The sequence below is a fragment of the Arachis ipaensis genome, chromosome B2 (assembly GCF_059453495.1).
Source record: "Arachis ipaensis isolate K30076 ecotype BB chromosome B2, ASM5945349v1, whole genome shotgun sequence".
NCBI lineage: Eukaryota > Viridiplantae > Streptophyta > Magnoliopsida > Fabales > Fabaceae > Arachis > Arachis ipaensis.
In genome coordinates, this window is record NC_142437.1 from 105,554,201 (window position 1) to 105,623,379 (window position 69,179).

The 69,179-nt window shown below is 35.5% G+C and overlaps 9 protein-coding genes and 1 long non-coding RNA gene across 19 annotated transcripts; 4 read left to right on the forward strand and 6 right to left on the reverse strand.

Annotated features, from left to right (window-relative positions):
- Positions 1–9,441: 9,441 nt before the first annotated feature.
- LOC107627576 (uncharacterized) lies at positions 9,442–10,113 on the forward strand. Its single transcript, XM_088506055.1, has one exon. The coding sequence runs from the start codon at positions 9,442–9,444 to the stop codon at positions 10,111–10,113; it is 672 nt and encodes a 223-aa protein (XP_088362181.1).
- Positions 10,114–10,800: 687 nt separating this feature from the next.
- On the forward strand, positions 10,801–13,005 carry LOC107625658 (dynamin-related protein 12A-like). 4 transcript variants are annotated; one of them, XM_021116126.2, is made up of 5 exons: positions 10,801–11,684; positions 11,945–12,017; positions 12,294–12,395; positions 12,512–12,562; positions 12,677–13,005. In XM_021116126.2, exons 2-5 carry the CDS (start codon positions 11,984–11,986, stop codon positions 12,739–12,741), a joined length of 252 nt encoding a protein of 83 aa, XP_020971785.1. In that variant the 5' UTR covers positions 10,801–11,684; positions 11,945–11,983; the 3' UTR covers positions 12,742–13,005. The 4 variants fall into 4 exon arrangements, 3 of the variants coding, with proteins under 3 accessions (XP_020971785.1, XP_088359864.1, XP_020971784.1); XM_088503738.1 differs by lacking the exon at positions 11,945–12,017 and having other exon boundaries at positions 10,801–11,161; positions 11,571–11,684; XR_015904847.1 differs by having other exon boundaries at positions 11,945–12,395; positions 12,667–13,005.
- A 636-nt stretch (positions 13,006–13,641) lies between these two features.
- Positions 13,642–16,839, reverse strand: LOC107625659 (uncharacterized). Of its 4 annotated transcripts, XR_015904822.1 has the most exons (6): positions 16,446–16,836; positions 15,163–15,309; positions 14,974–15,068; positions 14,747–14,858; positions 14,099–14,559; positions 13,642–13,977 (listed from the first exon to the last, which is right to left on the reverse strand). It is a non-coding gene; the product is annotated as an uncharacterized LOC107625659 (long non-coding RNA). The 4 variants fall into 4 exon arrangements; XR_015904820.1 differs by having other exon boundaries at positions 14,099–14,858; positions 16,446–16,838; XR_015904823.1 differs by having other exon boundaries at positions 14,099–14,980; positions 16,446–16,839.
- A 2,249-nt stretch (positions 16,840–19,088) lies between these two features.
- On the reverse strand, positions 19,089–20,891 carry LOC148575105 (uncharacterized). The gene is made up of 3 exons (XM_088506056.1): positions 20,456–20,891; positions 19,149–20,024; positions 19,089–19,096 (listed from the first exon to the last, which is right to left on the reverse strand). Exons 1-3 carry the CDS (start codon positions 20,889–20,891, stop codon positions 19,089–19,091), a joined length of 1,320 nt encoding a protein of 439 aa, XP_088362182.1.
- Positions 20,892–22,215: 1,324 nt separating this feature from the next.
- LOC107627577 (uncharacterized) lies at positions 22,216–24,567 on the reverse strand. Of its 2 annotated transcripts, none has more exons than XM_088506350.1 (4): positions 24,337–24,567; positions 23,530–23,586; positions 22,836–22,902; positions 22,216–22,713 (listed from the first exon to the last, which is right to left on the reverse strand). In XM_088506350.1, exon 4 carries the CDS (start codon positions 22,708–22,710, stop codon positions 22,216–22,218), a length of 495 nt encoding a protein of 164 aa, XP_088362476.1. In that variant the 5' UTR covers positions 22,711–22,713; positions 22,836–22,902; positions 23,530–23,586; positions 24,337–24,567. The 2 variants fall into 2 exon arrangements, with proteins under 2 accessions (XP_088362476.1, XP_088362475.1); XM_088506349.1 differs by lacking the exon at positions 24,337–24,567 and adding an exon at positions 23,899–23,910.
- A 1,550-nt stretch (positions 24,568–26,117) lies between these two features.
- NLP1 (nitrilase-like protein 1) lies at positions 26,118–33,240 on the reverse strand. 2 transcript variants are annotated; one of them, XM_088503676.1, is made up of 10 exons: positions 32,306–33,240; positions 29,766–29,854; positions 28,697–28,745; positions 28,203–28,294; positions 27,906–28,057; positions 27,782–27,828; positions 27,635–27,668; positions 27,212–27,378; positions 26,769–26,865; positions 26,118–26,637 (listed from the first exon to the last, which is right to left on the reverse strand). In XM_088503676.1, the coding sequence occupies exons 2-10, from the start codon at positions 29,843–29,845 to the stop codon at positions 26,462–26,464; spliced, it is 894 nt and encodes a 297-aa protein (XP_088359802.1). In that variant the 5' UTR covers positions 29,846–29,854; positions 32,306–33,240; the 3' UTR covers positions 26,118–26,461. The 2 variants fall into 2 exon arrangements, with proteins under 2 accessions (XP_088359802.1, XP_088359803.1); XM_088503677.1 differs by lacking the exon at positions 32,306–33,240 and adding an exon at positions 30,103–30,264.
- Positions 33,179–35,768, forward strand: LOC107627578 (uncharacterized). The gene is made up of 4 exons (XM_021116130.2): positions 33,179–33,241; positions 33,334–33,512; positions 34,138–34,477; positions 34,990–35,768. The coding sequence occupies exons 1-4, from the start codon at positions 33,227–33,229 to the stop codon at positions 35,068–35,070; spliced, it is 615 nt and encodes a 204-aa protein (XP_020971789.1). The 5' UTR covers positions 33,179–33,226; the 3' UTR covers positions 35,071–35,768.
- Positions 35,769–37,562: 1,794 nt separating this feature from the next.
- LOC107625661 (POLLEN-EXPRESSED TRANSCRIPTION FACTOR 2) lies at positions 37,563–39,520 on the reverse strand. Of its 2 annotated transcripts, XM_021116128.2 has the most exons (2): positions 39,203–39,509; positions 37,563–39,132 (listed from the first exon to the last, which is right to left on the reverse strand). In XM_021116128.2, exons 1-2 carry the CDS (start codon positions 39,307–39,309, stop codon positions 37,800–37,802), a joined length of 1,440 nt encoding a protein of 479 aa, XP_020971787.1. In that variant the 5' UTR covers positions 39,310–39,509; the 3' UTR covers positions 37,563–37,799. The 2 variants fall into 2 exon arrangements, with proteins under 2 accessions (XP_020971787.1, XP_016183842.1); XM_016328356.3 differs by having other exon boundaries at positions 37,563–39,520.
- A 3,202-nt stretch (positions 39,521–42,722) lies between these two features.
- On the forward strand, positions 42,723–44,356 carry LOC107628453 (uncharacterized). The gene is made up of 8 exons (XM_021116984.2): positions 42,723–42,771; positions 42,855–42,941; positions 43,168–43,257; positions 43,342–43,461; positions 43,606–43,670; positions 43,818–43,854; positions 43,937–43,990; positions 44,353–44,356. The coding sequence occupies exons 1-8, from the start codon at positions 42,734–42,736 to the stop codon at positions 44,354–44,356; spliced, it is 495 nt and encodes a 164-aa protein (XP_020972643.2). The 5' UTR covers positions 42,723–42,733.
- A 12,497-nt stretch (positions 44,357–56,853) lies between these two features.
- On the reverse strand, positions 56,854–58,340 carry LOC107627579 (uncharacterized). Its single transcript, XM_016330412.1, has 2 exons — positions 58,260–58,340; positions 56,854–58,083 (listed from the first exon to the last, which is right to left on the reverse strand). Exons 1-2 carry the CDS (start codon positions 58,338–58,340, stop codon positions 56,854–56,856), a joined length of 1,311 nt encoding a protein of 436 aa, XP_016185898.1.
- Positions 58,341–69,179: the final 10,839 nt, after the last annotated feature.

The following is a 69,179-nucleotide window of genomic DNA, read 5'->3' on the forward strand; positions in this document are numbered from 1 at the left end:
CTGCGTCCAACCCGCCGCTGCCGCCCCTGCGTCCAACCCGCGCCGCCCCTGCGTCCAACCCACGCGCCGCCGCCCCTGCGTCCAACCTGCGCGACCCCTGCGTCCAACCCGCACCGCCCCTGCGTCCAACCCGCCGCCACCCTTCGTTCTTCCTATGTTTGTTTTTTCTTTTTTTAATTTTTGAAGAACATATACATGATTGATGATTATTGAACTTTTGCTTCTTCCTCTGCTCTACTTGAACTTCTGCTTCTGAAATTGTAACTTGATGATTATTGAACTTTTGGATCTGAAAACTAAAATTGTAGTTGATGATTATTGAATTATTGTTTATTAAAATTGATATGATTATTGAAATTGTTATGCTTTTTCTGCTTCTGATTTGCTGTTAATTTATTTTGTGGGGTGATTGGGTGGATGGGGTGATGGGTGAGGGATGAGGGGTGGGGGGGGTAAGGGGGTGGGCTGAAGGGGTTACAGGAGGGTGAGGGAGGGGTGAGGATTGAGGGAGTGGGCTGAGGGGGTTACGGGAGGGTGAGGGAGGGGAGAGGGGGGAGGGGGGAGGGCTGAGGGAAGGGGGGTTGTTTTAATTTTTTAATATTATTTTTAATTATTTTTATTAATAATAAAGGGTAATAAGGTAAAAAAAATAAAATTGAAGTGGAAAATGACGATTTTATAACGTTGAGGATGATTTTAATAACAAAAAAGGTCGGAGACGATTTTGATTTTCAGCCCAGACCTTAGGGACAATTTCAGTACTTAACCCGAATAATAATATTTTAGTTACTATGTAAAAACTAAGAACACCATTGTAACAATTTAAATTGGAAATCATTTGACACAAACCTTAGAATTGTCGCATGGACCAGTAGACAAACTCAATAGTTCAGAATTTTCAGGGGACAAAAGGCCCTACAAAATAATTGATTCAATAAAAAGACATTATCAAAATCTGGTTGATCTGTTTTTGCAATACTGAAACAAAAGAAAAAGTTATTAGCCAGAGGGGGTTATAGGGTCAGGATTGTATTTATCCAGGAAAACAGAGACCAAAGAATTCTCAGCACATGAATCACATATGGTTCATAAGAGTTCAGATTCCTTATGTAATAATTTAATAATAGAGTAAAGTATCGTTTTTGTCCCCAACGTTTGGGGTAAATCCTATTTGTATCCCTAACGTTTATAAAAGTGATTCAATGTTATCCTGCCGTTAATTACACATCATGAGCGCTTTAGTTTGAGTTCTAAAAATCTCTTCTTGAAGTTAGAATACAAATGTCTGGGATAGAATCGATGATCTACTCCGAAAAATAACTCATCAAATGTTGAAACTAATTTCTACAACATTTACATAATTCACTTTTCTAGGGACATAATTGAATCCAAACACAAATAGTGGGTATAATATTAAAATCGAACACATCCAAGTCAGACCTAATTGAGAATGAATACATCCAAGTGATAATAAATGAAAAATATAATCTGATTTGTTAATATAATTGATAGTATGATAACATTGAATCACTTTTATAAACGTTAAGGATACAAATAGGACGATTTAAACGTTAGGGACACAAATAGGATTTACCCCAAACGTTGGGGACAAAAACGATACTTTACTCTAAATAATAAGTGGGTATAATAATCTAAATTGTTACTAATTTCCTTATGTAACAATTAAATAATATTTTTTATTACTTAAATATTATTAATATATACACACAACTTGGCCAAATATAAATTTTTTTTTGGGTAGATTAATATTTGCATAAGTGACATATACACAATAATCTTTATATCCCAAAAAAAATTATTAATCAATTTTATTCCGATTAATGGTACACAAAAAACAGATCCAAGACGATCAAAGATTAGCAATACTTTATTAATATTTAAAAAAAAAATCAATTTATTACTTATTATAAAAAAAAAGGTTCAAAAAATTTCTACCAAACTAATAAAAGGAAGACCGTTTCATGTAAAATATATACATGTCTCAATGTATAATCAAATAATGTAAAATATATATATATATATATACAAAAGTAACCCAAACGGCCACATATTTATATATGTGAAACAATACTTAAGACATATAAACTATCGCACACAATCGCAACATCTAATACATATACATGTATATTTCTATATATGCAATATTATAATGTAATATGGAACGCATATATATATTGACCCAAAGAAAATAAAACTGAATATTTTGATGATTAAAATATAGATAGCTGTTGGAATAAATAATTTTATTAACTTATATTATCCATATTGAATCACTAAAAATATATTATAATGCGAAAGTATATTTTTACTCATAAAAAATTAAAAATTGATGGAAAGATTTGGATCTTGTGGTTCTTTCGATCTTTCTCAACCAAAGCTTTCTATATTCTAGGCGGCTGAATTACAACTCTTTTGATGGAGAAAGAACAACAAAGGCGGTTTTGGTATATTGGGGACCGAAACTCTGAAGGCACTATTTATATTTGAGCATGGCACCCATTAAATCCTAAAGCCCGAATAAAATAATATCCAAAGTCCAAAAGATAATATCCGATTTTATTCTCATTTAATTCCAAATCAAAAGTAATAATGACTTATTCAATTTACCATTTATAACAATAAATGAAACCACTATTATATAAGTCATTTAATTTAAAATGACATCATTTGTGATTATAATTAATATATGTATCGCCCACAAACAAACTAAAAAAATTAAAATAATTTTCTAACACATATAATATCACCGTACTTTGAAGGGCTGATTTTTTTGGTTATGGAAGATGTGAATGTGTTGTGCCGGGTTATAGATCATAGAGGTACTATACCATTATGTGGGGCAGCTTTTTCTCAGATTTGGTATTAAGAAGTCGGACCATCCGATTTCATTGTTTTTAAATTTTTGTTAGCAAATCGGAGGGTCCGTTTTGGAGGGAGGAAAGATCTGAAATTCACATAAAGCTTATCGGACCCTGCGATTTGTGCATGTATAATTTTTTTTTATTTTATGTAAATGAAGTCGGAGAGTATGTTTTGATTAGAAATTTTTTTGAAATAGGTTCAACAACTCGCTGGGTACGAGTTGTGCATGAGTATAAATTTTTTTATTTTCGTAAAATGAAATCGGATGGTCCGTTTTCATTATTATATGTTTTTTTTTGAATTAGGGTAAACAACTCGCTTGGTCCGAGTTGTGTGTGTATATATATACATGCGAAGGTGTGTAAATCGTAATCAGCCGACCAGATCCAATCTTCTTCATCTTCTTCGACTTCTCTTCTTCTTTCTCATGGTCAAGTGTCGATCTGGTTGTGTTGGAAAAAAGAAAGTTGATAGTGAAATTTCAGTTTTTGTTTAAGTGAGTGAGAGAAATGGAAGATAGAGTTCTTTTGAAAGTGTATTATTTTGGTCAGATTTTGTTGCAGACGTCGGAAGGAGTAAAATTTGTTTGTAAAGATCCGTTAGATGTTATTCCCTTCACAATTTCATTTGAAGAGCTTAAAGGTGTGATTGTGAGAAGATAGATTTGGGGATGTCAAGAAAAATATCATGTATTTTGTACAGATATTCCGTACCAGTATTTGGTGGATTTATTCAATTTCAGACCAAATATTGAATATATAACGGACGAAGTGAGCATGCAAGAGATGTTTTCAATGTATATTGAAAGTCGTGCTCAAATCTCGTTCATCGAGTTGTACATTGAATTCGAACAATCTGAGGCCGACCGAAATATTTTACGGAAAGACTACAATAGTGACAGTGAGGAAGAGTTCGAAAGCAATTACGAAGTTGTTAGTCCAAACGAAAATGAAGATCAAGGTGACGGCACTGTGGCTCTGAATGTGACAGACGTGGCAAATACACTCGCGAACGAAGTACCATTTGAGGAGCCATCTTTTATGCGAGTTTTGGATTTGGAAGCCATGCATGCTCCGGAGTTTCCAGATTATATGAGTGCAGGTACTCAATTAGCATTTGTAAAAGAGTTTATTTAGTCAAGTTTAAGGTAAAAATATTTTGAGTTATTTAGTATTTAGGAACCAGTATTTATTTAGTTATTTAGTTAATTAGGATTTATTAATGAGTATTTATTATAGTATTTATGAAGTTATTTAGGCGATTGGTATTTATTTTTAGTTATTTAGTTAATTTGTATTTATTTAGTTATTTAGTTAATTAGGGTTTATTAATGAGTATTTATTATAGTATTTATGAAGTTATTTAGGCAATTAGTATATATTTTTAGTTATTTAGTTAATTAGGGTTTATTAATGAGTAGTTGTTATAGTATTTATTTTTAGTTATTTAGGCGATTAGTATTTATTTTTAGTTATTTAGTTAATCAGGGTTTATTAATGAGTGTTTATTATAGTATTTATGAAGTTATTTAGGAAATTAGTATTTATTTTTAGTTGTTTTGTTAATTTGTATTAATTAACAGTATGTATTAATGTGTTTATGTTTTTATTTTATTGAGATTGAGATAACAACGTAATGTAAAACTTATTTATATCATTATTGATGTTGTGAGTACTGATTTACTTTTAATTTTGGTCATTAAACAATCGTGTATTAAATACTTATGGTATGGCTGCCGTCCTGGTAGAAGTTTCTATTGTCGCAGATGATGAATTTTCCGTGGGATGAAATTCAGTTCTAGGAAAGTTGTTATTAAGGCGATGAAGGAGTATACCCTCCGAAGAAGTGTAGACTACCGTGTGTGTATGAGTCGGAGCCATTGACATTTTATGCGAAGTGTACACAGTACGAGTCAGGGTGTGGTTGGCTTATCAGAGTTAGCATAATCAGTAGAAAGTCTAATATTATTACAAAAAATCTAAACAACTATTTTTTTTATTTCTAATCTATTATATTACAAAAAAGTCTAAACAACAATTAACTACATTTAAACATATATATTTCTAACTATTCTTTAAACATATATTCCTAAATTTCTACAATTAACCATAACTACTTAATTATAACTTCTAATATTATTCCAAAAAATTCTAAAAACTTATTTTTTTTAATAATCTATTATATTACAAACAATTCTAAACAGGAACCAACTACATTTACACCTTATTTAAACATTTATTTCTAAATTTCTATCAATAAAATTATACATTAAGTCACATATCTTCTTCAGTTCAACTCCTAACAACCATAAATATAATTAAATTTCTAAAAATAATAAATATAATTTTGAAATATAAAAAGAATTTAACAAATAAACTTACATAATCAGAATAGTTGAGATATTTTACAATGTGAAGTTCCGGACGATCAACATTTCTAGGTTTTGCTTTCTTTGACATTTTAGTTTTTTTTTTTTTTTTTTTTTTGCCTCAAATAGATGAAGCAGAAAGCGTTGAGGGAGGAAGAAGATGAAGGGCTGGATGCTGGGTGGGGAAGGAAGGAAAAGTGAAGTTCCTGGGTACGCATGCAATGGAGGGGGTTGGTAGTGTTAACGGGGCACCGTCTGTGGGGAGCACCACGCCAACAACACGTGGTTTGGGGTAGACAACTTGGACGGTCCGCTTTTGGAGGAGGAACTCGTACGGTCCGAGTTCTCTTGTACCAGTCGCACGGTCCGATTAGTGTCTTGCTGACACCACAGGCCGGTAAAACTCCCCTTCTCTCCATTTCCACGTCCTACACAAACTCACTCTCCATAATAAAATTAATTTGCGTACTTTGAAGCACTAATCTAAGGCTTTCTTTTTTATTTAAGCAGAAACGTGTTACTACTTTCATTTTTACAGGCACTGCATAAAAATCGAATTTGAACTTTCTATTTCGTTTTCGCAGACTTCAAATCCAAAAATGAATTTGAAATTTTTACCCACATTTTTGTAGATATGTTGTGCGAAAGTGCTATTTTTTCTGCCATGTTTTCGGAATCCTTCTTTGCAAAAGCGGCAGCTTTTTTGGCCATGTTTTTGCGGGAAACAAACTAATCCATTTTAGTACTTAATGGGTACGAAAACAAAACTAAATACATAAAACGGTATATTTTTGCCTTTGTGTTTAAACTGGTAAATAATATATTTTTGGTGTTTTTTTGGTACTATCATAAATTCATACGTATCGATACGATAAAAATGTGGACAAATTAAAACACGACATGTGAATATATTTTCTACATCAATAAATAATTTTTCTTTTAATAAATATATATCATATCAATATTTTTACTAAACTACCCTTGTACTTTAATAAAAAATAAAAATATTTTTATTTAATTTTATAAAAAAACTTAAATACCCTTTTTCTTACATTGGACAACTACTCTAATCTTTTTAATTTAGTCAAAACTAAATCAACTTTAATTTTACATTTTTAAATCTAAAACAATTTAAAAATCAAAAGTTTGAAACAAAAACATATATGAAAAAAAATGGTATTGATCTTGTTTAGGGTTCTGGACAAAGAAGAACAAAAGGGAGGTGTTTCTGTTAGAGCAACTCCAACGGTAGAAGAATTTTGAGCCTCATTTACTGTGTGTCAGTAAAAGGTGAGGACCTACCATTGAAGCAAATCAAAAGTGAGTTCCTTCACAACGTTCAAAGCAATAGAAGTCCTGCTCAGAGGAACTCCCTTTTTTTCAAAGAAATGATATTTTATTAATAAAATTAATACTTTATATACATATGTATTGAGCTGATGTATAGTATACTTTACATATATAATTAATTATTATAATTATTAATAAATTAAATATGATTTAATTATTTTATATAATTATATATAAGTAATTATATTAAATAATTAAATCATATTTAATTTATTAATAATTATAATAATTAATTAATTAAATAATTAAATTTTTATTTAATTAATGATTTATATTATTATATTTAGGTAGCCGTTGCAGAATTAGCCATTGGAAACTAGCTGTTACTATGTTACCGTTATTATTAATAAATTGATATTTTGTTACTCTATATATACCACTTAGATACACTTCTATTCTCACACTTTCTACTACTCTTCTTCATCTTCTTCCAAGTTTACGAAATCAAAGTTTTGCTAATATTATTTTTTGTTCGAAAAAATGGATCCAAACCAACTCAACTCTTTCTTCAATTACTTACAAAACTTTTCTCAAATTCCAAATACCCAACAATCTCAAACCTCAAACTCTCAAGTCCCAAATCAAAATTTCACACTACCGAATACATTTTAAAATCCAAATCCACAAAATCTTTCTAATTTCAATTTTCAAGCTCCTTATAATAATCAATTTCCTATATTCTAACCGCAAAATCAAAATTCACAAACACCACATTTTCCATTTTCATCCATATTTAACCCCTCTATTGGAAATGTTACTCCAACTTCTTTGCTGTTTCCAACTCAATTCAGTGCATCAAGACATAACACATCTAGTGTTGGTGGCTCTTCTAACACATCCTCTCATACTCCTATACAATCTAGTCTAAATTCGCAATATTCAAATTTTGCCAACCCTTGTGGATTAGATGCTATCGACCTCAATGATGATGATATTGAAGATCGGAGGCAAGATAATATTCAACACTGGCATTGGAAAGAGGATGAGATGTTGATCAGTGCGTGGTTAAATGTTTCAACTGACCCTATAGTTGGTACCGATCAAAAGGGGGAAATATTTTGGAGTCGAATTCATAGCTACTGTGTAGAATTTTGCTCCGACATGACAAGGGGGGTAGTTGCATGTAAGAAACGATGGTATAAGATCAATAAGGTTGTTGCACAATTTGCTTGTTGCTACGATCAAGCTAGTCGAAACATAAGGAGTGGTTCGAACGCTGATGATATAAAGGAGTTGGCCTATAAAATTTATTTCACAAATTATGGTAAAAAAATTCACTTTTGAGAGGCATTGGAACATGCTTAGGTTGGAGCAAAAATGGAGAAGCCAACTACCTACACAAAGTAGCGGCTCAAAGAGAACCAAGGTTAGTGCAACTGGAGCATACTCATCCTCATCAAACCCAGAAATACCATTGGCTGACGAACTCGGTGTGGACTCTCCCGTTCGCCCACAAGGATCAAAGAAGAGCAAGCGAAAAGGTAAGAAAAAAGCACAAATGTGTGAAGATTTTAGCGAAAAGAAATCATTAGTTGTTAATAAATTATCTCTCATGGAAGATATTAAGAATGTTAGAGAAAAGGAACTAATGGATAGGGAAAAAGAAAGAGAAGAGGAGAAGGAACATAGAGCAAAGATTATGGCAATCAAAGAGAAGGAGTTACAAATTCAAGTGGCAATGAAAGAACAAGAATTACAAGCTCAAGCGGCAATGAAAGAACAAGAATTACAAACTCAGAGGTATATTAAAGAAATGGAGATAAAAGCAAAAGAAAGGAAAATGGAAAGTATGGCCAAGGAAAGGGAAAGGGAGATGGATATGCAAATACTTAATGCTGACACGTCTACAATGAGTGAAAAACGACGAGCTCTTCATGATATTGCATGTGAGAAAATAATCGCCAAGTGATTTACTTAATGGTTCCTTGTATTCGTAGAGTTATGTATTATGTTCTTATTTTTATTGCGTATTACTGGCATGTGATGTAGTTTGTTTTATTTATTTATGATGTAAGTTTTTAAATTAGTCAATATTATTATGCCCTTATTGTTCATGAAAGTGACCGTTGCAAAACTAGCCGTTAACTATCCGTTAATGTACTTATTGCAGACACACTTATAAATATCAACTATCAATGACTCCGCAACTCCACTTCAACTCTTGTTTCTCACCTCGAAAGAGATCTAAAAATTACATTTCTAGATATGGCTAGAAATTTTGATGATATGTTTAATGAGACTTTGTAAGGTAAAAGAAGACGGCAAGATAACACACTCATAGATAATTGGATGGATGAGTGTTTACTCGAAGATTCAGAAAAAGAAGATATCGATAGAAGCTTTATCCCAATTACTCGTAGATGGATCAACAGAGATCGAGAAGCAGGACATGATCGCCTTTTTCAAGATTACTTTGCAGATGAACCGGTGTATAATGCTGACATTTTTCGACGGAGATTTCGAATGAGAAGACATGTGTTCCTTCGGATAGTAGACGCTCTCTCAAACGTCTATCCGTATTTTCAAAAGAGGGTTGATGCAACTGGAAGAATAGGCTTGTCGCCACTCCAGAATGTACTGCTGCGATACAGATGTTAGCATATGGCGATGTTGATGATTATGTGCGCATAGGCGAGAGCACTACAATTGAATGCTTGGAAAAATTTGTTAAATGTGTCATTTCGGTGTTCGAGGATGAATACTTGCGAAAACCCAATCCAAATGACGTACAACGCCTACTACAAATGGCGGAGGGTCGTGGCTTCCCTGGCATGTTGGGTAGCATTGACTGCATGCATTGGCAATGGAAAAATTGTCCAAAGGTGTGAAAAGGTATGTACATGAGTGGTTATCGTGGGGTTGCAACTATAGTACTTGAGGTTTTAGCATCTTCAGACTTTTGGATATGGCATGCGTTCTTTGGAGTTTCTGGTTCAAATAACGATATCAACGTGTTAGATCGTTCTCCAGTATTCGATGATATTCTAAATGACCGTGCTCCAGAGGTAAATTATACTATTAATGGTAATAATTATACTATGGGATACTATTTAGCAGATGGTATTTATCCTGAATGGGCTACATTTGTCAAATCAATCTCAAAGCCACAAGGGGAGAAACGCAAGTTATTTGCACAATACCAAGAAGGGCAAAGAAAAGATGTAGAGCGAGCATTCGGTGTGTTGCAAGCACGCTTTGCAATTATACGTGGTTCAGCTCATTTTTGGGAAAAGAAGAAGCTTGCCAACATAATAAGAGCTTGTATTATATTGCATAATATGATTGTTGAAGATGAAAGAGACACTTATGCAAGAAATTTTGCTCAAGGCTTAGAGTATGATGATGTCGAAAATGGCTTATCACAACCTCAACTGGGGGAAGAAGATTTTGCACCATACCATCAATTTCTCCAAAAAAATGCCCAACTTCGAAATAGGCAGCAGCATAGACAATTGAAAGAAGACTTGATTGAACACATATGGCAATTTCATAATGTTTGTCGTCAACTATAAAGCTTAACTATGTTTTTCTTTGTATTAAGTAATTTTACAAATTAGTGTATCCCCGAATTATATATTGTATATTATTGTTATATATGAATTTATTTAATATTAATATCTTTTAATAGTGGATTATTTTTAAATTTATAAATTTAAATTACATTATTGAAAAAAATTAATTACATTAATTTCAAGTATTTTAATTAATTAATTAAGTGGGACCACAACAGGGACTAAAGTTAGTTCCTCCTAATGGAGAATAGAGAGATGCTTTGAGTTCCTATTTACTGTTTATGACGCAAAAGCTGATGTGGAGTTACTTTTTATGACAGGTGGACCATAAACAGAAATTGGAATGAGTTCCTTATTAGAGATGGTCTTATTCCCAATTTGGGTAACTAACTTAATTAAGCTCTTTTTGATAAAATAACTTAAACAATAAATGACTCTGTTAAAAATAACTTATAAATAAGTTATTTTGTGTTTGGATTTTTAACTCTAAAAGTGCTTATTTTAAAGAAATGTAATGAAAAGTAAAAGTATTATGAGAGAAGTCATTTTTTTAACTTCTCTATAAGCTTCAAAATAGCTTCTTAGAAAGTTACAATTTTATTTTAAAAATTGCACCCGACATTAATACTGCTACTTTTCATAAGTCAAAAATAAAAAAAAAGCTACTTCTAGAGTTTTCCAAACGGACCCTTAGTCCGTCTCCTCTCTGCTCTTCTTTCTCCGAAGCTCTCTTCGTCTCGTTTCCACTCTGGTCTTCTCTCTCAAGCACTGTTCATCTCATCTTTGGCCAAGAAGAAAATGAAGCTCTGTTCGAATCGCCTCCCCTCCACAACTCCCTGTCGATTTTATGTTCCTCCACGACCTCCTCGTGTACGCCCTCAGCAACCCGTGGGAGGAGTTCTTGCTAGTTGCCGGAGCCTCCACCAGCAAGAACCTCGGCATCTTCTGCTTCAACGAAGACGACACCCAAGCCCTGCTGTGCCAGGTTTTCACGGTCCACCCTCGCCTGCGTGACAGCTCCAAAGTTGTTCCCGTTGCACTCAACAAGGTTCCCTAAGTTGCTCCTCTCTTCTCTCTCTCTCAGTAATTTGATTCACCTTATGGTGTTTTATTGATCCACTTTATTGAATTGCTTGGTAATGACTTTTATTGCTTTTTTGAATTGACGTGACATTTGGCAATATCCAAGTATGGTTATGATTATATGGACGCTTATGTACTTGTATTCATGGATATCAGAGATGATTGAACCTATTCTTGATTATTGTTTCTGGTTATAATATTTGAGCTATCTAGAATGGCTATGTATGTGTATGTGGATGAGCTTCATCATGAATGAATTTGGTTAATGTTTCCTCTATTGTCTTTGCTACAAGAAATGCTACTATCCCATTGGTCATATTTCACTCAAGCTCTATGTTTCAGTTCATCAAAATTTATGATAAATTAAGAAACAGGTTGCTTTAATTCATCCCGGCTGCTGTTTTCTCCTTATTGCATGTGGCAAGTGAAATTTCATTGCGAAGAGATGGCAGCGACGACAGAAATGTCAATGTCTTTGTTCAAAGGAGGTAGCATGTTGCTTTGCCTTTTGGTTCATTATTTCTTTCTTTCTTTTACTTTAGGCATAGCAAACAATAAATAAGTTAGGAAAAGTACTAATTCAGCTTTTTGGTACTGAATGGTATGCTGGATTGATTTCACCATGTCATAGTGACATGTATTTATCTCAATAATGTTTAATGATCTGTAGTGGTTTTCTTAATACTTTTGTCTTTTGTATATTGTTATTGTAATTGGAGAACTAGCTTATCTAGTGACCACTTTTCAGTTCCATAAGATTGATGAAGGGAGGGAGTATGCAGAGTTTATGCATTTTCCAATGAAGAAGTTTACTGAGTTTGGTAATTCTGCAATACGAACTATTTGTTCCTTTTTAATAGTCAGTCTTTTTTCTTTCTCATTTTCCCGTCGTGTATGTATTGTACTTAATCTGATAAATGTTGCTTACGATTATTTTGTAATAACTAAGTGATAACCTGTTCTAATAATAATAATAACAACCAAGAATTCTCAAACTCTATTGTTAACCTGTACAGTCCTACAAGTTTAGAAGTTTAGTTTCCCATATTCATTCAAGAGTAAACTCTTTAGTGGATACTAATTTTCCTTTTCTTTAGTTACTATTTGGCAAGAGATCTCTGATGAGACTGACAGAGAAACTGGTCGCTCCAAGGGCATTTCTTCTGTTCCTATCCATCTTAGTATCTACTCCCCTCATGGTGAGACAAGATTTATAGAACATATTTAGTTTCAGCAGCAACATTATCATGCGTCCTTCAATTATTTTCAAGTTTGAAAAATTTGTTTCATCCATTTAATTTGGTGATTTTGACAGTTGTTAATCTAACACTGGTTGATCTTCCTGGACTTACAAAAGTCGTCGTTGGTGTGTTCTAAGACTTGAATTTTTCTTATAAACATTAAGACCAGATTTCTAGCATATATTATGAAAAAAAGAAACGTTTATAGTAATCACTAAATTTTGATCAGGTTATTACAGAGGGTCAACCAGATAGCATTGTGCAAGACATTCTACCAAGCACTCCTTCCTGCTTTGGCAATTGAATTATGCTAGATGATTTTAAAGGAAAGAGGAGATATGTCATGGTGCTGATAGTTTGTGAAAGCACTGCTGAGGGAATGTAGAATTTGCTTATTACATTCAAATCTGCATGATTGAACTATGCTGGATAATTTTGAATTTCTTTAGGGTGTATGCAATATGCTTTTTAATTTGTAATCTGTCCATAAATATCCATTTTTCTTCTTGTTTTGAATACTAAGGTGCCTTGAAAATTTTATATATTGTGAATTTTATAATGGACAAAAGGTTCTTTTCGTACTTTTATATTGCATGCTTTCAGATTCTCAATCTAGAGAACAAAGTTAAAATTGTTTAAAAGGACTAATCTTAAATGGTTCATTATCGGTTCAAAACTTAATCCCTAGAATAAAATGCAGCCAAATAGAGAAACCTGTCACAAGCAAAACCAAATTATGCATCAAACTTGCTTAGCTTATAAAAGATTATGGAAATTAGTTAAAAGATCCAATAATTTGTACCCATAGTTTCATTCAGCACAGACATATGGACCGATCAACCTTCTTTACACTTATACTTTTATTTTTAGTGTTGTTTCCAGTAACTGAAAGAACAGAACACACCAATCCCAACAATAATGGACTACTGCTATATGCTTAGCCTATTGGTATATAAATAAACATAAAGAAAAAGATGCATACAAATATAAAAAGTTGAAGAAAATGACAAAATTGACTTCAAGAGTGAAAATCTCAGCTTTTCTTGTTATCTTATCTTTGAATTTTTAATTAGCACATATATAAAACAAGCTTTTAAATGCTTGCTATGATTTATTCTATGGCATTGCACTTTTGTCACATTTGTATAGAGCGTTAAAATGTCTTTGCATGCATGATTTTTACTTCATGAAAAATAAAAGATAAGACATAACCGATGCTATTTATAAATATAATATAATAATAATAATATAAACTTTAAGATAAGGTATGAACTAATGGAATTACATTCAATATACTATTAGAATATTTCATTCACCATTTTTACATTTCGCTAATCATCCAGTAGTAATCATGAACTTTCAACTAAGAGAATCTTAGATCCTTCATGTCCAAGCTATGAAGAAGGGTAAGTACTTCATGAAGCAACAATGTCTATGTACAAGAAGCTTCAACAGCAAGACTTTTAGTTACTCTTCTCCATGGATCTCCAAATGTATCAATTGATACTTTAATTTTACAGATGCTTGATCCAATGCAGGCCTGTGTATATAATCAAAGAAAACTATGAGTTGATTCGGCGTACGATACGATACAAAGTAAAATGAAAAATAACTAACAAAGGTACCTAAGAAAATGTTATTTAAAGTTGTGTGTGTATCACCTTCTTAACAATGGATAGAGCCTTGTTGCTGCTGCAGCTACCATGGTTGAAGTTCCCACAAGTCCCACTCGGCGTGCCAAAATTGGCAAATTTAATAGAAGAGATGATCTGCTTAGTATTAGGACACTCTAGTGACAAAACTGGCCCTCATCTTCTTCCTGATTCTGAGGGTAAGTTTGATTGTGGGTTCCACTGTCCAACACTTCGACTAGATAGACCAAGTCTTCACCTTGAAGACCAATCTGCATTCACAAAGATATATATTGTGTATCCTTCTAACAATGTATCTAGCTAGCTAGATACAACCAAGAATCAACAGTGACAGATAAAAGCAAACGGAATGTAACTTGATATGACCATTGTTGGGAGGAGAGGTCAATAGTAGTTCCATTCTTCAATCCTTTCAATGTCACTGGCCCAGGGATCCCAGCACCCCATGTGTCAAAGAAAAATCTATAGTTCTGATTTGTATAAGAATCATATAAGCTTATATGTATAGCATGGAAATATTATGACTTCTAGTTTCTAAATCACATAAGGAGAAAAGATAACAAGGCCAATGCTTCAAAGAAACAAAATTTCCTCTATTAAAGATGCTTATATAGTATATAGTATATATATTCAAAAAAGAAGAGAAAGAGGAATTACTTGAAGACCCACAGTTAAACTCAAGAGATCAAACTGTATTCTTCCCAGCTACAAGTGTGATGGGGATATCCACATTGACTTTTAGCATTGCCACTGTTTCCTTTTCCATTTCCTGAAAATATACTTTCACTAATATTATTTGAAAGAAGGAAAGCCTTGAAGAAACGATTGAATTGTCTTCACGTGATCAGGTTCAAGCCGTAAAATCAGTCACTGATGCAATTTACCTGCAAGCTTTCCATTTATGAAAGCATGAAGGGCATGTCCAAAGGATTCGATGTGAAGAACAGTTTGAGCACTAAAATCATCTTCAAAATTAATGCTTCAAATGAAAAAAAAAAAGATCATAATGGATCATGCATAGATTTCAAATCAGATAGAAGAAAGCTTTTTCAACCATTGAGAGGCCTATATACCTTAATGAGTACCACTAATAGTCACTTATCAGCAGTGGTATTTATTTGCTCTACTAATCCAAATTTTGAGAATGAATCATTCTTTGACCTCTAGTCAGTCGCCCAATTCTACATACATATGCTTTTCAAGAAGCTATCCACACACTCCTGCACATATTTTGGCCAAAATGAAAACTTGTGATTTCTTAGCTTCTTCTTAATTATTAAAAATTTCCATTTAATTTGCTTCTATGGTTGTCTAATACAAAGGACATTGAAAATTTTAGTGTTTTCATATAAAAACTAATATGGCAACAAACGTGGAATTATCAAGAGAAAGTAGGGAGAATGCCTACGCTGAGAATGCTTGCTATAAGGAGACCGCGAAACTTGTCTAAAAATGAAACCACCGTACTGACTCAGTGAGTTAAAAGTGAACATGTGTTTATCATTAAAAATATACTCAACCTGGTAGAGTTACAACCCTATTGGGAGTAGCCTATAACCATTAAATCTTTTTTCTGTAACTTATGAATAGTATTAGAAGATACAATCAAAGTTTAACAGATCTTAGAACCTCAAATAGAACTAAAAATCTATCAACAACATACTTCTCTATCCTGATTAGATGTAGGGGATAAAGTCCTTAACAACCACATGCAAATAAATGCCACATTGTACATAAAACTAAAGGTTTTCTTGCATTTATGTCTGTGATTATAGGCGGATAAGTAGAAATAACATACAGACTACACTAATCCATAAATAGAAAAAGGTTCTATTTACTACACAATAAACCAACTGAATGTGAAGTATGAGCTTCAGAATCATAAAACTCAACACAAACATCAAGCCTAAATTTGATCAACCAAATAAAATAACTAGCCTATGGTACACAACAAATTATAACATCAACTGAAACATAGAGCTTGAGTAAAATATGACCAATGGGATAGTAGCATTTCTTGTAGCAAAGGCAATAGAGGAAACATTACCCAAATTCATTTATGATGAAGCTCATCCACATACACATATATAGCCATTCTAGATATAGCTCAAATATTATGACCAGAAACAATAATCAAGAATAGATTCAATCATCTCTGATATCCATGAATACAAATACATAAGCGTCCATATAATCATAACCATACTTGGACATTGCCAAATGTCACGTGAATTCAAAAAAGCAATAAAAGTCATTACCAAGCAATTCAATAAAGTGGATCAGTAAAACACGATAAGGTGAATCAAATTACTAAGAGAGAGAGAGAGAAAGAGAAGAGAGAAGCAACTTAGGGAACCTTGTTGAGCGCAACGGGAACAACTTTGGAGCCGTCACGCAGGCGAGGGTCGACCGTGAAAACCTAGCGCAGCAGGGCTTGGGCGTCGTCTTCGTTGAAGCAGAAGAGGTCGAGGTTCTTGCTGGTGGAGGCTCCGGCAACCAGCAAGAACTCCTCCCAGGGTTGTTGAGGGCGTACACGGGGAGGTCATGGAGGAACATAAAATCGACAGGGGTCATGGAGGGGAGGCGATTCGAACAGAGCTTCATTTTTTTCTTGGCCAAATACGAGACGAAGAGAGCTTCGGAGAAAGAAGAGCGGAGAGGAGACGACCTAACGAAAACACCTCCTTTTTGTTCTTCTTTGCTCAGAACCCTAAACAAGATCAATACAGTTTTTTTTTTTTTTTTTCATATATATTTTTGTTTCAAACTTTTGATTTTTAAATCACTTTTTTATTTTTAATATTGGAGGAGGAATGGTGTATAACAACGTTATGGAGGTGCATGGTGCTTAACCGGAGTGTGACGGCCTAGATCGAAGAAATCGGACGGTCCGTTTTGGAGAACAGTAATCGAACGATCCGATTACTGGCTGGGCAGGTACACAAATCGGACCGTCTGATTTGCGCCCCCAGCCACGTGTCGCGCATGCAAGTTGGCCCAGCAAAGATGAAACACTTCCAACCATACGAAGCTCCCTTAAGCCAGTTTCACTTTCTCTTTCACTTTGTTCCATTTCTCCTCTCCCATAAACCCCACCCCCAGCCACGGTAGTTCACTCCATTGTTGAAGGTTTCAGCTAAAAAAAATTGGACCACACAAAAATTATGCCTAGAAAAAGAAGAATAAAAGATGTCAATCATCCGGAGTTCTACATTGCTAATTATCTTGATCATCTTAATTATGTAAGTTTTTATTTTGAAAATTTTTATTTTAGTTAAAATAATAATTATAATGTTAGAGATTAGTAATAGTTTATTATAGTGATAATGTTAGAAATTAGTGGAGTAATAATTTTTAGATATTTGAGTTTAATTAAAATAATATTAGAGATTATTGGGTATTAATATTGTTTAAATATGTTACATTATAATAATAAATTAATTATTATTATTAATAGAATAATTGCAATAATAATATTGTTAATAATAATACGGTTATTAAAAAATTTGGATGTATGATAAATAGAATAACTAATATTAATTGTTATGCATCCGTTTATTGTAATAATAATAATTATTACTGCTAATAGCGTAATAGTTTAATTATCAGTAGAATATAGTAGTGCTAATATTGTTGTGTTATGTACGTGTGAAATTAAATAAGTTAATTAATTTTAATTATTAATAATAAATAATTTTTTTGTAGTTACTTAATATTGTATTAGTCGTTCGTAAATAAATATTATGAATTAAAAATTATTGCATTAATTATTTATGTTATAAGTTTAATATAAATATTTAATAAAGGGTTAGTGATTGATTTATTATTGTATGTTTGCTGTTAGAATAGAATAAAATAGAGTAGTTAGTTATTTGAGTATTAGTAGATAATATAATAGTTATTTGTATAAAGTATTGTTATTATTATTATTATATTTATTGATTCTTATGTGTTACTGGTTATTTGATAATGAAAATTTGATTCTTTTAAATTTAATTTGTTAATTTATTAATATTATTGTTCTTGTTTAGGGATCTAGAATGTTGCAATGTGACCACTACATGCCGCCGGATCGGTACAATCCAATAGTGGAGGGGTTTTTACAGGACACCGGCTTTTATCATGTTTCACAGATTGAAGTTGTCCAATGTCAGTCGGCATTGGTTAATGCTCTGATTGAGAGATGGCGCCCCGAGACTCACACCTTCCATTTTCCGGTTGGTGAGTGTGCCGTGACACTGGAGGATGTGGCGTTAATTTTTGGTTTTCCGACGAATGGTTTGCCAGTTACGGGACCGACACTGAGTAGTTATGAGGCGTTAGAGGCTGAATGCTTGGATCAATTTGGTGTTGCACCTAAGCAGGCAGACTGTAGGGGAAGTTTCATCAAGTTGACGTGGTTTCGAGCATTGAAGGATCGGTTAGTGTTGGTTGATGATATCCAGATTCAGAGGTACGTGAAGTGCCACATAATGTTATTGTTTGGGACCGTTATGTTTGGAGATAAGTCTGGAGCAGGGGTGCACTGGAAGTTTTTGCCGTTACTCCGTAACTTTGCCGGGATCATACAGTTCAGTTGGGGTTCGGCATGCTTGGCACACCTGTACAGAGCGTTGTGTAGGGCAACTCGTGTCGACTGTAAGGAGATTGATGGTCCGCTGACACTCTTGCTTGCCTGGGCTTGGATCCGTCTACAATTCATTGCGCCGATTCCTAGCAATCCTCGAATCTTTCCGATTGCAAATAGGTAAAATTAATTACTAAACGCTTTGAAATAATGTATCTTAAATTGAATTGATAAATGTAAATTAACGAATTGCCTGATGTCAGGTGGCATAACTGGGAACGTCAGAATCGGCCTTACAGATTTCGTACCCTTGAGCACCTTAGGAGAGACCTGGATGTTCTGCAAGAAGGACAGGTTTGTTGTAATAAACACCGATGTTGACGATAAGTTTCTGCAGATACGGAGCCTTGAATTTTCTCAGAAAGTTGGACTCTATGTGTCTGATGCAGAACATGTGGAATGCTCTTGGAGGAGACCAAGCTCCGTTACTACGAGCAATAGCAGCTCTAATGGAATCGTGCCGATCGGAGATAAGGCCCACACCATCACGTGTCACAACATGCTGTCTCAGGTTACTAAGAAAAAAGTGCCAAGTCTCAGATGTCTCTCCCTCAACTATCGCAAATGCAATTGGCACGATGTTGTTGTTGCCATCCTGTGGCACTGCAACCATCAAACAACCCTTGTACTTTCCATACAAATGAGTTCCGTCTACCTGCACTATTGGCTTGCAATATCTGAATGCTCTAATACAAGGGTAATAACTCCAGAAGTATCGGTGTAGTACACGAATATTAGGAACCAAGTCATCTTCCTGATACGCAGGCATCGTTTCAAAATGAACGATTGCGGATGGCTCCTTGTGACACATGGCCTCAAACCATATCGGCAAGGCTTCGTACGAAGCTTCCCACCCTCCGAAAATTGACTCCACTGCCTTCTGTTTTGTCAACCATGCTTTGCGATAACTTATGGTGTAGTTAAACTTTGTCTGTACTTCCGCAATCACTGATTTCACCCTTATAGACGGGTCAACTTCTACCAATGGCTTTATTGCTTCTGCAACTGTGTTGGAATCCAGCTTCGAATGAACTTGAGAAATGGTGGCCCTAGTACAGGTGTGACTTCCATTGTATCTCCTTATCTCCCAACAGAACTTTCTGGACATTTTGCTCACCCTGATCAGCCAATCACATCCTGCACCATATTGGGTGCATTTAGCATAGAATGTCGTCGGTTCTGACTCATGCACCCGATAATCTACGCCTCTGCGGATTGTATAATCTTTCATCGGTTTAATTACTACCTCCCTAGAACTGAATTCCATTCCCACAGTAAATTCGCCATCTGGCATAAGGGGAAGCTCTGCTGCAATCACATCACAAATTGTAGAGTTGTCACAAATAATAATCTAATAAACTAATAATCACAGAACAATGGAAAACGTAGTTGTCAAAACCGATCCGGTCATCGAACCGGTCAGGTCACCGGTTGAACCGATTTACCCAGTCGGTCTGGTCAAACCGGTCAGTCCAGTCGAACTGGTCGGTCCGGTCGAACTTGATGGTCCAGTTGAACCGGCCGGTCCGGTCAAACTGGTCATTCCAGTCGAATTTAACCAACGATGACGGAAAATACTACATTTCTCAGCCAACAGGTTCACTTCATAATTAAACAGAAGACTTACTTATTGCATGCTATATTTTGCCTATTTACCGTTGTCTCTACTGTTTGTCATAAACTCAAAACCCATGCACAAATCATACTTTAACAAATCTTAATTTAAATTGATGGCTCACCTGCATTTACATATTGAGGAAACTCCGGTGCATGCATGGCCTCCAAATCCAACGACCGCATGAAACTCGGCTCCACAAACGGCTGCTGGTTTGCTAGTGCATTTGCCACATCCCCCACATCTGCCACCATAGCCTCGTCAGCTTGATCTTCGTCTACACCCGGATCAACAACCTCGTAGTTACTTTCGAACTCTTCTTCACTATCACTGTTGTAATCTTCCAATTCAATGTCTCGGTCCGCTGTAGATTGCTCGAACTCGACATACAGTTCGATGAACGATACTCGCGACCAACTTTCAAGATACACTGAAAACATTTCTTGCATGCTCGCTTCGTCGGTCACGTATTTCGTTTGAAATTGCACGAACCCACCAAAGACAAGTACAGGATATCTGTACAGAACACACGACACTCTCCTAGATATTTGAGAATCCATCTTCTCACAAATGACACCTTTTAATTCTTCAAATGAAAGTGTGAATGGAATAATAATATCCAACAGATTTTCACACACAAATTTTACTCCTTCTGATGTTTGTAATAAAATTTGGCCATGATAATACACTTTTAATCTTACTCTATCATCCATGATAATAGAGAAGAGCAGATATACAAAGAAGAAGAAGAGATCTGCAGAGAAAAAGTTGAGAGACTTGTAGCACCGGAGAAGAAGAAAATGAAATGGGCTGCTCAGCTTGGGTAGGAACATATATATATATATATATATATATATATATATATATATATATATATATATATATATATATCACACTCAAATCGGACCATCCGACCGTTTGCATTGCCTTTCGAAATTTTTTGAACAAAAAAATCGGATAGTCCGATTACTAAACAGCCCGTCCAAAAAATTTGAAACCCAGAAATCGCTGGGTCCGATTTGGGTGCTCTTCGAATATTTTTGAATGCAGCCCTAAAATCGCTCGGTCCGATTTGGTTGGGCCAAAAAACGAATATCTCCCTATGCAACAAATCGCATGGTCCGTCTTCCATGCACGCAACCTCACCACGCACAAATCGGACGGTCCGATTTGTGCCCCTCTCCCCTGATTGAAATCGGACCGTCCGATTTTCCGCCGTCAACTAACCGCCGTCACACCTGTGTTAAACACCTCCCAGCTCCATAAACGGGCGTTACACCAAACCTTCATATGTTAAAAAATCAGCCTTTTTAAATTGTTTCAGATTTAAAAATGTAAAACTAAAGTTGATTTAGTTTTGACTAAATTAAAAGGATTAGAGTAGTTGTCCAATATAAGAAAAAGGGTATTTAAATTTTTTTATAAAATTAAATAAAAATATTTTTTATTTTTTATTAAAGTACAAGGTAGTTTAGTAAAAGTATTGATATGATATATATTTAATAAAAGAAAAATTATTTATTGACGTAGAAAATATAATCCACGTGTCGCGTTTTAATTTGTCCACAATTTTATCGTATCGGTACATATGAATTTATGATCGTATCGAAGCAAACATCTATATTTTTTATTTAAATAAAGAAAAAGCCTTAATCTAAAGACTATTTTCTATTATTATTTCATGTAAGATTTTAAATGAAAGTATAAATATTTCAAATAGTTTATTTAATTATTTAGCAAATAAAAAATATCAAAATCATCGTTATAAAAAGGTCTTATTCTTTGGTTCATAATAACGTCCATCATTACTATTTATAATAAAAATATTTAATTGACTAATTTTTAATTAAGATCAATAATAAAGTGGTGATTCAAATTTTTTTTTTAATTTGACACGTCACATGCCAATATGCCATGTATATGATATTTCATAATAATATGAGTAAAGGACATTTTCGTCCCTGACATTTTTTTTGCAGACATTTTCGTCCTTAAGGAATGGAAAATACACTCAAGTCTCTGACCCCTGAAAAAACGTGGACATTTATGTCCTTCCGTTGAATTCAGCCGTTTGCACTGGACGGAAAAAGATGAGCTGGCAGAGGTGGCGCTGAGGTGGCCGTAACGGAGGCCAGGTGGCATGGAGCATTTCGTAATAGGATATATAAGTCCCTGGAGACAAAAACGACGCCGTTTTGGTAACCTCCCCCAATTCTCTGCCTTTTCTTCTTCCTTCGTCCTTTTTCCCTTCCATTCTTTTTCCTTGGCCCCTGCCTCCATCACCGCCGCACAGCGGCTCCTGTACTCTGTACCATTGGATTTATCCTCCAAACCTAGCTTCTGAGATTCTGCAGGGAGAGAAGCCACTAACTTCTCCATTGTCTGTAGTGAAATACTTCAGCTAAATTTCACTTTTCAATGGATATGTTTAATTACATTTCAAATCATCATGCAGACAGAAAGTTAATTCAAATTTACTAGAACAAAGAAAATATAATACGTACCTTGACTAGGCTATCTGTATCACGATCTCCATAATAGGACTCATGATCATGATCTCCATGGTCATCTCTGAAATAGGAAGCATATTTTTAAACTTATATTCAATCCAAAATCTCTAAAACTAATCACAGAGACACAGACCAAAGAGTTGCAATATTCAGGTAGGATGCACATAAAAAAAAGGAAGAAGAAAGAAAAAGAAAAAGATATGCATATTGATCATGTAGATTTTGTTAGAAATGAATTGACATAGGTTTAAGTGCGAGGGAATGAGGGATAACAACATATTGAAATAGAATAGACATTGTCTACATGTAAAATTGGAAAGTTGATGGATGAAAATCCCCTCAACATCTAAGTTTTCCTTACCATTACATGTGTCAGGACACACATCCCGTAAGACCCTTCTTTCAATGTTAAACCGATTTACACTAACACTTGCAACCTTACATTTTCTTACTGCTTCTGTCATTACTCTCAGCCTTTCATCATTTCTCCCATTCTAAACAGAGTTTAAGGACCACTCCGATAATCTTTTAGAGGCACCAAAACAGTAATATCATATCCATGAGAAATGCAATATCTAGAAAATAAACAAGCACCATAAAAGGTACATAATATCTAAAGGGATACAGAGATGAGCTACTTATTATTGCTCAAAAACTGAATAAAAAAAAAAGTTATTTGTATTATAACCTGATATCACTTCCTTTACGGAAGATACGAATTGATGGATACCCTTGTATGTGATGGCTGCATTTGATGAAAAATATGGTTGAATGGCAAAAGGTAAACATGAGGATGCCAAATGAAATTACAGAAACACAAAAACTAACAAAAATGACATAAGAAAAAATCACATTACAATAAAGAACATGTATTTCAAATTCATATTCAACTTGAAAAAGTATAAGTATAAAACTTCATGTCCATCTTGTGAACAAGGAGATAACTAAATTACAAATTAAGAAAAGAGAAAGATTGTAGAAGGAGATAAGTAAATTAGCTGAATCTTTGTTTTTGAAGGGGAACAAAAGCAAGAAAAGTTTTGAATTTTAATAGTACCTCCGGCATAAATCTCCTTCAACAATTATATCAAAAGTAAGCTACATGAAACCTAACAAAAGTGCATCATTGAATCAAAGGAATTAGCTCATTTTAAAACAGAGATGTGCATCAGACAGCAAAATGAGCACATAAGAGTTCATTGTTAACCAAAACAGGCAATGAGAATTTACACAGCAGCAGTGTAAAACATCAGTCTCAGCAATTTCCATTAACCAACCCTAATCCTAACAACTCAAGAACAATTGAACAAACTAAATATAATGAACTACAAACAGTGATTGCACAGACAGCAGCATTAAGCAAGCAAGACCTAATCCACTATCCACGCCAGATTCTCTAATCTAACCAAATTGAAATTAGCTAAACAAAACTAACTAAACAATATTAATTAACTAATTGCAATAACAGAGTGAATTAAATAGAGAGAAAGAAGACCTGGGAAGCACAGGGGTGGTAATGAGAGAGAGAAGAAATGATGGTTGGGTCCTAGTAGCGACGGTGGTGCGCCGGTAGAGAGGCGGCGGCGCGGCGGCAGTGGGTCGCCGAGAAGGTTGTCGCGGACGAACGGTGGGTGGAAGGAGGGTGAGAAGAGAGAGAGACTAATGGGAGTAAGGGAGTGAGAAAGGGAAGAAGACGCGAAAAGAGAGGGAGGAGGAGGTCGCCGGCGTTGATGGTGGCTGACGGAGGCGCCGCTGTGCGGCGGTGATGGAGGCAGGGGCCAAGGAAGAAGAATGGAAGGGAAAAAGGAAGAAGGAATAAGAAAAGGCAGAGAATTGGGTGAGGTTACCAAAATGGCGTCGTTTTTGTCTCTAGGGACTTATATGTCCTGTTACGAAATGCTCTATGCCATTTGGCCTCCGTTACGGCCACCTCAGCGCCACCTCTGCCAACTCATTCTTTTCCGTCCAGTGCAAACGGCTGAATTTAACGGAAGGACATAAATATCCACGTTTTTCAGGGGTCAGAGGCTTGAATGTATTTTTCATTTCTTGAGGACGAAAATGTCCGCGAAAAAAAAAGTCAGGGACGAAAATGTCCTTTACTCTAATAATATTATATATCATCTAAAAGGTCATATTCAGTCTCTTGAAAAATTAGACAATCGCATGAAAAATTTAAAAATTTCACTAACATGCCAAACATGAAAAAATAAAAAATAAAAAATACAAAAATCAGTTCTTCCAATAAAACTTGTTACAAGATGCAATCTCCTCAAGCTGGTGAAAATCAAACGGCTCCATTACTTGGTTGGTGTAAGCGGCTCAAAGGAGGTGTTCCATCTTTGGCTACTTTTATATTTCTTCTTCTCATTTTGTTTTATTCTTCTTTTTAAATTTTTTCTTCTTTTATGTGTTTTTTTTTTCATTTAAAAATTGTGAAAAAAAAAGAAGAAAGATAAACATAGAAAATGTGTATAAGAAATAAAAATGCTTAAATCTTTTTACACAAAATACATAAACATATCAATTTTGAATTGGAAGCAAACTCATTGATTGACGATACAAAAACTTTTTAATAATAAGCACAAAATTTTGAAGAAAAACACAAATTATAAACAGAAAACAAATATATAAAATTATTGACGATACAGAAATTTTGTAATGATATACACAAGTTTTTTTTTAAAGAAGAAAATTTTAAGAGTAATATAGGAAGTAAACACATAAATTGTTTGACCATAAATACAGAAACTTGTTAAACACAAATTTTTGAAGAGAAATACAAAGAAAACAAACAATTTTTAATAGACACCTAAATTTTGTGATAATAAACCAAAAATTTTTTAAAGGTAATTATTGACAATAAATACAGCAATTTTGTGACGAAAAACAGAGAAATATTTTGGCAATAAACACAAATTTTATGACGATAATTCAAGTACATTTCTTAAAAAAAAATTTTAAGAGTAATGCTAGGTAACTAGTTTTTTAAGTCAACATTAGTCTATTTTTTTTTTAATTATTTTGCTTCTCTTAACTTCTAAATCATGAATCATAAACTATTAATTCTATACCCTTAATTACAAACACTAAACCCTAAAATTAGTTAGTATTGACAAACTACAAGTTAGTTCTCTATAATTTTTTTTTAACAGGGAAGAAAACGATGGCAGAGTGTATGAGGAAAAAAAAATCTTGGATACATATAGTTTTAAAGTTAAAAAAAAAAAAGAATAAAAAGAATAAGAATGAAATACGAAATCTCACTCAAATAAATAAGTCAAAATTGATTTCTTGCATGGATTCAAATTTATTTTTATTCGTTTACATGCACTTGCAATAAATAGCAAATCCGGAACAGTTAAAATAGACTCCATAGGAAAATTGCACGGAGTGATGTTCAATTGTTCATACATCGCTCAAAATTATTCAAATGAATAATTTATTCACCGAGTATTTTTAGTTCCACATTTATTAAGTTACATTGATCTGACAGATGATATTTTGTAAGCTGTTCCTTTGCTTTCCTTGTGAGTGACTCTTGTGCTCTTGAAGCATGTAGAATTTTGAAGCATCCCAATTATGATTCTTGAGCAATCACAAAGTGAAATGCTAATGTATCATACGATAGGATTGGTGCCATCAAATGTTAAAAGCACCTTATATAGCTCCGGGCGCCGGTCGCGAAATACCCCCCAACAATGTCTCTGGGATTTGATCTTGTCCAAATCGAATTGAGCAACAAGAACAGCTTCATGTTTATCATCAGCAGCTGCAACTATTTCTCCAGTTGGTCCTGATCAAAGATATCAAAGAGAAGATTAAACCAAAAAATGACAAGTAGTACTAAGCTATGCCTGCAGCTAAAAAGACTAACATTTTCATAGTCGGATATTTTATGCGCAGAAAAGAGAAGAGCTGGATTACCTGCTATAAAGGAGTTTCCATAAAACGTAATCTCACTATTCCCATGCTCGGTCTCAATTACCTCTTTCCCTATCCTATTTGAAGCTACAAGAGGTACCTGCATTTGTCAAAATTAATCTAGTAAAAAAAAAAAAATAGTAGCCCTTGGCAAATTGCAATTTCACATGCAGAAAAAAGATGGTAAAAAAAAAAATTTCCTTTTCTCTTACATTCAGCAAAGCATGTATTGGATTCTTTTGTTTTAAAGGTTCAATGCGACAACTACCTTCAAGACTAGCAGTCGTAAAGAGAAACAGTTGCAAGCATGGAATGCATGCATATATTACATAAATGAGAGATGGGAGAATACTCATCTCATGAGCAGCCCTATAATTATTAAAATTTATTATACTATAAATTGTAACATATGTGAATGTGGGTGGTTAAGTAGTACAAAATCCTACCAAATTAGCCCCAGCATGTCCTTGCATTACACGCTTCCAGTGGTCACGAGAGTCAAGACCCTGGTCTTGTGGTTCAGAACCAATAGCAGTGGGATAAAATAAAATCTCTGCACCTTGAAGCGCCATTGCCCGTGCTGCCTCAGGAAACCACTGGTCCCAGCAAATAGCTGACATGAAATAAGAGTTGTCAACTTTATTATCTAATTCCTTCCTTCAGCACAATTTGGTATCAGGAAGAACAATAAAAAATGTAACTTTGAATATTGTTTTAGATAGCTAGTATAAAGCTAAAGTAAAAATTAGCATTTTTAGAAAGAAAATTTTAGAGATTCAAAATCCTTCAATAAGTCTTAGAAATCTTCCTATGGAAGCGTACATGTAAAATGAACAGAATGTAAACAGTCAATAATCACAATTTCTCACCAACTCCAATCTTTGCAAATTTAGTCTGGAAAACCTGTTATGCAAAACACCAATGTTACAAAATATTCGGTAGTCACAAAAAGGAATCACAAAAACCAAGCTTATTCAAAGCAGAGAAAATTATTACAGGCAATCCCAAGCACCCACCTTAAATCCAGTGTCACCGGGATTAAAATAGAACTTTTCCTGGTAACCTATATGGGGATTATTTAACGAGTTAGGACAATTGTACACATACTATATTGTGCATAAATAACTTAACACGCGATACCTGGTCCATCTGGAATATGGGATTTTCTATAAATCCCAATATCACTCCCATCAGCATCAATTATGGCTATTGAATTATAATGTGCGTTGTTTGCCTCCTCGAAGAAGCTAACTGGTATGACTACGCCTAACTCTTTTGCAAGTTCCTGCATCCTACATTACAAAGGTTGAAACAAAAATAAGATCCACTACAGAATTACACAGACACAGTAAATAATTGTTAATATAGTTCCACTAATTGGCACACAAACACTAATAGAAAAGCACATTACAGAAGAAACTTCTTTTGTTTCTTTACCTGAGAATTGTAGGATGATCCTTATATGGCTTAGCTCTTTGAATGTAATCTTCTCTTTGTGCTTGACAGAAGTAATAACCTTCAAAGAGTTCCTGAAATTAGTCATGCATCATTAAGAGATCCTTAACACACAACCCATCAGGGTTTTCAGAGACTCCAGTAATTTCACCCAGGGAAAATAAAGTAAGAACAGAAATCCCTTTTGCCACATACATATTCTACTAAACCTTTAGTGGGCATTTGTTTCAACATCGAAAGTTAAAAACTAAAAATTAAATTTAAAACTTAAACCAAACATGGGAATGATATATTTCCATGGATAATTCCCTGGAACAAATTAGAATTCCTTGAAACAAATCCCACTTAGCATTAGTAAAAAGTTAAAGAAATTAACATAACACTGTGTGGCATTGGATCTTCTATGATTGATATGTCAAATAATTACGAAACACTGCCAGGGAAAGGCATTCAGCCCAGGTATTAATTATGCACACCTGAATGAGAACAATGTTTGCACCCTGTTTATGAGCATCTCTAACCAGCCTGGAGCAAACAAAAGCATCACATATCATACATTCCACTTTTGTGATTGAATAATATATACATAGTCTCGTATCAGCACATATAAGAAATAGGAAATGAATAACAAAGCTCGACAAATAGAATAGAAGTCAAAAACACAAATAAAACTAAAGTAATCTTTTAAATATAAATTGCAAGTCAAAAAAGACAGGAAACTCAAAATGACGATCCTTCCTGAACTAACATTGAGATTGCCAATTCATTCGGGAAAAGGTTGCTCAACGATTGATCGAGTTAATCTTACAACCCATTATCAGTTACTTTCGAAGTTCAGAAAACTTTAGTTGTATCTCCAATCAATAACCATCTGATTAAATTACAGCTCAGTTTTCAAGTTAGTTACTAGTTAATTAGTTTGTTAGTTTATGTTATGTTTATTTGCAGGAGATCTGCAGCCGTATATATGCTATATTCTTTCCAATATTGAATGACACCTTGATTTATTCAAGAACAGCAATAACCAATGGCAAACCCGTAGTGTAATAAGAACGACATTGATACTCAGGAACATGGCATATGGAAACATCAGATGCTGATTCAAATTCCGTGGCAAAGTTCAAACAACAGCAGTACATATTCTTGCATATATAAAAGATTATTTGAGCAGGACAAATAAACCATTAACATCAAATAATTTTAAACTGACATGACAACTACTTATGTTAACATAGGGATTCCCAACCAGCAAAAATGGCAAGTTAAGCAATGTCAATCTCCCTTGTGCACACACACTGCTCCAAGGAAGCTGTCACATCTCATATGGCATATGGAATTCCATTCTAATGTTCATACTATTTGTTCAAAATGTGAAATATATTCAGATGATTCAAGAGCTAAAAGGGATTCTTTGAACATGGGCAACTCATAAACTAGTATAGCAAGGTCGATATTTCCGAAAATGAATTCAATTCCAAACATGGGTTTCATGAGCCCAGATCAAAACGCAATTGATTGAAAGAGAATAAGGAGTAAGAAGACGACCTTTCGGCAGTGTCAACATTGGTATCGACATCGTCGGTGCAGGCAAACTGCAGTGCTGATACCACCACGTTCCTGCCCATGTCCTCTATCTGCAGTAGCAAAACATCGCAAAGCAAAGCAAGAATATTTGTAAGCAATACAGCAATAATGATAAAACAGTAGAAGCAGGATATATTAATTATAACTCAAGGTTCCGAAAACCGGACATCAAACCTCATGTATCAATATATTCTATTATAACCTTATTTGCATTAACTCTCTTAGCCTTTGGCACTGCCATTAGAGGAGCTTAAAGCCCACACATAAAAAGAGGCAAAAACACAGAGAGAATCACTACCTTGCATAACAGAGGAGAGGAGACTGAGACTGAGGGAGTGGAAAACACGAACAATGAAGAGATGCGTCTAGGGTTTTTGGTTTAAAATTTAAAAAAACACAAAAAAAAATTGGGTGACAGATATCTCAAAATTCGATTTCTGAAAATTAAAAAAATTCGCGTATGGGCTATGGCATCTCTATCTCTATTTACTCAAACAGAATATTCTCGCAAAGAAAGTGCAGTCATAATTGATTGATTGTTCATGATAAAATATTCCCATAATAATTTCTGAAACACGTTGATGCATCTTCATTTCATTTTAAGACAACAAAATTAAATATTAATTTTTTTATTTTTTTAACAAATTAAATACCACTTTTTAAACATTATAACAATTACCTAATAATTACACGTGGTTTTGAGTGAAAAAAAGAAAAAACAACAAAATTAGAAAAAAATAAAAATAAAAAAATCCTAAATAAAGGTTCTGAAAACCTGACCGGTCATCAACCGCTTTAATCACTGATTCATTGGTTCATTAGTCCAACCGATACAACTGGTGGTTCAACCGAAAAAATCGTTTTAAAATAAAATAATAAATAAATTATAAAGGACCAAATATAAGGGTACTCCAAGAACTCCTACTAGATGCAACATCATTCAACATTATCGCACATTCTCACACACAAATACAAAGCCTTAACTCAAAGAACAACCACAGCAAGTGACTTGGAAAGAAAATGTAAACACAGAACAATCACAAGCATACACAACATGTGAATATTATTATAGCAAACATAATAACAAAATAGCTCTTCTAATGTGTCTCCGAAAATATCCCAAATAAAAAAAAAACTACATAATCTGATCCACTTTATTCAGAAAGTTACATATATTAGAAAAATTAAGAATCAACTAAAAGAAAAAGAAGAGGAAGGCCTGGTTGATTCGATTCAATTGCCTGAGATGAAGAATCAAACAGGGTTGAGAAGCTGAGAGTTTAAATGTTAAACCTCAATATTCAAATTTCAAATAACATGACTCCATTATTGTTATTATTACACACTTCTAATGTCACAAACTCGATATATATTATAGTCCGTTGACACTTGTGTATTCACAACTTGGCCTCATCATTCTGATTCATTCCTTAAGTAGAAGAAAAAGTCCCAATCAGCTTTCGTTACAATTTTATCCAGAGAGTTGGGGTTTTGGTTCGGAGTTCATGCCGATGATGATGACGAGAGGGATGAATCCGTGAATCAGTAACATAGGCAGTGCAAATTTTAACAAAGCTCATCACAATGATTAACAACAGAAAAATGCACTGAAGGAGTAGTGAATCAGTAATATCGGCAGTGCAAATTTTAACAAAGCTCGTCACAATGATTAACAACAACAAAAAGCACTGAAGGAATAGTGAATCAGTAACATAGGCAGTGCAAATTTAAAATTTAAAAGTTATCAATTTAAAATTTATCATCAAATACAATCAGTGAGCAAAGGCAATCAATCAAGCTCTGACTGAGCATTCTGTTCTGATTCTGTGACTGGGAAGCAACAAATTCAGCAACAAATTCAAGTTACAGCAACAAATTTAACAAATTAAATCGCAACAACCTAGCAATTTAGCAAATTAAAACAACAGCATCCCAACAATTTAGCAAATGATCAACTTAACAAGTTCAAGAACATAAAATCACAGCAAAAACAAAAAAAATTAGAAGTAACAGAAGAACAACAAAACAACAACACAAGAACAATTAGCAAATTAACAAGTTCACAATTACAGTTAAAATTTACCAGAAGAATACTAATGCAAGGGGAATCATCATGCTAATATGTTTTCTGCAAAGATGCTATTTGTGCAGCTAAAATTTCCTAATTACTAAGATCCAATTATTCTAATTTCACATGCAATCAACTTACTAAGTTTCAAAAAGCTAGAAATTATAAAACCAACCAGAAATATGGTTAAAGCATTTCATCAAACATGTTGAGTGCGGTAAAATTAAAATGAAACGAGAATTCAAAGCTTAATATCAATGTGATAGAGAAGAGAACATAACTATTGTAACTTTAATTCAGCCTATGAAAAAATCCAAACCACTACCAAATCAAATAGTTACTTATTGTAATAGAAATCAGAAGTTGCAGAGTTTGAAGCAGAGTATTGGTGTTGTGTGAGTGTATTGTCTGCTGGCGGGTTTAGGGAACTTACGGCGGCGACAAAAGAGAGCAGTTCGACGGCTAGGTGAAGCGCGCGGGTTGGTCGCAGAGTTTGAAGCAGAGCAACGTGGCTTCCAGACGAACACGAATGCGAACTCGAATGGTGAACGGCGAGTGAACGCGAACGATGAACGCCAAGCGAACGTGAGCGGCGAATAACGCGAACGAAGACGACAGCTGAACGAAAATGCGAACGTGAATGACAAACAAACGGCGACGGAAGAGCGGCTGAGCAGACAAAGACGATGGACGCCGAGCTCGAGGAAGTAGCCGCGATCGGTGACAGCGAACAGGGGTTGAAGACTTGGAGCACGAGGAAAGTTAGATAGACAGACGGATGGTGAACTTTGAGTGAGACGGACGTCGGTGGTATGCCACTCCTTGCGGCGGTGGTGCAGGCTTACAGTGCTAGGGTTTTTTGTCTGGGTTTGTGTGATTTCTTTCTGAATGAAAGAAAGAAAGGGAGGAAGGGAGAAAGAAACGAAGGAGCTTCCGTTTTGTGTAAACCGGCCAGGTTCCGGTTTGTCCGGTTCCGGTTTGGTTTTCCACAATTAAATTGAATTCTTGCCTCTACAATGATTTCTAGAGAAATAAAAGTCTTTCACTTTCTATCAAAATGACTTTTAGGAAACTATCATACCTTACAAAACCAGAAGCTGGCAAGACATAATTTGAATAAAGCCTGACATAGCCAAAATGATTCATTAAGGAATGATATCTATCATTTAGATTAACTTAGTTTGTGTAGAAGTTTCTCTCCTCAAAGGAAGGAGAAGGTTTAGTAGTAGTATCAATAATTTTTTGGCTAATGAATTTTTGTGTAGCTAAAAGATCTTGTTAATTTGTTATTATTTTGGCTAGGGTGGAATTCTTGTACAGTATTAAGCCCTAAACAACATTGCTGGTTGATGAAATGGAAAGACAAAATGTACCGAGAAATACATACATATATATATATATAAGAAATGACTTCCTTATGATATTTTTTGCTTCTCAGGATGGTATAATGTTTGGTTTCAGGTATACATTCCATCTGTCAATGAGAAAAAGAGGTTGAAAAATGGTTCCCTGTCTGAAAAACCAAAACCCCTGTTCCCAGGATGCCTTTTTTTGCGATGTGTACTGAACAAGGAGCTGCATGACTATATAAGAGAGGTTGATGGTATTGGAGGTTTCCTTGGTTCCAGGGTTGGAAGCATGTAAGCATATTGTGTTTGTATTGAATGCACCGCTTATCTGCACATCTTGCTTGTTGTTTAGAATTATCATACCTAATTGCTGTATTTTTTTTTTTTTTTCTCTTTTCCTCAATCAATAAATTGATTCTAAATTTCAAAGGATGATCTGTCTAGATTTCAACTTCAGATGAGTAATATTTTGAGTGATATTTCTTTCTTGCTTCCATTGGTTTGCATAATGATCAGATGGAAAACTGGATACACTAGAGTGGATAGAATTAGAAAAGATGTATATAAGATAGATGATAGAATTTCGTCTTAAATGGTATGGTCGTTTGGATGCTCCAACTAGGATAGTGGATTAGATGAAGGATAGTCCTGTAGCTACTAGCTAGAGGTAAAGGGTAACCGATGAAAATCTTAGAAATTATTAAAAGAGATTTAAATATAAATGTAAACACAAAAATGATTTTCAATAGAGCACTATGGTGGTGGATTATATAAAACTAATACCTGCTTCAGCTCTGATGAAATAAGTTGCTGCTGAATAGCTATGTACATGATTTCAGAATTAAAAAAAAAAACTATTATATAATTTATTCTATGTTCAGCTTAAATGGAAACTAAGTTTCTCAAACATTTGCAGAAAGAGACAGATTAACAGACCAAGGCCGGTTGCTGATGAAGATATCAAAACAGTCTTCAGGCAGGCAAAAGAAGAACAAGAAAAAGCTGATCAAGCATTTGAGGAACAAGAGCGTGGTGCAGTCCAAAACTCTGGGATTCCCAATACGGAGTTAGAACCTGATGAAGTTTCTGATGCTTCTGTTGAGTCTAAGCCTAAAAGACGATCCAGAAAAACTTCTGACCAGCTCAGTGTTCCAGGTAGCAAGCTCTTTGTTCCAGGTTCTACTGTTAGGGTTGTATCTGGAACATTTTCAGGTTTTACCGGCACTCTCAAGAAGCTGAACCGCAAAACCAAAATGGTGAGATGCTTCCTTAAAACAAGAGTAATTTCTATACATTAACATCAGGTTGTAAGCCTGTTAAGTTGCGTGAATGTGACAAATCATTGTGAATAGGTATTATAGTGGGTATAATGCTGCTTTGGCACCTTGTAATTTCATTGACTGAGGGTCAGTGCATGGAAATTGATTCCAAAAAGAAATCCCTGAATTTTTCACTAGTATTTTTACTCTTGTACCAAACCCTCCCACAATCCATATTAGGATTTACATGATCAAGTGGTAAACAGGCTTGTCCCTTCTCAATGGTCTCGAATTCAAGTCCTGACGACATACGAAGCCTATGCTAGGAGAGGCAGCCACAATTTCTCAAGCTAAATTTATTGGATTCTTTGTAAACTCAAAAAATAAAATAAAATATGGCTGTGAAAGTCTGATCCCTTAAATAATGTATTGAATTACCTGGTTACTATATTACCTGATTTGTTTTCCTTCCCTTCACTATATTGACTCGATGACCCTTCTCCATGCAGGCCACTGTACATTTTACACTATTTGGGAAGGAGAACATAGCAGATATAGATGTCAGTGAAATTGTTCCAGAGACTAATTGATGCTTGTAAGTTCTGCGCCGTATTTGAAATGCTATGCATCACATTTTCTGCTGTTCATAATAGTGTTAGTAGATAGCTTCGGATCGTTGAAATTGGAAGGGAAAATAAAAAGCTTTATAGAGTTACTGGATGCTCTCTCAGCCTTCTCCATTTATGGTTAAGCTGAATTTTTGAAGATATTCATTCTTACCTAGTAGTCTAGCATTGACTTGTGTTGTGAGTCATGCATTGCGGATGTTAAGCAATCAGCTACCTTAGTAAGATTAAGACGACATTATGGGAAGCTGCTGTCAGAAGTGTCATGCTCAATTAACGAAATACAACTTTTGAAGCCTGAACTGAGACCCGAGGGACAAAAATCAAAGGTAACGGTTACGATATGCTTTAGCCATTGCTAATAGAAGTTTCACGACTGAGTCGCTCATAGTTCTGTTCTGTTGAAGGGAATTGATATCTTGGATAGACTTGGTTATTATTTAAGTTATAAGGCAATAGGCATGATTGTGTTTGTGATGTAAGTTTTATAACACAGATTTTGATATGATAGCAGTTTTTCTTCTCAATAATGTACATGCTAAGTGAATTTGTTTTCTCCTCCTTTTTCTTCCAAAGTACCTTTCGCTCAGTGCAATTTCCCAGCACTTCTGTGTATTAACTGTTGCAAGTAATTAAGATACACCATCATTTGCTGGATTGTCTAATGTGATGAGCATTTGTCGATTTTCTTTTGGCATTGCTCACATGTAAAATATATTCTCAAATTTGTGGAAACCACATTCATCAACATTGGTTTGCAATCTGTATATGCTCCACAGTGGAGATTACTTGCATGTTTTTTGTAGACTCCTGATCAATTGCTTGTTTTTATTTATTATATTTAAACTTAATATAAAAAAATTAAACAAAACAAAATAAAATAAACTAAAAGGAAGGTGTTAGCTATACGGTGAAGATGACATTCTATCGTCACATGAAGAAAATGAGATCTATGGTAAAGAACTAAAGATAGATGACACGTACAGGAGTTTACCATAAATCTAATAACAAATGATGCATCTAATATTTTTCTCCTCACTTCCCAAACTACCCTTGTCTTCTTTCATATTTCCAAAGCCATCCTCTTCACCATCAATGTCCAAGTACGCAAAAAAGCTATAGAATATCACTACAAAAATTAGAAGTATTAGATCTAAGGGTACTCTCTTCTATATGCATCTATCTTTATCATAGATGTCATTTTCTTCACGTGAAGTAAAATTTGCCTTCTTCCTTAGCAAACAACAAAAAGTAAAGAATGGATGATTGATAATGTTATTTTTTTTTATCATGCATTATATATATTATAAAGAATAAAAAATATGCAAATACTTTCCTTGTAGAACAACCCTTTCCTTATCTAAATTAGATTCAGATTTCTCTTTCTACAGCTTTATAAATTTTATCTCATATTTATCAAGTTTTCCAACACCACTACTAGATTGGGGTAGTGGTGACTAGCTAGCTGCGATAATTTCCATAAAGTTCAAACTCAAGTGGCAACAAAAAGATAATAATAATAATAAAACAGAATATTAAAGAATCAAGACAATTATTGGTAGCATGACCTACACTTTCAATTCGTATACTAGATTCGTTTTTCTTAATTTTTTATTATAAGCTATGGTCTATCTGAATCATGAGGGAAATTCATCTTTATGCTTCTTCAAAAAAGCTGCTCTTTACTTTTATTGACATAATCAGATAATCTTTTCTAGGGTAACAAAGTTCAATTGAAGCCCTCAAAAGATGGAAAAGGAGACTTTCATTAAAGCTTTTTATTCATTTTACAAGCAATAATGCAGTGTCCTGGAATGCCTTTATACCAGGCAGCTGGGAGGGGCAGCTGCTGAACATGCAATGTTATTGACTTATTATTGGCCTCCACTAAAGAAATAAATTCTATTGTAATAAAATTTAACATATAAACTTTTAATATTGATTTTTAGTCCCTCTTTTTTCCATTTTTTCTGTTTTAGCCCCCCTATCGTTCAGAATTTAGATATTATAAGTATTTAAAATTGGGATAACTGAGGCCGATTCTATTGTCAATCTAAACCCCTCTCAGTTGGCCAGCGCCACTCTCTTCGTTCTCTCCGAAAACAACATCAAAGAGACACAGTCCTCTTGTTAACCGAACCAGCCATCAAGCCAGGGAAACTAGAGGACAAATAAACTGTAACAAATTATCATCACGATGATAAACTAAACTTGTTTTTGAATATGATGAAAAACTGCAGAAGTAGAAGAATATAGTGAATTAGTTCACTGTACATATTTGTCAAAATTCTAGCTTTGACTATGTCTCTTTCTGTGCTTAGAATCTAGCTTAGTTAACTCCCTATACTTATGCTTAAGCATCCCATATAACAACAATGATCATCACTTCATCAGTCACAATATCACATACTAACAATAAACAAGATGCTATATTAGATATAGAACTGACTATAAAATGGAAAAATAAGATGTAGCTGTAGTTTGAATTGCACTATCTTGAAAGCAAATCCAAAATAACAGGTATACATGATTGTATAAAATCAATAGAATACAATGTCTTTATACCCTAAACTCTATCACAAAATTGGAGGAAAATGATATATGCTCTGTCATATAATAATTGACGATTTTCAACAACAGGGGTGATAAAATGGCAGCAGACCCAAGGTTTCTCATGAATTCCAGTAAACCTTTCATACAGTACCGGAGTTAAACACATGGAGATCCAGTAAAGTATTGTAATGGCCCTTCTCAATTTCCTCCTCCTTTACTCCATGAATAATAAGGGTCTCAATGATTAAGTCTTCCCAATCAACATCATCAACTACCATTCCTCTTCTCTTCTTGCTTTTTTTCTCAGGATCAACAGTACCATTGGCATCTAAGGGGTGCATAATTTTTTCTATCCGCAACTTAGCAGCATTGATCCTTTCCCGCCTCATTCGACATTTCACCTGCCCAGCGACAAAAGATGGTGGCATTGTATCCACTCCAACATCCTTCTCTAGTAATTGTTTGAGTAGAAGCTTTTTGCTCAGCTCTGATTTTCCCTCCCACCACTCCCAGCAATCCCGAATATCAAATTTGAACGTACTCCTTTTATGAGCATTTTCACCACTTCTTGAATTATAAGCAGAAGGATTCTCATTCAGAAATTCCCTATACATCATGGACAAACATTCAGGTGAAATCTCCATCCTATCCACATCCTCAATACCAGGTCTCTCAACATCACTTTGCGTTGAAAAATACTGAGAATCGTTTTGGGAGCTTGTGCCACCAGTCCTGGATTCAGTGTACGCATTATTTTGTCTCAAACACTCCTTAATCACATCCTCCATATTCAAACCAAGCTCATCAAGACTCTTCCTCTTTTCCCCTGGTCTTGCCATGGACTTCTTCTCCATGTATTGAATCAAAAATGGCGCATTCTTAACTATGTTCTTGGTAGTAACATCCTTTCCCCATGGCAACACTTGCGCAGCCTTCACCAGCGTCTCGAGGAGCTCCTTGTACCTAGCTCGACAAGTGGAAACCGCGGCATGAACCTCCGTAGCTAATTCCTCAATCCTCACCTCAACTTGATTCAACTCTGCCACAAAAACCAAAACTGCAACCACCAAAGGAAGCGGCCTGCGCCCCGTACTCAAGAACCACTTCACGGCACACTGTATCAAGAACACACCCTGCTTCTTCATCGTGTCCAGCTTACTGCCATCAACATCTTCAAAACAATGTGAATTCTTGAGAGTCCTTTCCAACGAATGCACTATATCAAACTCAGGAAAATCAGACCTCAAATCCAAAAAATCAACAACACGAAGAATCATCCTGCCAAGCTCATAGACATCACACCCAACAGCAGAGGCAACTTCCGCCATGGGCAAAGGTCGATCATCCTTTCGCATAACAACATAAGCACAGGAGCCAATCAAAACGGAAAACCAATTGCCTTGCCCAAACTCACCCTCAGTGATATCAGAAATCATGGATCGAATCTCATTGCTCTTGGAACCTAAGCCTAACCTAGAAGTTAAATCGTCAATTAAACTGTTGGCAGCAAAGTGTTTCCTTTCTTTGTAAGTGTAGACACTACCTGAACCGGTGGTTCCAAGTCTGATGAAGGTGCCCTGAATGCCGGTGATTCCGCCGATTTGGGCGTCGAATTGATCGAACGGTTGGATGGCACCGCAAGTAGAACATGCCAGCTGGCCAGTTATATCGTCACGGAAAAACGAGGTTTTGTTGCACTCGGCACAGGCGCGAGAGCTCGACATTGAAGCAGCCCGCTTAGGCAAGGGCGAATCGGACAGGTAAGGCGGCGTTCTCGGAGCTCACGGCGGGAGCAGAAGCAGAAGAGCCACGAATGGGAGTGAGACTGAGAGGGAAACGCTAGGGTTGCCGTTTTGGAATTTTCCCCTTTTTCTTTTTATTTTATTTATTTATAAATTTTTAACAATTTTAAAAATATATCTTGATTTTGATAGATTAAACAGTTAAATCCATATAGTCACCCAAAAAAAAAACAGTTAAATCCATATAATTTTTTTTTAATTTTGCTAACACATGTTAATATACCTTAAGCGCAGTTCGGGCCTGCTACACATACAAGCAATAAGGCCTTACAAGTCTTACAAGCCCCAAGCCCACAAACATACCAGACGCGCACTAATTAGATTGAATGGAGCGTAACATTCACGCGCTCCCACTCAAACGGTTACGCTTCGCTTCGAGTAAACCACCCCTTAATGGCAGACTCTTCCACTTCTCAAAGCAATTCAAAGAAAACGCAACCCTTCCATTTTCGAGCAAAATTCGAAAATCAAGATATACAACTCGTCGCTAACCTTCGAAACTTCCATCAACACACCATCAAACTCTCGATCAAGAATCTCCAGAGAAAACAAAGCTATAATACTCAAGGTACGTTACATTACGATTCCTGTATATTTTCCAGATTACGAACTAGGTTTTACTGTTCTTCTACGTTGTTGTACGTTTTACTGTTCTTCTTGCTCTACATCTCATTTTACAGTTTATAATGTTCTAGGTTTTACTGTTATTCTTGCTTCTATGTTACACTGTTCTTCTTCGTTCTTGTAGGTGTTACTGTTCTTGTTGTTCTAGATCTTCTGGTAACTGATTTTTGGAGGTATATTCCGTAGATTGGTGGGTGTATATGGAGTAATTTGTTGGGTGTATATGGCATAAAATGTAGGGTGTATATTTCTGAACTGATATATTGTTATAGTCAGCACTTGCTTATATTTGCTTGTCCATGGGTGTATATTGCTTGACCTTGTAATGTTGCTTGATATTGATGCATGTTTGAGTGATACCTGACTGATATATATGGATGTATCTGAATCATATCTATGGGTGTATCTTACTAATATCTTTGCGTGTATCTGACTCATATATATGGGTGTATCTTACTTATATCTTTGGGTGTATCTGACTCATATATATGCGTGTATCTTACTGTTATCAATGGGTGTATCTGACTCATATATATGGGTGTATCTTACTGATATCTTTGGGTGTATTTTTCATTTCAGAGAAAATGGCAGCGAGAAACCAACCTGGAAGAAATGTAAGAACAAATATATGTCTTACATGAAATCAGTTTTATATAATAGATATATATCTGACTATAATTTTATTTTTGTCTTACAGCAAACAAAAGACCTTAAGTGTGCCACTCATCTCCTAAGTGATAAATTCAGAAACATGAGTGAGGAGAAGAAGGCGATTGTGAGGGATCTGGGATTCGGTGGCTTGATGCACATCCCACCACTAAGGGTGCATCACCAACTGTTAAGGGAGCTGGCTAACAACTTCAAATTGGAGGAGAATAGACTGGAAACCGGATACGGTTCTTTTAAAATTACCCCAAGAAAAATAGGTCATGCGCTTGGCATCAACGCAACAGGTAACTCGATAAAAATTATAGGTGTATATTAACTGATGGTTGGGGTGTCTTTAAATTGATGCTTGGGTGTATTTGAACCGATTTTGATACTTTGTTGTTTTCCTTTTTGTAGGAGATCTGTTTCCTCAGAAAGTGGATTATAAGAAACTTTCTGAGGATGACAAAGTAATTTTTAGAAGATTCCAGGGTAAGACCCTCAAAAGTCTTACAGATGAGATGATGGATATTGGCGTTGGTAATGAAGAGGATCGCCTAATGTTCAAGAGGATTTTCATCCTCTATATACAGATGGCGTTCCTTTTGCCAAAGACAATAAACAAAATCTCGCCTGTACACCTGGCCCCAATTTTTGAGATGGACAGCATAACGGAGCGAAACTGAAGAGGGCATGTTTTGACCTTTATCGTCAAGGGTATAACCGACTACAAGGAGAAAAAGAAGAAGGCAATTGATGGCTGCCTCTTTGCCCTGATGATAATATACTTTCATCTTTCTAAAAATAAAGGCAAGAAGAGGGCTGAAAGACCGCCAAAATCCTGGATTGCTAACTGGAGTAAGGAGCAGTTGGTCGAAAGAATGAATGCAGAAATAGAGGAAATTTTGGTAAGTTGAACATAATATGTTGGGTGTATATTTATTTATCTGAACGCTGCTAAATAAATTATCTGATGTTTCAGGGGATTGTAAAGATGGCGCAAACAAGAGAGAAAATGAAAAAAATAGAGAAAACAGAAAAAAAAAACAACAAATCAAAAAAACAAAAAAAAAGGAAGGCAAGTTCAACATCGTCTTCGGAAAAAGAAACAACTGATAGTGACAGTTCTACCTCTGAGTCTGAGACTCAAGAAGACTCGGAGGATTCAGCAAGAAAACAACCCAGCAAAAAGGGAAAAAAGTAAGTATTTTGTGGAACCATTTGGGTGTATTTTGTTTATCAAGTTGGTTGTATGTTGTTTATTAACTTGGGTGTATTTCGTTTGTTGTGTTGGGTGTATATTGTCCATTCAGTTGGTTGTATCTTGTGCATTCATCTGGGTGTATTTTATATCTTTAGTATGTTCTAAATAGTGATTGTTTGCCTTCCAGAATGGACTCCAAAAAAAGGAAGAAGAGTCAAGAGGATTCAGATTCTTATTCAGAATCCGAATCAACTGATGAGTAATGTTATGAAATTATTACTCCTTTCTTTTGACTTCATTATCAAGATTTCGTGTATTAACTGAATTGTCTCTTATTAACTTATAGAAGCGAAGAATCATCACCGGTGGAGAAGCAAAGAAAAAAGAAAAAGACACAAAGAACACCAAAAAAGTAAGCACTTCTTTGGACAATATTCTGTGATAAAATTAATTTTTTATTTCTGATTCATACTTGTTTTTTCCACCCAGAACACAATCCAAAAAGAAAAAGGTTGTTGCTGAGCATTCATCTCCTGAAGAAGATCAATCATATGATGGGTACAGTAATACGTAAGCTATATTACCGTCATCATCATAATTATTTTAGTTAACATCTTCTTTTATGAATGTAGTGAGAGATATGAAATATCAAGTGAAGATCTAGATGAAATCTTAAGGGAAAACGTTGAAAATTCTGGTGGACAAAGGTATGTCTTGCTGGGGTGTATATTTCAGATTTTAGTGTGTTTTCTTTGCTAATAATTATTTCTTGTTTTGCAGGGAGAAGGAACCTGACATGCGATCGACAGAAGGTCGCTATGTCTCTTCTGAAACGTAAGATGCTTTATTTAATAAAATCTTTTTATCATGATTTACGTGTATCATATTTTGTCTGAAATAACATAAAATCTGTTTAGAATACCGGACGTGAACTTGGGAAGTGATGATCCTTCCTCTCAAAGACACACAGAACAAAGTAGTGTAAACAAGCCTGCAGAGAGCACGTAATTTCTCTTTCAAAGAACCGTTAATTTTCTTCTTTTATTACCTTCTGCTTCTAATTTTGTATATATTTTTTTAGAAAAAAAAGCCCTTTATTATTTTATTCAAGAAAAAAAAGGCAGGAAAAAAAAGCAAAAACTGCAAGTATGTAAGTTCTCAAAAAACAAAGCATGTCTTCCTTTTGAATTGTTCGGGTGTATTTTTTGACTTTCTTTGGGTGTATTTTAGGTTGAGTTTGGTTCAAGAGTCAGCGAGTGAGCCGGCTGATTCGAATATAATGGTTGTGAGGGAAGAAACACCGTTGGACGCACTTGCAATGTGAGTTTTTCAAGAATATCTTGCACCTTATAACCTTATTATTTTGAAAGGCATTGTTAACCTTTCGTTTTTCTACTTGTTTAGAGTTCCGATTCAAGTTTTCGTGCCGGTGTCCCAAACAACCACTGTGCCAGAATTTGAAGAAACACCTGAGACAGATTTTGAACCAACCCCTGTGCTACAAATTGAAGGAACTACAAAAACGTAAGAAATAGTATTGGGTGTATATTTGTTTTGAGTGCGGGTGTATATTGGGTTACAGTTCGTGTGTATATTGGGTTACAGTTTGGGTGTATATTATTCCTGAATAGTTTTTTTTCGTCATGATTAATTTGATGTGCCGTGCAGCACTCCTGAACCCCCCAACAACTTGAAGAAAGCACAGCCACACTTCCCCCAGCTCCATCTAAAAGGTAAGTTCATTAGAGTAAAATCAATGTATGGGTGTATATTGGGTTACAGTTTGGGTATATATTGTTCCTATATAGTTTTTTTTATGTCATGATTAATTTTCTGTGCTGTGCAACACTCCTGAACCCCCCCCCCAAAAAAACTTGAAGAAAGCATACCCACGCTTCCCCCAGCTCCATCTAAAAGGTAAGTTCATCAGACTAAAATCAATCTTTACTTATAATCCGTATATTCTTACTCTTATAATACGTTATACATGATCACGCAGTTATCCAGCCACAGAAGACGCTGCTGCGCTGTTGATGATGGCACGGACAGCATCGTATGTTCCTAAAACAGATCCGATGCCATCATTCAGCCTTGGCTTCACTAATTGTAGGAGGAGGTGGACCACTACAGAGTAGAATATGCCTCGCGGATACTATTCAGTGAATTGAATAAAGAGAGAGATCAAGCAATTAGAGCGAGTAATGCAATAAGACTGTCGAAGCCATTGTCAGTATTATTGAGTCCATTTTGTCAGATTAAGTCTACTGATATAGAAACTGAGTAATCTAACTGCTATCTAGGTTGTAAATTGAACAAATGCTATAAAAATTTGCCATTTATAAACAACTTCTATTCAATGAAATTTTTTTCCATAGTTAAACTGTCTGTGCTGTATTCAAAAGCTCTATATTACAGGTGATAAAATATGAAGGAAAACATCAAGGCGGATCTAAAACACAAATTATAAACTTTTACACCCAACCAAAGTTTAATATACACCCAAGATTGCTTAATATAAACTGTCTGTGCTGTTAAACTGTCTGTGCTGTATTCAAAATGTATGAATTACAGGTACTATAATATGAAGAAAAATATTAAATCAACTATACACCCATACCCTGGGATTTTTTACACCCAAAAGAACATTACTTTTACACCCATATTCTGTAACTATACAGCAAAAGAGTTATCCCCTGCTGCTGGTACCCTGAACTGATAATTCATAACATGTCCTTGATATTGGCTGGAATTTGAATGCACCACTGATGCGGCATCAAACAAGTTTATCTGAATATAAGAAACCCACATATTAGCTAAACTATTAACGAGAAAAATAAATTCAATCACCAAAAATTTAAAGAACATTACTTTTACCTCGCTTAAAACTTTCGTTTTCTTCTTCTTTGTGGCATTTGCAATCTGTTTGTCCAACTTTGAACCTAGCCTATTTTTTGGACGTCCTCTTGTTCGAATCCTTGGTGGACTTTGAAGCTCGTTAACGGATTCCAAGTTGGCGTCTTCGTGGGATAAAGAAGATGTCCCCTTTCTTTTGGCTTTTAATGATTCCATTTCAGCCATGACATTATCGTACGCACGGTGCAGAATTGCAGTCAGCTCCTTCTATTCGGATGCAAATTCACAAATATTTTGCGAACGAAAAACCAATTGGTCAAACCTCTTGCTTCTTGGCTCCAAAAGTGGCTCGTCGTGGCTGCTCTTGATGTGTGTGTGTCGCCTCTTTACCTTCTTGCTCCATCGTTCCAGTATATATCTCGGTGACACTTGGCTTACTCGTTCAAAGCTTAACACGCTTAGTGCGTGACGACACAGTATTCCTCTCGACTCGAATAATAAACATTGGCATTTTACCTCGACTGCGACTGAGTCGTAAGTAACCACAAACTTGTTGAATATTGAGCTCGAAACTTGTTCTTCGACTTCGTATACTGAATAGCCTAGAGTGGAATTCGTTAATCTGGTGATGCAATTCGCCTTTCATCTGAATTGCACTTGGACTTCCCTAAACTTTTGATGAGTGTACACATCTTGAAACTGAGGTTCAATGGAGGATTTGGTTGCACACGGTATGACCGTGTGAAAATCTGCAGCATCTGATTCTCTCTCTGCTTGCTCTCGGCTTCCGAGGCAATTATCGTATTGTTTGACGAACTGAATAAGCGAGCTGTTCCGGGTGATAAACTTGTTAAAAAATGAATGCATGCTCTCACTCCTTTGTGCGCTTCTCATCCCTGCCCTGAAGTGGTGATCCAGATAGATAGGAACCCATATATGACGGTCTTCATACAGATCTGCAGAATACACCCAAACACAGACTATAAATACACCCAAAAAAACATGCAATTTACACCTTTGCTGCATATTTTAAACAAACATTACCTGAAAGCCACTTGTTGTTCGCAAGACCAAAATTCAGCAGAAAATCATTCCAATTCCTATCGAATGAGTCTTTGCTATGAGAGTTCCAAACAACTTGGCTCATTTCTTGTTCAATATCTGCATGTCCCTTGTACCCGTTTAATTTGCTTGGAATCTTCTTCATGATGTGCCAAATACACCAACGGTGAATTGTTGTTGGCATACAGGCCTCTAAAGCCCTTTTCATTGATGCGCATTGATCGGTGAGAAACCCTTTCGGAGCATTTTCTCCCATGCAACGAAGCCAACATTGAAATAACCATTTGAATGATTCAATTTCTTCGTTTTTCATCAAAGAGCATCCGAGAAGTGTTGACTGACCGTGGTGATTCACCCCGACAAAAGAACCACAGACCAAATTATACCTGAAACAAATTACCATAGTGCAGAATGCAAAATCATTAGGTACACCCCAACAAATGCTTCGTATACACCCAAAAAAACAGCCAATATACACCTCTGTTGCGGATTCATAAAAATACATTAATTTAGCATCATAAACAGGGGCAGTTTGTTACCTGTTTGTATTGTAGGTGGTGTCGAATGAAATGACGTCTCCGAAATACTCAAACGCAGCTCTGCTTCTTGCATCGGCCCAAAAAGCCAGCTTAATCGATTGATCCTCCTCGAGTTCGAGCTCAAAAAAGAAATTATGATTCTTCTCTTTCATTCTTAACAAATATTTCCCGAATTCCTTTGCATCTTCTTGTTCGGAAACATTCCGCACTTCCCTGGTAATGTAATTCCTCACGTCCTTTTCGATAAAATTTAACTCGCGGTGACCCCCGGCAGCCGCAACAAATGATTGGTAGGTTTTGCTTGGTCTGATACCAGCCTCCTCGTTATTCTCTATTGTACGACGAATGGACATGCTTAGTTCCCTGTGCTGTTTGAGCATCTCTGCTTTACTTGGACAGCAAGGTTGTGAATGATCCAGCACAACCTTTGAAATTATCCAAGCACCGACATCCTTCAATGTGTGTATATAAATTCTTGCAGGACAATTTAAATCGGCTGTCGGATTGGTCTTCTCGGTCGGAGATATTTTAGATTTCCATTTTCCCTCTCTGCTACATGTAATCAATTGATTCTTAATCTCGTTTCCCTTCCTATTTGTGCTCCGAACTCTTGTAGAGAAACCTGCAGCCTTGGCGTAGTTCTTGTAAAATTTTCCATCATCTTCAAGGGTGGTAAAGGTCATTCCAACCTTCGGAACAAGCTGGTCATCAACAACCGAGAGAGGCTGCAGAATACACCATGTTAAAAACTGTAAATACACCCATAGATATGATTCAAATACACCCAATCATGTGATACACCCGAACTGCAACAACTCAACTAAAATGACAATAAAAGCCATAAACTGTAAATACACAGGCTGCAGAATACACCATGTCAAAAACTAAAAACACACCCAATCATGTCTGATATAATACACCTGAACAACAACAACTCAATTAAAATAACAGAAAAAGCAGTAAAGTGTAAATACACCCACACTTCTAGCAAAAATACACCCAAAAAAGATCTGATCTACACCCGAGCGTCTGCTATAAATTCCAGATAATTAATCAAAACTAATACATTACATTTAATTCACAGATTTATCTTCATGCATTATTTTGACAGTCAATGTTCACGAATTATTCACCTACACATTGCTATACAAATTACTGCAACAAAATTCATAGTAATCCTATGTAAATCAAACCTCAGGAACTTCATTAAATTCAAATTCATAATCCACTTTGCCTGGATTCAGATGACAATCTGAGGTTGAATCATCCATTATCTTCAAAACAAGTTCAAAATTTGATTTCAGAAAACAAAAAATCAAATAGAAAACGAAGCTGGAGTTGCACAGAGAGAGGAAGTAACGTAAATGACAAAGAACATACCAGTGAGAAAGGAGAGGAAAAGAACGATCGAGAAGAAGGAGGGAAGACGCACGAGAAGAAGAACGAGCAAATCTGAAAATAAGGAGAACGAAGAAGGAAACAAATCTTTTAAATTTGGTAGTTATATATACGCGGGATCTTATATAGCGCGTGTATTAGACGAATGTGTAGCAGCGCGTTTTTTAGGTTTATTCCTTAATGAACTTGTAAAGCATACAAGCCCTAATGGCTTGTATGCGGAGCTTTTCTGTTTAGAGAAATGTGATGAAAAGTAGAAGTATTACGAGAGAAGTCATTTTTTTTTTAACTTCTCTATAAGCTCCTAAATAGCTTCCTAAAAAGTTGCAATTTGGTTTTGAAAATTGCACCAGACATTAATACTACTATTTTTCATAAGTCAAAAGTTAAAAAAAGTTACTTCTAGAGTTTCCCAAACAGGCCCTAAGTGTTTGTTTGGACGCCATTATTTTGATAAAAAATATCTTTTTTATTTTTTTAGCGTGTTTGGTGAATTTCTAGTAGTAAAAGTAAAAGCATTAGAAAAATAAAAAAAACATCTTTTTTGAGAAGTTGTAATTTACATTTTTTTTAAAGATTTTTTTCCTTAAAAAAATATATTTTTCATGTAATAAATAAACAAAAAGTAATTTTATATTGTTATACCCAAACATAATTGATAGATAAAAAGATCTTTTTGCATAAGATATCCAAACATAAAATTATTTTTACTCTTCCATAAGATCTTTTAAAAAAAGATAACTCGAAAAAGATCTTTTCTTAGAAGCTCACCCAAACAAACCTTAAGCCTCTTTTACTTTTTGAAAGTAGCTTTTAAAGACATCTTTTTAAAAGCTGCAGTACTTGTGTTTGGTAAAACAACTTTTAAAACTTAAAAAAATTACAATAAACATGTTTATAATGAAGAATAATTTCTTTTTTCAAATTCTTTAAAATTTTATATATTGGCTCACGATCACAGAAAATGAGACACATATCTCAACTAAATTACTCTTATGATTATTGTTACGATGGGTAACTAGAGGTTAATGGGCTGGACTTGTTGGGTTGGCCCAATCGTCTAAGAAGGAAAGTCTCCGAGCTAGTTTGCGTGTGGGAGCCTCCTTCCGATTTGCGTGTGTGAGGGAATGGGGGGTGGTACCTGCAAAGACACTCCGATGCTTAAGTCAGCAAGGGTCTAAGCAAGTTGTTAGAGTATTGGAACTTAATGATACCTGAGTAGGGGTGGCAACGGGGCGGGTAGGGGCGGGTTTTTGCTCTACCCGACCCTGCCCCGCCCTACAAAAAACCCGCATCAAACCCGCCCCGCCCTACCCGCGGGTTGTAAAATGTTAAATCCTAACCCGCCCCTATAATTATTAAATCTAACAAATAAAATTAAATTTTAAAAATTATATAACCACCATTTACATATATAATATAAATTAAAATAAAAATTTATATGTGATATAATATTATTAATTATTTTACTAATTATTTTATATATGTTACATATATTATATATTAAAAATATATATATTTACATATATATTATATATACCGGGGCGGGTTTAACCTAAACCCGGCCCGGCCCCGCCCCGCCCAAGAACCCACCCCGTTAAAACCTGCCCCGGTGTGGGGGCGGGTAATTACCCGCCCCGAGCGAGTAGGGGCGGGGTGGGTACCCGCGGGTTCGGGTTGTGTTGCCACCCCTATACCTGAGGGGTGTTAGTGTATTTATAGTTGTGAACCAATAACCATCGTTGAAGTAGTTCCACCTTTCAAGGGGAATAACCGTCCCTTTATCTTAGGGAAGTTGAGATATGGCTGCTGGAAGTGGGTTGAGAGATTTTAGGGGCAGTTACTTATTTAAATGAGTGTTATCTGCCAACTAATCTTCGTCCCCGACTTCTTTGGACCAAGTCGCTGTCGAGAATCGACTTCCCGAGGGAAGGTCGGTGCAGAGTGGGGTCAATCCATTAGATCGGGCCTCTTATTTGGGCCTGGACCTTGGTGTTGGGGCAGGGTATGAACAATGCCCCTACTCGAGTACAATCTCTTCTAAGAGTTGGGTTCGAGTATTTTAACTCGGGCTTGTAGCCGACCTGATGAAGGACCGACGTGATTTTTCAGAACTGACGTGATTTAAAATTTCTCAACAGTCGCATCTAATCAAACGTCGCATCTGTTAGGAATTTGCGTATTTACACACGGGGATCAGTTACCTTGGTAACGGTGCGCCCATTAATGACTGCCTTCGTTTTTACCATTATGCCCCTAATGTGTTTATAAATACTTTCCCTTTCTTTCTTTGTTTCGTTTCTGAAAACTTTCACATTTGCACTTTCTATTCGAGAGAAACTTCTGTTCGAAGGGACTCCTCCTTTCTCAGAGCCACTGCTTCTACTCTTTTTCAAGTAAAGGTTAGTTCTTCTCTCTTCTCTCTTTTTACAAATGCTTTTGTTTGCATGTTTTTTCTTTGAGAGGAGCGTTTGACTGTAGGCTTAGTGACTCTATTTTGTTGAGGATCTGACCCCAGGTCCCCTAGAGACCCTATTTTTGATCCTTTTTTCTTTTTCCTTTGTAGGTTTCACTCTCCTTTTTACTTAGGAAAAGATGTCTTCTGTAGAGTCCCTTGCTCAATGGGTGGATGTTACGGTTCTTGGGGAAGAACCTTTTGTGGATACTGACTATATCACCGATCTTCGCACGCATCATAGGATTTGTGCTTCAGATGAGGATGAGCCGAAATATGAACTGGTTGTCCCGGGTCCGGAAGACCGGGTTTATTTTGGGAGGGCTTTTAACACGAACCCTCATTTCTTTTTTATGTATGAGAGCCTGTTTACCCGTTTGGGTATTTTTCTTCCTTTTTCCGACTTCGAGATAGTCGTTTTATCTCATTGTCGTGTTGCTCCTACCCAACTTCACCCTAACTCTTGGGGTTTTCTGAAAATTTATCAATTTATCATCCATACACTAGATTTTCTGACCTCTTTGAAGATTTTCTTTTTTCTCTTTCATATGACTAAGCCCTTCAGTGGGCAAAATAACAAGCAGCAGTGGGTGTCTTTCCGGGCTATACAAGGCCGGAGAGTTTTTACTCTCTTTGATGAATCCTTTCATGACTTCAAAAAGTTCTTTTTTAAAGTTCGAGCTGTAGAGGGTCACCACCCCTTTTTTCTGGATCAAAATTTATCTCCTCGCTTTCCCCTATATTAGTTGGAGGCTTCTCCAGTAGAAAAATATAGTTTGGACGCCCTGGATGAGGTGGAGGCGGCCGTTATGGGGTTTTTTCGAGAAGTGTGGGGAAGAGCCCCTATCTTGATACGAAAAAATTCCTCCAGGGGTCTCCGACCTTTGTGCAGGCCCAGATAGGTAGTTTTATATGTTTTGCTCGTTTTACTGCTATTTTCCGATTTGATTAACTTCCGATCTGTTTGTTCCGACTTGTATGCTAATTCCTTTATTTCCCAATGCTTTTTTTTACAGAGATGGCAAAGAAGAATTCTAGAGAGTCTTATCAGAGGGTTCAAGAGGCCAAAACGAGGTCTCATGCGAGGGTTGGTGCTGTCAGGGCTGCTGGCCCTTCTCCTTCTCTTCCTCCCCCTCCTTCTCCTTGTAACTTGGGGACCTCCTCCCAACCTATCGTTGTATCCTCTTCAGCCTCTTCTCTTCTACCCCCTCCGCCCCGATCTTCCCCTGAGCCAGAAAAGAAGAAGCGCAAGACTTTAGAGTCTGGCCCTTCTTTTGAGGGTGAGGCCAAGTCTAATGCGCCTCAGTTCGTTTGGAATCATATATATCCTCATACTCGTATAAGTATGGATGATGCTTCCGTCCGAAACCACCTCAATTTTCTGGTTCAGGGGAGTGTTAGGGCGGTGGGGTGTGTACAAAACTTTTAGATATTTTTGAGAAGACTCCCCTCAGCTCTTTGGGTTTATCCCTGAAGGTTGAGGAGTTAAAGGGGAGAATTTTCTTATACCAAGAAGAGGAAAAGCAGTTGAAGGTGGAGGTCGCCGAGTTGAAGGAGGAGAGAGATCGTCTCCGGGAGAGGGAGAAGAAGTTAATGGGCCAGTGTGTCATGGCAGAGGGCCTGAAGGAGAAGGCGGAGTAGAGTTATATGAGTTTGTTTGAGGATCACGTGGACCTGAAGAAGGAGATAGCGAGGTGTCGGGAGGCCTATTTGGACCTGGAGGACTCCATTGCTGAGGGAGCCGAGGAGGCCTGGAGGATCTTCAAGGAACAGGTCGGGGTTATTACTCCAGACCTAGATCTTTCTCCTCTGGATCCGGATAAGATTGTGGTCGATGGGGCTATCGTTTCTCCTCCCCGACCTATTTCCGAATCCGAGCTGAAGACTCGGGGGGCAGAGGATAATGGACCCCCTCCCCGACCAGAAGAGGCCCCGAGTTCTTCAAAGGCTCCTGAGAAGGGTCCCGATCAGCTTGCTCCTTCTTCCGTTGGTGCTGCTCCGACTTCTCTTCCTGGTCCTGATGGTGCTCCGACTGCTCTCCCTGGCTCTGGTGGCGATCCGACTACTCTCCCTGGCTCTGGTGGTGATAACCTTCCTTCATCTAACTAAAATTATTATGGCTATATGGGGGCCCGGCCTATGGGTCCCCCGTTTTTTAAACAATTTTCTTTTATGTTGTTGTGGTGGTACTTTGCTTACAATTCTTCGGCCTTTTATGGCTATAAACAAAATATTTAAAAAAACCATTTTTTGGATAAGGGTTTAGGATATCTTTCTTGTGTGTTGTGCGCATGCCTTTTCTGTTTAAGTTTCGAAAAAACTTTTTGATCTTTCTCTTGAAATCCTTTTTCCTTGGCTGGTCGTCCTTCGTCTAAGGATATTTTTGTGATGCATTTCTTTTCTTCTCGGGACTTCCGACTTGAGGGTCGATTAATCTCCGAGTTCTTTTATGACCTACTTATATAACCTCTTTACACCGACTTGTACCTTGTCGTTTTATCCTGACGACCATCTAGGTCGGTTCATAGAATTTTCACGTTTTGTCGAGCTTAAATTGGTGCGTTTCGTAGAACAATAGCGTGAAAAAGAATTTTATAAAGGGATATTTTGAAAAAGATCTTTGTTTATTCGTAAGGGTACTTATTTGGCTACTAAGGGTTTGTTGCCCCTTAGCCCCCACTTTGATGCCTCGTTAAAAATTCTGCTTCAGAAAAACCCTTTTCTTTGGAAAAAAACCATGAAGTTGGGAAAAGAGTACACCAGGGAGTGGAGTTCGCTTTTAACTATAGTACATTTTCATATTACAAGCGTGCCACGACCTAGGTAGCTCGGTGCCGCTTAAGTCGGTCACCTTATAGTATCCTTTTTTTAAGACCTCACTAATTTTGTATGGTCCTTTCCAATTGGCAGCAAGTTTTCCATCCCCCGATTTGTTGACTCCAATGTCATTTCTAATCAAAACTAAGTCGTAGGGGGTGAAACTTCTTCGAATGACTTTTTTGTTATATCTGTTTGCCATCCTTTGTTTCAATACTGCTTTTCTTATCTGGGCTTGTTCTCTGATTTTAGGGAGTAGCTCAAGTTCTTCTTTGTGCCCCTGTATATTTCCAACCTCATCGTAGAAGCTCACCCTTGGACTTTGCTCACTTATTTCAATTGGTATCATGGCTTCTATGCCATAAGCAAGTCGGAAGGGTGTTTCCCCTATGGTAGACTGGGGTGTAGTCCGATAAGTCCAAAGTACTTGTGGGAGATCCTCGGCCCAGGCTCCCTTTGCATCTTGTAATCTTTTCTTCAATCCTGCCAGTATGACTTTGTTAGCTGCCTCGGCTTGTCCATTTGCTTGTGGATGTTCTACCGATGTAAACTGATGTTTGATCTTCATACTGGCTACTAGGTTTCTGAAGGTTGAGTCGGTGAACTGAGTGCCATTATCAGTGGTGATGGTGGCCAATGGCTCTACTTCTATCCACTTTGTGAAGTAATCCGCTCCCACTATTAGGTATTTTACTTGTCCCGGCGCTTGGGGGAAGGGTCCCAACAAGTCCAATCCCCATTTTGTGAAAGGCCATGGAGAAGTTATACTAATGAGTTCTTCAGGAGGAGCTACGTGGAAGTTCGCATGCATTTGGCATGCCTGGCATCTCTTCACAAATTCCGTGGCATCCTTTTGTAAGGTCGGCCAGTAGAATCCTGCTCGAATTACTTTCCTGGCTAACGACCTGGCTCCAAGATGATTTCCGCAGATTCCATTGTGAACCTCCTCTAACACTTTGGTTGTCCTTGAGATCGAAACACACTTTAGCAATGGTATTGATATTCCTCTTTTGTAGAGGATATTTTTCACCAGCGTGTAGTTTTGTGCTTTCCTCCGAATCTTCTTGGCCTCTTTTTCCTCTTTTGGGAGGATGTCGAATTTTAAGTATTCGAGTAAAGGATTCATCCATCCGAGGTCTAATCCGGAGACTTCAAGGATGTCTTGCTTGACCTCTGCTTTTGCTACAGAGGGTTCTTGGAGAGTTTCTTAGATCAGGCTTCTATTATTCTCCCTGGTTTGGTACTTGCAAGCTTGGAGAGGGCGTCTGCTCTGCTGTTGAGGTCCCGAGTTATGTGCTTGATCTCGGTTTCTTTAAAATGCCTAAGATATTCCAAGGTCTTTTCCAAATACCTCATCATGTTAGGGTCTTTGGCCTGATACTCTCCGTTTATTTGGGAGGTCACCACTTGAGAGTCGCTGAATATCATTACCTTCGTTGCACCGACTTCTTCTGCCAGCTTTAATCCTGCGATCAATGCTTCGTATTCTGCCTGGTTATTGGAAGCTAGGAATTCAAATTTGAGAGAAACCTCTATTTGTGTTCCCCCTTCATTGACCAGTATTATGCCTGCACCGCTTCCCGTCTTATTTGAGGATCCATCCACGTATAGTTCCCATGTAGTGGACTCTTCTTCTTAATCTCCTGCATATTCCGCTATGAAGTCAGTGAGGCATTGGGTTTTAATTGCTGTTTGAGCTTCATACTTAAGGTCGAAATCGGAGAGCTCTATTGCCCATTGAATCATTCTGCCTGCGATATCCGTCTTTTGAAGGATTTGCTTCTTGGGTTGGTTCGTTCGAACTTTTATTGTGTGAGCTTGGAAGTAAGGCCGTAGCCTTCGTGAGGCTATTACTAAGGAGTAGGCGAACTTTTTCAGTTTTTGGTACCTTAGTTCAGGGACTTGTAGAACTTTGCTGGTGAAGTACACAGGATGCTGCCTGACCTCATCTTCCTGTATTAGAGCTGACGCTACAGCTTTGTCCGCTACGGACAAGTACAGGACGAGCTCTTCCCCAACTACAGGTCGGGTCAGAATTGGAGGTTGGCTCAAAAACCTTTTGAACTCCTGGAATGCTTCTTCGCACTCTGGAGTCCATTCGAACCGGCATCCTTTCCTTAGTAGAGAGAAAAGTGGAAGGGATCTTAACGCGGATCCTGCTAAGAACCTGGCGGCAAGTCGGTCATTCAATTGTTGAACCTTTCTTAGGCAAGTCGGGCTTTTCGTTTCTAGGATGGCTTTGCATTTGTCGGGATTCACTTCGAACCCATTTTGTGTTAGCATAAATCCCAGAAATTTTCCAGCATCCACCGCGAAGGTGCATTTTGCAGGATTTAGCCTCATCCCATGTAACCTTATAGTGTTGAAGGCTTGTGAGAGGTCTGTCAAGAGGTCAGTCTCCTCATTGATTTTTACCAGCATGTCGTCCACGTAAACTCCCATTAAGTTCCTAAGGTGGGGAGCAAACACCTTATTCATCAGCCTTTGGTAGGTGGCCCCAGCATTTTTTAATCCGAATGGCATGACCACATAGCAGTAGTTCACTCTAGGCGTGATGAATAATGTTTTTTCTTGATCTGACTTGTACATCGGGATTTGATTGTATCCCGAGTAAGCATCCATGAACGACAAGTATTGATACCCTGAGCTGGAGTCCACTAGAGTATCAATGCTTGGAAGCGGATATGGGTCTTTGGGACACGCCTTATTTAGGTCGGTATAATCGACGCACATCCTCCACTTGCCGTTTTGTTTTTGACTAGTACCACATTTGCTAGCCATGCTGGATACTTGACCTCTCTGATGAAGCCAGCTTCTAAGAGGACTTGTACTTGCTCCTCCACCACTTGAGCCCGTTCTGGTCCGAGCTTATGTCTGCGTTGCTGCACAGGTCGCGACCCGGAAAATACCAAAAGCCTGTGGAACATGAGCTCAGGGTCTATCCTGGCATGTCGGAGGCTTTCCAGGCAAAGAGGTCAGAATTATCTCGTAAGACTTTTGTCAGCCTATGCTTTAGGTTTTACTCTAGGATGGCTCCTATGTTGGTATTTTTTCTTTATCCTCTCTGACCTGAACTTCTTCGATTTTTCCCCTGGCTGCGGCCGTAGCTCTTCTTTGGCTCTTGCCCTGCCGAGCTCTATGGTGTGGACCTCCTTGCCCCTTCCTTTTAGGTTCATGCTTTCATTGTAGCATTTTTTTGCCAATTTCTGGTCTCCCCACACCGTTGCTATCCCCGCAAGTGTTGGGAATTTCATGCAAAGGTGGGGAGTGGACACCAGGGGCGGAGCTAGGTACAAGGAAAGGGGGGCAATGGCCCCCCTAATTTTAATTTTTTACATGTAAATTATATGTAAATTTCAATTTAGCCCCCTTAAAATTTTATTTTAGTCTTATTTTATTGTGTAAATATTTGTTGCCCCCCTCTAATATTTCTTCTAGCTTCGCCCCTGGTGGACACCACTGCTCTGAGCCGATTTAGGATAGTCCTGCCGATCAAGGCATTATATGCTGACCCGACGTCAATGACTATAAAGTCTATGCTCAGAGTTTTGGATTTTTCTCCTTTTCCAAAAGTCGTGTGGAGGGGTATGAACCCTAGTGGTTTTATTGGCGTGTCGCCTAACCCATATAGGGTATCAGGGTAAGCTTTTAATTCTTTTTCATCCAATCCTAGCTTGTCGAATGCTGGCTTGAAGAGGAGGTCGGCTGAACTCCCCTGGTCTACTAGACTTCTGTGGAGATGGCCATTGGCCAGGATCATGGTTATCACTACTGGATCGTCGTGTCCAGGGATTACCCCTTGCCCATCTTCTTTGGTGAATGAAATAGTTGGGAGGTCGGGAGCGAGTAGACTCGCTTTAGGTGTCTTTTGCGAGATGACTTGGTGAGTCCCCCTCCTGCAAATCCCCCTGAGATCATATGTATATGTCTTTCTGGGGTTTGTGATGGTGGGTCTCTTCGGTCCCCGTCATCCCGCTTTCTTTTGCCTTGATTGTCCGACCTTTCCATGAGATATCTGTCAAGTCGATCCTCCCTGGCCAACTTTTCTATCACGTTTTTAAGGTCGTCGCAATCGTTCCTCGAGTGACCATACATCTTATGGTACTCACAATAATCGTCGCGGCTCCCCCCCCCCTTTTTATTTTTGATGGGCCTAGGGGGTGGTAGTCTTTCGGTATGGCAGATTTCCCTGTATACATCAACTAGGGAAACTTTTAGAGGAGTATAAGAGTGATATCTCCTTGGCCTTTCGAGGCCGATCTCCTCCTTCTTTTTGGGTTCTCTTTCTTTCTCTTCCAGAGAGTGTGAGTGTCCTGGTCGCCAGTTTGGCTCTCGCAATCTAGCATTTTTCTCCATGTTGATGTACTTCTCGGCTCTTTCCTGTACATCGCTCAAGGAGGTCGGGTGCCTTTTTGATATGGACTGGGAGAAAGAGCCTTCCCTGAGTCCATTTACTAGGCCCATTATTACTGTTTCTGTGGGCAGGTCCTGGATCTCCAGGCACGCTTTATTGAACCTTTCCATGTAGTCTCTTAAAGGTTCTCCTGCCTCCTGCTTTACTCCCAGGAGGCTCGGTGTGTGCTTTACTTTGTCCTTCTGAATGGAGAACCGCATCAGGAATTTGTGCGAAAGGTCGTCGAAGCTAGTTACCGACCTTGGGGGAAGACCGTCGAACCACTTCATCGCCGCTTTTGTCAAAGTAGTCGGGAAAGCTTTGCAGCGAGTGGCGTCAGAAGCGTCGGCCAAATACATCCGACTTTTAAAATTGCTCAGATGATGTTTTGGATCCGTGGTCCCATCATAGAGGTCCATGTTAGGACTTTTGAAGTTCCTTGGAATTTTTTCTCTCATTATATCTTCACTGAACGGGTCCTCTCCTCCCAAGGGCGAATCTTCTCGGTAATTGCGAGAGTTCTGACTTTTAAGGGAAGATTCTAATTTCAGGAGTTTTTCTTCTAACTCCTTTCGTCGCTCTATCTCCTCCCTCAAATTCTTCTTTGCCTCTCGTTGTCGTTCTAATTCCTATTCCAGCTGCTCCAACCGCCCTTGGTAGCCGTGGACCAATTCCATTAGCTCGGCTGCGTCGGGTGGTCCTTCTTTTCCTGATTCGTGTCCCTCTAAAGAGTTTACCTTTGGATTTTTTAACCCAGAGGTACCTTCTCTATGTTGGTCGTCCTCTCCTTGATGGAGGGTCATACCGCGTCATTATTTCCGGTGTTCAGATTTTCTTGTTCTGAATCAATCGTGGCGTGGCCATCTTCAGGTGAATTGTCCGCCATCGAAGGGTGATCTCTCGGTTTCCCGGCAACGGCGCCAATGTTATGATAGGTAACCAGAGGTTAATGGGCTGGACTTGTTGGGTTGGTCCAATCGTCTAAGAAGGGAAGTCTCCGAGCTAGTTTGCATGTGGGAGCCTCCTTCCGACTTGCATGTGTGAGGGAATAGGGGGTGGTACCTGCAAAGACACTCCGATGCCTAAGTCAGTAAGGGTCTAAGCAAGTTTTTAGAGTATTGGAACTTAATGATACCTGAGGGGTGTCAGTGTATTTATAGTGGTGATCCAATAACCACCTTTGAAATAGTTCCACCTTTCAAGGGGAATAACCGTCCCTTTATCTTAGGAAAGTTGAGATATGGCTCCTGGAAGTGGGTTGAGAGATTTTAGGGGCAGTTACTTATTTAAATGAGTGTTATTTGCTAACTAATCTTCGTCCCTGACTTCTTTGGACCAAGTTGCTGTCGAGAACCGACTTCCCGAGGGAAGGTCGGTGCAGAGTGAGGGTCAATCCATTGGATCGGGCCTCTTATTTGGGCTTGGGCCTTGGTGTTGGGTCAGGGTTTGAACAATTATATATCTGTATTTACATATGTATATACATGTTGTTATTATAATTTTGACTAATGTTCATACAAGAAAAATTTTATGATTGGTTTTCATAAATCAAGTCAACCTCTTCACATTTCAAAGAACAGATAAAAAATAAACAAATATCATAGATTTACTGAAAAAATACAAAAATAACGCACAAAAAAATAATATAAATAGATAGAAGTGCATACCTAATATGTGATAGAGATGTATTTGTATTGAAATTTGTGAAGATTAGGTTAAAAATAAAAAATATATGAAGACCGTATTAGAATTTGTGAAGGTTAGGATGAGAAGTTAGAAATATATGAAGATTTCAATGGCAATATAATAGCGAAAAATATGTGCGGAAAAAATAAATAAAATTTGATAAGTACAAGCCAGTTTTGAAAAGCTCCCAGTTAGGTGTTTTCAAAAGCACCCCTAACTTTTAAAAGCCGCAAACACAAGCACTTGGACTTTTTAATTTACCAAACGCAAAATGAGGTACTTGTGCTTTTTAAAAGTACAAGCATCTATTGAAAAAGCTTTACCAAACCAAAGTAGAAGTTTTTAAATTTTTTTATTTCAATAAATACATAATGAATATATTTAAAAATTAAAATCATAAATTTTTTTATATAAAAACTGGCATAAAAAAGTCTTGAATCCGGTCCTGTTCTGGTATACCCGGTTTAGCAGCAGACCGGTTTTAAAAAAAAAAAAAAAAAAAAAAAACTCCCCTCTCAAAATGAAGGGCGAAGGACGAAGCCGATTAGCCGAAGGTGTTTTCTTACTCAAAAAATAAATAAATAAATAAAAATAATAATAAATTATCTATTAAATAAATATTTAGATTATGTTTTGTTTGTGTGTGTCTTAAGACATAAATATAGTAAGACAATTTTTTTAAAATTAGTTTGATAATTAAACACAATGCAAAATATAAAAATCACAACATTATCAAAATATCAATGCTATCTCTATTTTCTTCTCGCTATCTCTAATCAACACTGCACTACTATCATTGTTCGCCAAAGCAACAATCCAAATCCAAGAAATGATCCTAACTACTATGTGACTGTCAATTCTTGCTTGTAAGTAGAGTCTTTTTTTTTTGTTTCACTTGTGCATTGCATTGTAACTCTATTATTAACAGTTTAGATTTGTTTTCAACAATTAATTAGAATAATCAACTACTTAACTGTATTTATAGAATTGATTCAGTTGACTTTAATAAGATTTTTTTACTATTGCGTTCGTTAAAAATTCTGCTTCTTTTATGTAAGAGTAGAAAAATCTGTTAGAACCAACTAAACCAATCTCATGAACACAATTAAGCGATTGAATACTTCAATTAATTAAAAACAAATTTAAAGCACTAGGTATGTGTCACATCCTCCTGTACAGTACTTACACAAACTAGTTTTTGCCATCTCTATGCGAATGATGTCCTTACAAAAATTAGCATAGGTAAAGAATCCATTTGTGTTTAAGTGTCTTAGTAATAGATAAATTTTGTATATTAATCTATCATTTTTTTAGTAACGTCTTTTTCTTTTCTTTAAAAACCAAACATAAACATCTATTAAACAAACTGCCTAAATTCACATACATTTTATGAGATAAGCTTTAAAGCTTTTTACCACAGGTGTTAATCACTTAATCCAGTCAATAGTACATTAAAAACAGGAAAATTTTTAATATAAGAGGATATTTTTTCAAAACACAACTAGGTTACTGGTCCCACAATTAAAGCAGTTTGGCCTTTGGTACAAGTCCAGTATTGTTGTGTTATAGAAGGCGAAACAAAGGGACTAGGAAAGCGAAATAACATAAAGAGAGAATTGGGATAACTGAGGCAATTCTATTGCCAACCAGTGTGTGGTTGTGACCCTTCATCCCTTTTTGCATTTGCATTCACACATTTTTCATTGTTTGCAGGGACAAGGTGTGATGGAATCACAGAAAGCATTATTAACTGTGGATAACAAGATACCAAAAAACAAAAGAGGAAACTCTATGTCTCCATGTCCATCCTCCAACGTTTTTGAAAAATTGCAAGATTTTTATTACAACACAGAGAAGAGATGGAGATCTTTTTTATTTTAATGTAAAATGGGGCTACTTTTTTACATATGAAATACGAAAATATTTTATTATTTTAGTGTTTTATATTATTATGGTACCAGTATAAAATGTTTGTGATGTTTTGTAAGAAAAAAAATATTTTAGTGTTTAACTATTATATAGTATGTCTTGAACCCATGACAATCTGTCTTTTCTTTTTCAAGGTCAACAACATCCCATGATAAGTATCCTCTTAAATCCCTATCATTCTGTTTGCCAAACCACGTGGCTATGCTGTGATATAATCCTCCATCATTCATAATTTAATATCATCAACAATAATTATTATTTTTCCAAAAAATAAAATAAAATTAATTTGGGGTATCCCATTTTAACTTAAGCATGTGAACTTCTCAACAAGAATATATTCAACAATCAACATCCTTTCTATACTCCTTGAAACTCTTAAAAAGAATGCTCTAACTTATTTTATGAGCTGTTAAATTTTGGTCTTATATCAAATACAATAAAAAAATGAGTAGTGTTAGGAAGCCAATGACTTAAACCTACAATGTATACAATTGGCTAAATCTTTGGTTTATGAATAAAATGAACATCATCTATACTATTCAGATACCAGGGATAATAAACATCTCATGTTATAAAAAGCTAATTTTGGATTCACCAAGATTCGAACTCTTAACCTTCCGGATATAAAACTCTAATACCATGTCATGAAACCACTCATCCCAAAAATGTAACCTGATAGGACAATGTAACACTAATAGTCATATCTTTAATACTTTTTAAACCTTTATTATACACATTGTACGTTTAAGTCATTGGCTCCCTATACTTTCTCTAAAAAATATATATATAATTCATTAATTCGTTAGTCACCCCCAAGAAGTGTCATGATCTTCATTTGATTTCAGCATCTTCTTTTTTGTCGTTGTTTAATATATATACTAAGAAAATAATTATTGTTTCTATATTATTTTGATACAAAGACAGATGTCATTAAATTAAGCAAATAAATTTCAAAAAAAAAAAAAAAAAATTTGGTCCGCCATATCTTTTACTAACAATTACATGCTAACTACCATTGCATGACATGACGTTGAAACCAATATCATTAACTTTCACTAGCTATAAAACACGATAGTATTGTAACCCATAAAATATGCATGTCACGTATATATAATTATCAAAAATGTTATTTTGTACACTAAAATCAACTACTAAAATCAATTATCAATATATTTATGTATAAATATATATATGATTTAATTTATTTTTAATGTGTATTTTATATTTTAACATGTATTTTATATTAATAACTGAATTTAATAATTAATTTTAATATACACATAATATAATTTTATAATTATACCGGAACTTTTTTGACAGGTAATATATAGAGGGAAGTTAAGTTTCATTTAAATATGTAGAGAAACAAGGTTAGTTAGATGAAGCGAATTTTATTCTACTCTGTCTTTTCTTATCCGTTTCATGGTAGTTTAATTTGTTTATTTCTGTCTGTTTTGATCTCCCATATTTTCAAATTAAGTCAAGTGTTCTGAATTGTTACTGGTAGTGGAGAAAGATTTCTGATATGGCTTCAACATTAGCCAATAATCAAGAAAAGATGGTCATGAGGATTCTGAACTACCAAACTGCAGAAAAAGTCTAATTGGAAATCTTGGCCAAAAATGATCTCTATAATTGTGTTTTCTTGTTTTAATAATTTTTTCACTATCTTCAAGAAAATTGCATTTGTTTAATCCTCTTCAAGTTTTAGGAATGCCCATTTCTTTTTTATTGTTGACTTTTTATGGTTCCTATTGTACTATTTTTTACATCTGTAAAAGCTCTTGTTTTTTTTAAATGATTTAATTTTGATGTATAGATAATATAAAAAAATATTTTTTTAAATTTAAAAATAGATATAAAAGTTAGTTGGTGTTGTTGATGTAATTATATATAATTAATTATTTAAAAAAAATTATTTAAAAAAATTATTTGTATATTAAAATTAACTATTAAAATTAGTTATTATAAATTTTTATATAAATATATATATGTAATTTAATTTATTTTAATATGTATTTTATATTTTATTATATATTTTATATTAATAATTAATTTTAATAACTGAGTTTAATATATATCTAATATAGTTAAAAATTATTTTATAATAATAGGGTATAAAAATTAAATTTTAAAAATTTATTTTAAAATATAAATCAAATAAAAGATGACAGACAAAGTATAAAATTTGATTAAAAATATAGCACGGCTAGTTATGAAGTTATGATTAGAGACGGTCTATAAAGGGGCACCAATGGCCTCACCCTTCTAAAATTTTAAAGAATTATATTTATATATGAGATATATATTTAAAAAAATAAAAAATATTATATAATTTAATAATTTTGTATGTATTATTTTTTATTATATAATTAATTTATATCTCAATTACTAATATTTTTTATTTAACTAATTTAATATTATATCCTCAAATCTTTATATTTTTTAAATTAGTTTTTATATAATCATCTCTATATCTATTTAAAAAAAGTCATTTATTTTTTAATATTAATGTATCAAATATTTATATTATTATATAAAATATTAATAATAGCTTGCGTAACTATATTTTGATAATCACATTGTATATTTTAGATGTTCTTTTTTTATAAAAAATACTCATTTTTTTCTAATAAATTTATATTATTAAAAAAATTTATAAAGATATTTTATAAACATACTGTATTTTTTACATACTTAATAGTTTATAAATTACTTTTAAACTTTTCAAAATTTTTAAAAGCATCGATTTTAATTAATAAGATATGTGATAATTTTTTTAACTAAAGATACTATAAATTATTAATATTATTATGTTTTTTTATATAATTGTCATATTAAAAATAAAATTATAAAAAAATTTATAATTTTTTAAAATATATATTAATAAATTTTTTAAAAAATTAATCAATAACTATATATTATGTTTAAATTATTTTTATAAAATAAAAAATAATTAAAAAATTTATCAAAAATTCGACCTCTTTTCATTAAAATTTTTTGATCCATCTCTGCTGATATATCATATACTAATTAATCTGTCCCAATTGGGAGAACGTGGAGGTGAAGGAATGGCACAGTAACTAATGTGATTTGCATGTGATGGGGGGGTGGGTTAAGGAACAAGACAAGTTAATCATGCGCGTATTAGTTTTAATCAGAATTAATTGACCTTCGCCAATGCCAATGCCAATACCAATACCAATACCATTGTGGTCACAAACCCCTTACACCCCACTTTCACCATTTCTAATTACAAACCAAAAACCATGAAAAAGTGTCTCGTGAATGGTGAGGGTTAGAAAAGATACTACTACAAATACATTATATATGAGTCCCTCTTTGCAAAATTGGAACCCCACCCACCCGCCCCTTTCAATTAATTTTATCTTATGTTTTATGCAATTAGTTTCATATTTTTTTTTTTTGGGACAGAAAGAAACTGTTATGTTTATGTGATTAGAAGTTTAGAACCGAGCCAGCTGGAGATGCCCCTAGAGGGAAGTCCAGTGGTATTCTATCTTCATTTCTAATTAAATTCAAACATCAATAATGTCCTTATTTTACTAGTCAAAGAAATGATGTTAATATGTTTTCTAATTGCATAATCAAAATTTTTTTATAATTGAATAAATTCTAAACATCATATACATAGGAAATTAATTAAAAAAATTAAAAAATTGATAAAAAATTAATAAATTGATAAAATTATCTTAATTTTAACGATTAATTAATTTAAAATAATAAAATAAAAAATTTATTTTTTAAAATATATATTCATATATAAATATATTATTTCATTATATTCGATTCAACTCCAATTGAATCTTTAAATTTTTAAATTTTTAGGTTTTTTTTAGCTCCATCGATTTAATAAAAGATCCTATTTTCAGACTTTGATATAAACAAGTCTGCATATATAGTAATATTTTCTTAAGTATTATATAAATTGAATATTCATAGTATAAAATATATTAAGAGTAATATCTCAAATAGATCTTCAAAAAATTAGTCATCCGACGAATTTGCCCCCCAAAAAATTAACTAGATTTTCGGTTTCTAAAATTCTTAGATCTATGTCAGATACATTCCTACGCCAAGCTTAGCCAATAAAAATTATACTCTCTCTCCTACGTGGAGGTTGATGATGTCATGTGATACGTGTTACTCTCGTGACATTTTAGTTCCTTGTATACGTGGCTAATATGACATCATTTGATGACAACTTTAAATGACGCCGTTTTGAGTGAACAAATTTGTCCCCAACCTTGGTGCTTGGATTCTCATATACGATGACGTTTAAAGAGAGACCTATTTGGAAGGATGCATTCAGAGTAACCTATAGTCATTCTATTAGTCCTGTCAACAGTAAGGAATATTGGGAGAAATCTAGTTAAATTAGCTCAATCCCTCCCAAGATTAAAAGGCCAATAGGTCATCCAATGAAGAAAAGGAGACCAGATCCAATGAAAGATGTACTAGATGGTACAAAAGTAAAGAAAATATTTAGAATTACCTATAGTAAATGTGGAGAGTCTGGCCACAATGCCAAGATCTACAAGAGAGCACTTAAACTAGGGACTATTGCAAAAAGATAAAAGTAAGAAAAAAGTCAAGAAAAGGCTCTCTGTAACACAAGAAAAGGTGCAAGTTTCTCAATTAGCATCCATAACTCAGGTAGTTGTGAATTCATTTATATTTTGTTACTCAATGTGATAGTCATTGTATTTGAGTTATGTGATAATCTGCTTAGGATTATGTTGTTTGAACATCTAGTTACTTCTTTCGAGAGACTAATGTGACATATAATCATTTTTATTAGGAATCAATTTGACTTATAATAAAATTTTTAAAGGACCTATTTGATTTATAATATAATTCATTAAGGACATTATTGTCATAATATAGTTGTTTCTTATATGTGATAACATCCTTATTGTCATAATATAGTTGTTTCTTATATGTGATAACTCAGCGTGATGCAACAAGACTTGTTGTTGCACAACATTACAATATAATGGTATCTCCAATATAGTACATGATGTTGAGAGTGTTGAGATAAGAATGCAATTAGTTTAATGATGATGACAAATATTAATTTGTTGGGTTAAATATTTAATTGTTTATTTGATCAATTTTTGCTAAGTATTGCAGGCCAAAAAAATAAAATAGAAGCAGCCCAAATAAATGGAACCAAGAAACAGAAGCTGCTAAAGTGTGCAAAATTCTCAAACAAAGCCGAAATATTGTGTGACAAAGAAACCACTCGGGATGAATGGAAAGAAGCCAATGCAAACCCAAATTGCTCATTCAAGTTGAAGCCATCCAAAGTCAACGTTCACATTGCTTGCTTCAGTCAGACTCATGAAGAAATAGAGAAAGCTTCTTCTTGGTGCATTCACCAGAGAAGAAAGAAAGAGAAAGGTAAATCACAAAAGCAAATGTCTAATCACCCTAATCAAAGCAAGCTAAACTAAGTCACAAGATAAAGGTGATTTATTTCCATTTGCATGTAATTTATTTTCTTCACTCCTTCTTCAAAGTTCTGCAATGCCAATTTGGGATATATGGAGAAAGTGATTTCTGATAATCACTGCTGTGAATCAAAGGCTCAAAATATTTCTTGGGGACAAAGCACTATCTCAAGGGTTTAGATTTGGGTTTACCATTGAAAAGTTTTTTTTTTTCTGCTCTGAAGTCTTTGGTCAAGAAAAAGAACCAGCTTTAAAATTTTTAATTTGGGGGTTAATTGAAGAAAGTGAGATGACAAGCTTAGGAAGCACATAGTTCAAAGAGTTGACTTAGAAGAAATCCAGTAGGATAACTCTGCAAGAGGTACGAAAAGAAAAAAAATTGTTTCTAAGCAAAGCAAGGAGAGAGAACTCGAATAAAGAGCTGTGTCTAAAATCTCACTACCAAGTTTGAAGTCTTGGAAGCATTGCACCTACACTAAAGGGAGCACTCCACCAAGATGAATAATGAAGTCCTGAGATATGTTGTTGGGTTCAGTTCATAGTGTTTAAGCTGTTATGCATCAATCTTCTTCATGTTTTACAGTTTTATATTTCAGTTTTAATGTATATATTTCTATATTATCTTTGAAAGGTAAAAGGCTGAGAGAGAGATATTAAGAAAAAGCCTAATAGTGAAAAAGGTTGAGTGAAACACTTGAGAGAAAAGTCAAGAGTTATTTCAGATTTTCTTTGGTTATAATTTTTTGTCTTGTGTCAAGTATCTGTGAGGTGTCCCTTGCTAAGTTGGGTAAGCACTTAGTGTGAAGAGTTAGCTAGATATTAGCATAACCAAGTCAAGTTTAGGAAGAAACTTGTGTGTCCCAATAGGATTAAGAGAATCCTAGGAAATTGGTGTATGTAATACTTTGACTATAGTGAAACAGTGGTGGAGACTGGATGTAGGTTGCATTGCACAAGGCAACTAAACCAAGATACATGACTGTGTCAACTTTCTTCTCTCCCTCTCTATATTCTGTTTTCTGATATTCATGAGACAAAATAAAATTGTCTCATAAATCTTCCGCTGCTCAGTTCAAACAGAAATTAAGTTTAAGTTGTGTAACAAAGGACTAGTTTATTAAAGCAAAAGAATGTCATAGATTTCCCTTCCCTCTTTTCTAAGCCTTCTGTAACCTTCAGAGAGTCATGTAAATATTACAACTGTAAGTGTAATTGCTTAGTCTATTTTATATTTTATCTCTGACACTATATGCTAACTAAGTTATTCCTTTTAATTTGGACTTTCAGGGACAAAATGTGCAGGGACCAAATGTACAGAAATAAAGTGTGCATGATAGACTTTTGCAACAATCTTTTAAGCACCCAAAGCAAACAATAATAAAGTCAAAAGGGAAAGATAGTATCTCTACATAGATAATAGCAGCTACAACTAATGGCACAATTTCTACGATCCTCCAATTCATACTAATACCAGGCCTAAATCTCTCTAGAAGAAATGAGTAGTTATCAATGAAGTTTTTTTTTTTTGAATGTAACAAACGTTTGTGTGTTGTTCAAAGAAATAGACCTTCTTTTTTGGTCTTGTATGGCTAAGTTACTTAATTATCAGATTTTAGTTTAAACTTATTGTTTAAGGTACTCTAGCTTAAGATTTAAGTTGGTGTTTAAGATGTTTTGTGATAACTATATTGTTTAAGAATTAAGATACTCTTCAGGTTTTAGTTTAAACTTATTGTTTAAGGTACTCTAGCTTAAGATTTAAGTTGGTGTTTAAGATGTTTTGTGATAACTATATTGTTTAAGAATTAAGATACTCTTCTATATTTGTATTTGCTTATTTAATATTAGCATTTGCGCTCTGTGTGTGTGTCCTTTCATAAGTTATTACAGTATTTGAAACAATAATTACCTTAAGTCTCTTTTCTAAACTACTATCCAAACTTACACCATCCAAACTAATGACAAGTCATCTTAACCTAATTTTACTAGCCTTTTTCTTTGTTTTTATTTGGTTTTATGCACTTTCTTTCATTCTAAGTAAGTAATTTGGAATGGAAATGTATGGTTTCTTTGAATCAATCAACCACCCTTTAATTGATGCTAAATCATGAGATTTAAGCTAAATTTAATTGATTTTTTATGATTTATAAACCTTGTGAATTTGGTGATACTTTGATTGGTTGTTTTGATTACTTGTAGGTGAAGAAAAGAAAAAAATAAGAAAAGCGTAGCCTAAGGAGCATGATCTAAGCAAAGAAAGAAAGCGTGGCACAAAGAAGAGAAGCGTGGCTCAAGGAAGGAAAAGCGTGGGTGAAGTCAAGAAACAAGGGCACAAAGCTCTTGTGGAGAGCCTTCCTTCAAAGAATCAAAAGCCAAGCTCTTGCCAAGAGCTTTATCAAGAACACATGAAGAAGGAACCAAGAGCCAAGCTCTTGGCAAAGAGCTTTGAAGCTCTTGCCAAAGAGCTTTTTCGTGCATGCCTTGGATGAAATCAAGAAGGAAAAGCTCACTAATGCACCCACCAAGACTTGAACCCATGACCAAGGGGAGGGGGCCAGCGCTACTTCACAAGGAAAAACAAGCCAAAATTAGCTTGTTTTCACTCACCAAGGTTCGAACTAGGCACCTCAAGGAAG

Excerpts from the sequence above, each read along its gene's own strand:
- LOC107625661 (XM_016328356.3), bottom strand. The coding sequence starts at position 39,383 with ATGTCGAGCTCTCGCGCCTGTGCCGAGTGCAACAAAACCTCGTTTTTC.
- LOC107625658 (XM_021116125.2), top strand. The coding sequence starts at position 11,612 with ATGTGGCAAGTGAAATTTCATTGCGAAGAGATGGCAGCGACGACAGAA. Across the intron at positions 11,685-12,293 it reads AATGTCTTTGTTCAAAGGAG|TTACTATTTGGCAAGAGATC; the intron begins GTAGCATGTTGC and ends CCTTTTCTTTAG. Across the intron at positions 12,396-12,511 it reads TAGTATCTACTCCCCTCATG|TTGTTAATCTAACACTGGTT; the intron begins GTGAGACAAGAT and ends TGATTTTGACAG.
- LOC107627576 (XM_088506055.1), top strand. The coding sequence starts at position 9,442 with ATGAGTGGTTATCGTGGGGTTGCAACTATAGTACTTGAGGTTTTAGCA.
- LOC107627579 (XM_016330412.1), bottom strand. The coding sequence starts at position 58,340 with ATGGCGGACAATTCACCTGAAGATGGCCACGCCACGATTGATTCAGAA. Across the intron at positions 58,084-58,259 it reads ACACCGGAAATAATGACGCG|GAATTAGAACGACAACGAGA; the intron begins GTATGACCCTCC and ends CAGCTGGAATAG.
- NLP1 (XM_088503676.1), bottom strand. The coding sequence starts at position 29,845 with ATGGGCAGGAACGTGGTGGTATCAGCACTGCAGTTTGCCTGCACCGAC. Across the intron at positions 28,746-29,765 it reads AATGTTGACACTGCCGAAAG|GCTGGTTAGAGATGCTCATA; the intron begins GTCGTCTTCTTA and ends TGTTTGCTCCAG. Across the intron at positions 27,829-27,905 it reads CCATATTCCAGATGGACCAG|GTTACCAGGAAAAGTTCTAT; the intron begins GTATCGCGTGTT and ends ATCCCCATATAG.
- LOC107628453 (XM_021116984.2), top strand. The coding sequence starts at position 42,734 with ATGCGATCGACAGAAGGTCGCTATGTCTCTTCTGAAAC. Across the intron at positions 43,258-43,341 it reads CCGTTGGACGCACTTGCAAT|AGTTCCGATTCAAGTTTTCG; the intron begins GTGAGTTTTTCA and ends CTACTTGTTTAG. Across the intron at positions 43,671-43,817 it reads CCCCCAGCTCCATCTAAAAG|AAAGCATACCCACGCTTCCC; the intron begins GTAAGTTCATTA and ends AAAAACTTGAAG.
- LOC107627577 (XM_088506350.1), bottom strand. The coding sequence starts at position 22,710 with ATGGAGAAGTTAGTGGCTTCTCTCCCTGCAGAATCTCAGAAGCTAGGT.
- LOC107627578 (XM_021116130.2), top strand. Across the intron at positions 33,513-34,137 it reads GGTTCCAGGGTTGGAAGCAT|AAAGAGACAGATTAACAGAC; the intron begins GTAAGCATATTG and ends AAACATTTGCAG. Across the intron at positions 34,478-34,989 it reads TGAACCGCAAAACCAAAATG|GCCACTGTACATTTTACACT; the intron begins GTGAGATGCTTC and ends TTCTCCATGCAG.
- LOC148575105 (XM_088506056.1), bottom strand. The coding sequence starts at position 20,891 with ATGGATTCTCAAATATCTAGGAGAGTGTCGTGTGTTCTGTACAGATAT. Across the intron at positions 20,025-20,455 it reads TCCTCAATATGTAAATGCAG|CAGAGCTTCCCCTTATGCCA; the intron begins GTGAGCCATCAA and ends ATGTGATTGCAG.